The sequence below is a fragment of the Durio zibethinus genome, chromosome 26 (genome assembly GCF_047325235.1).
Source record: "Durio zibethinus cultivar Kanyao isolate XHJ-2024 chromosome 26, ASM4732523v1, whole genome shotgun sequence".
Lineage (NCBI taxonomy): Eukaryota > Viridiplantae > Streptophyta > Magnoliopsida > Malvales > Malvaceae > Durio > Durio zibethinus.
Window position 1 is genome coordinate 15,064,521 of NC_143187.1, and position 72,089 is coordinate 15,136,609.

Here is a 72,089-nt window from a genome sequence, read left to right on the forward strand (position 1 = left end):
TTCCCTTAATAATTTCGTAGAAATCTTTACTCGAATTTTTTTAAAATTTTGTCTTTGGATATTTTATTTGCTAGCTTTATTAAATATTTATTTACACATATTTTTATACATTTTTTTACAAAAATCTAAGTTCAACAAAATAGTTATAAAAACGAAATGAACAACATGCTGATACTATAACAGAATTATAATGCAAATTATGATGCTAAGCGAACCTATCAACAAAAGTGATCTATATTCAAATAAAAGAAGAAACGCATATAAAAATCTTCATCCTGTAAGCAAAGGACTAAAAGACGAAATAAGTAGATAATTTTCAAAACCCCATCATCAAACTTCTGAGAAGCATATCAACTTTATTGATTTTGATATATATTCATATCATAAAGCTACTCATAGGCTCCCCCTAACCTATCAAAATAGAAAAGATTTTACACAGAAGTGCTCAAAAGCAGAACTAAGACAAAGAGAACAAACTAGCAGGTTTCCTACACCTAAGCAAAAGGTTGGGTAAAAACTAGACAAGCAAAGAGTTATATTACTTCCAGTATGTTTTGACCTTGGATCCTCTGAGACCTATCTCAATATTACCAACTTAGAAGCTTCATGGGTCCCTAAGGACAACCGGCATGAATTACACCATCATGAACGGCCAACATCAGCTAAAAGAATGAAACTTCCGAACTTATCGATTGATTAAAAGAAAAATAGAGACCAACACAGACTAGCACTTTGAAGACCCCCTTTTTTTGTTACATCTACTACAGCAGTACGGAGTTCAGAATAGTTCTCCCATTCCCCACGTAAAAAAACAAATTCTCAAGGAAAGGAACATGGTTTCTTTCTTCAATGGAAGCCGAAACAGAAACCAAAAAAAAAAAAAAAGGTTGTTTTACTCCATTTTCTTCCCCTATTTTGAATGCCATGTTACCGTTTACATAAAAAAAAAAAAAAAACCTTCTTTTATCGTGGAAACTAGAAAATTATGAGGACAAAAAAAAAGATCTAAAGCTACCAGTAACAACAAACTTCCAGCTTTCCAGATTCTTTTAAAAGTTCATCTTCATGTGCCTTAAAAAGGGTTCATTTTTTAACAAAAAGATGATCTATTTTGGTCATCTATTCCTGGAGTTTATACCAAATGAGGAAATTAGAAACCTCATAGAGAGCAAACCAAGATGGAACCAAGGCTTCCCGAAAAGTTTTTGCTTTTCTGTATTTTTACCCTCCATGCGGCTATCCCACGATGTACTTCAACTAAACCATGACGGTATCCAAGGCGTGGTTTGGATGCTTTGAAAACCTTTAAACTTTTCTGTTTTATTTTATATATATATTTGAAACTCATCTCTTTTCAAAAATGAAGCCTGAAGCTCTCATGCGCATCAAAGAAGAAGAATAAGTCGAAAGTTTCCCCTAAGCAATAAACCTTTTTTCGTTTTCTTTCTCTGGTTTTTCAAGAGACTTCCGATTTCATATTCAAAAAATCATATTTGTTAGCCCATTTTTACTCCTACATGGAATGTATGTAAACCTTATACAGAAAAAAAAAAACGTGGTAGCCACTTTATGCTTCAAACCTTATATGGACATATGACTGCACGGAGAAATACTCGGGAAAACACCAAAAAGGAACTACCTTTTTCAAGCCTTTCTCAAGGTTTTGGCTTTCCTCTTTGTTCTTTGCAAAGCTCCTCCTTTTTCAACAAAACTTTCACCTTTTTCTTCTACCAAGCTTTCTCGTTTTATGTGTTTTTGTTTTGCTTCTCTTCTCTCCTCCTTCTTTTCTTTTTCAAACCCCTTTTTCCTTACTCCTTTTTTTTTTTTTCAGTAGACTCCCTTCCCTTTTTTCCAGAATAAGACCCTAAAAAATATCCTTCTTCTTTGGTGAGTATAGGCCCTTGGATCCAATCTCATTCAAGCGCCAAAGTTTCTTCTTTTATTTTTCAAGGAGTAACCATTAACCATTAGATCAAAATTCAATAGTAGATCTAATGGTCTACATTATTCACTAAAAAATTTGATTTTTATAGCCACTAATCCCATGGAAAGATCATTTTACTCTTAATACAAAATTTTTGGTATTTAGGTCATTCTCTTAGAAATTAATATTTTCATGCTCATTTTTTGGATTTTAAAGCACAAAAAATCATGAAATATTATAAAATTAAGATCTGAAAATTTTCATAAAAATCTGAGCTCTAAAAAGATAAATTATGAAAATACCCTTATAGGGGTATTTTCATAATTTCACACTTTTCGAGGCCTTGCTATGATTTCACATGCATCAAAAATCATGAAATATTACAAAATTAAGATCTGAAAAGTTTTATGAAAATCTAAGCTCGAAAAGGATAAATTATGAAAATACTTTTATAGGAGTATTTTAGTAATTTCACACTTCTAGGGTATTGCTATAATTACAAATGCACCAAAAATCATGAAATATTATAAAATTGATATCTGAAAATTTTCACAAAAATTTGAGCTCAGAAAGGTTAAATTATGAAAATACCCCTAAAGTGTATTTTAGTAATTTTGTACTTTCTCTATTGTAATAAAATTTTTTAGTATTTTAAAAATCACTAAATTTAATTTTAAACCACATTGATTTCAATTAAGTTATGAATTTTGAGGATTGACCCTAGTTCTATTCATTTTGACTAAGCTTTATGCAATTTTGACTTTGTTTGACTAATTTTAACTCTATTAATCAAGTTTGACCAGATTTGATCAGAGTTGACTTTGCGGTTTACTTGCTTCATTTATTCTTTATACATCCACAAGAAAAGGTATCATCCATATAAATCTCATGTGAAAGAGTTTGATAGTAATCATACAGGTCTCCTTTGCTTTTATTTATTATAGGCCTAAATGTCGATGCATTTAATGGGCTTTTAAAGGGATTTTTGTTTGGGTCTCTAAATAGGCCAACTTGTGGGCTTTTTATGGATTGTAAATGAACTTGGGTTAACCATGCTAAAATATTTTGGACAAAATTTGGTGTCTATATAGGGAAATACTCTTATCGCCTATTCATCTTGGTAATTTTTTTATTTTTTAGGAAAACACTGCTTTACATATTCTTTTTAATAATTTTCTTTTTTTTTTATAAACATTCTCATCACTTATTCTTTTTTATAACTTTTCTATTTCTTTAAGGAAACACTACCATTACGTATTCCTTTTGATAATTCTACTATTTTATGCTTTCATTAGTGATTTTTTATAATTATTTGATTTATTTATTTTTTTTGAAAACACAACTGTCTTAAAAGTAATTCTTTGATTTATAACTTTATAATTTATTTATTTTATACATGGAACATTCTTTGATCTTTATCAAAGAAATTCCATGCAAGGGATAATGAACCTACCCGTGTGCAATGTGCAGTCAAAATATACATATCTTCGAATTTATTCATCCTTTACTTTTTCATTATACTAATGCATGAAAACTTCTTATATTAAGAATTCTTATGCAGGAGGCAAACTTATATCATTCGTCCTTAAAACTATGAGAATAAATATATCTTTTGTTTTAATTTTACTCTTTAATTATACTAGTGCATAAGATCTTTTTATACTAAGAATTCTCATACAGGGGGCAAAATGTAGATACTTGATTTTGGTTACTAATATTTTATTCTTATAAATGTCTCTAAAGTTGTTAAAATTGAGGATAAACTAGAACAAGTGATAAGGTTATTTCAATGAAGGTTATTTTATAAAACAGTTATTCAAGGAACAACTCTTTTATAAAACAGTTGTTCATAAAACAAGTATTCAAGGAACAACTCCTTTACATAACAACACATTCACAGAACAGCAATTCTTAAAACAACTTTCACAAGAAACAACACCAACACCTTTACCAAAAACTTTTTCATCAAAAGTTCTTTCACTAAGAGTTATTCCACAAAAGATGTTTCATTGAATACTACTTCATCAAAAGAAGAAATGAAAATAACCTCGAAATATGGCAGGGTTCTTAGGTTAATTTCACTATTAAGTTATTCTAGAGAGTTTGGCTTGATGGATTAGATATGGAGATAATTAAAAGGTTTCCTCTTAACATTTCCCTAAAATATGAGTGCTTCTCTTTTTCTTTTAGAATAGATAGTGAACTTCTATGTTTACTACACCTATTACCAAAAACTAATTAGACTCTTATTAACCAATGCATTAACACATCTTGTAATAGCCAATTTCCTCGTTGTTTACTATTATTCATATTTAACACATTTTATAACTGTCAATTTCATCATTATTACTATTTAATACTCAATACATGTAAATCTTATTCTTGAAACCTATAAATAGGAGTTTCCACTATTGGAGGACGTTTGGGAGACTTTTAGCAATTATCTCTTCCTAAATCATTTTTTCAGCCTTATTCTCTTATCTACTCAACCTTACTTTACCACCTACCACCACCTACTACTACACTCAATGCTTAGAGTCTACTCTAATCTTCTTCTTTTTCATCTCTCGGTAGATTATGTTCTACTTGTTTGTAATGCTTCCTCACTTTACCAAAAAACCCTTCTACAAGTTCAATTTGAACTTAAAGTTAAATGTATGACATAATATGTTAGTATATGTCTTGAAATTTTCAACTCATATAGCCAAGCCTGCTTTGTTGAAGTCTATAAATTTAGAAGCCTTCATTATTTACAACTCTTCTAGCAGTCACCATTGTTGATCAACCAAGATGTGCCTTTTATGTTTGTTGATTCAACAAAAGTTTGCCATCCATTTTTTCTTCTAATAGGATTTAGTTTTATCAAATATGGTTGGTCAAGTTTTATACTATAAATATGGCCTTTAGCCATTCAGTTAGTACACTTAATATAGATAAACTTACAAGCCAAAAACCAAGTAAAAAGAGAAACAAATATTCTCTTAATATTGTAAAACCTCTATGTTGTGAGAGTTAAGGACCATATTTTAAAGCGCTCATAGCGAGGTCAGGTGTATTGCAATTTTAAGTTTTTAGAGCCATCTTCACATTGGTAAATTTTGGTGATTTTTATGGTGAATTTGGAACTCTTCTTTTACTCGTGAACATAGGTTATTAAAAGACTAAACCACATGAATTTTTATATCTCATTTTTTATGTTTCCCTCACTTTATTATTTACCATCTTTTGAATACATTTAATCATGGTATTTTGGCTTGATCTTAACAAATTAATATTAGAGTTTCTTGATCTTAAAAATATATATAAAGGCATGGAGAGCATTTATATATGTGTAATTGCTTTTAATTCAATAACATTGATTGAAGAAAAGGCACATTTAGGGCCTTAGTTCTTGATTTTCTCACTCATATGAAATTTAAACTATAAAGGACTATGGCTACATGATCTAGGACAAAGTCAAGGTAAACCAAAATTATAAAATAAATGTAATTAAAGAAGGTATGGTTATCCAAGTTAAGGTAAAGCAAAATAGTGATTTAAAGTTTTAAGGATAAAAAAGGATTGTTTACTCAACAAATTCATGAATGCAAATAATATACATACATTCACCACCTTCATAGCCTTAAGCTTTCGAAATCATTGATAAGGTTTTCATTCTTTGCAAAAGTTGAAGTTTAATACATTTCCTTCTCGCACAATTATACAACTTTGATATCTTCACCTTAAGAGAATAAAGTATTCCCTAGAAAAATGCAAGAACAAGAGAAATATTAGTAGTAATGTTAGAACAATGAAAGGATCAAAAGTTGAGAAGAAAAAGAAATAAGATGACATCCACATAAAATACAAAATTTAAAGTATAGAGTATAGGTAAAGAGTATGTGTAAGAGACAAACAAGCAATTAAAATCAAAGAGTCGAATCAAGAAATAAATTTGCCTTATGAAGGAATATATCATATTGTATAAGTTCGTAAACCTATCATTAGAAATGATTTAGGAGTCATCACAAAACTTTTTGTATTTAAGTACAATTGGTCACCTTACTGCATTTATTCTTTTTTAAAAAGAGATCCCATATTTAACTCAAGTTCTTTAAAAGGGTAAATTTTAGTTTATGAAATGAAAGCTAGATTCAGAAGTATGGTTACGTATAAGAAAAGTTATAGCACCCCTACGACACCAATTCAATAAATGATATCATTGATTTTGTTTTATCCAAAAGCCTTAAAAATCTTACCTGATAATTAATTATTGGAACTTATCCTTAAATTAACCTAATATTTTAATAATAGTTTTAGAAACATTCCCTCATTTTAAAGGTATTCAATGAGACTATTTATCACACTTGAAGAGACTTTGTCATCGGATCAATTTAATTTTTATACAAAAACCTTAATTCACAAAAGGTGAAATTTTTTTTAGAATCTTGATGTTAAAAATCTTTTCTAAATTCTCCAATATGTTAGTTAAATTTAGAAAGAATTTTTCACATAGAAATTTACATAAAAATTATTGTTTGCAATATTCTTAGTAATTCCATAATCGGAGATTCAAAATCAATTTTCATTTTCAAAAAATATCTTCCAATATATTGGTAAGATTTTCTATCAAACAAAATCCTACAATATGTTAATAGGATTTTGCGCAAATTATTTTTCTTCCCAAAACATTTTTTAAATTAATTTTTAAAATCAATAAGATTTTCCAATATGTAGGTAAAATCTTATTTTTAAACATTTTAAAAATCACAAACCTTTCAACATGTTGGTAAAGTTTTTATTTTCATCTTTTTTTTTTTAATTCTTTGCAAAACTTCTAATCTTCCAAAGTTTTGGTAAGGTTTTTTATTTTTTTCAAAATTCTTTTATAAATTTCAAACCTTCCAATATGTTGGTAAAGGTTTATTATTTTTACAAATTTTTTTTTCAAAACTTCAAACCTTCTAATATATTGGTAAGGTTTCTTATTTTTACATAACATTGTTTCTAAATTTCAAACCTTCTAATTTTTATATTTCAAAAATTGGTTTTAAATTTTCAAACCTTTTAATATGTTAGTAAGATTTTTTATTTTAAAAAATTATTTTTCTTAAAAAACATTTTTTATTTTTAAATAAATAAAATAAAAATATACCTAAAATATTTTGCTTGGCTTATGATTAGTGTAGCAACTTGGTTTGGCTCAATAGGGGCTTAATATTTGATGGATCTCAAGTTAGATGCTATGGCTTAGGTCAAATCAGATTAATGCTTAGGAAATAGGGAATCATCATCTAAAACTAGAAGTATTATCAAAATCCTCATTGAGAACTTCAATATTTGCTAGAAAATGTCATCGCAATCTAGAAATATGTCGAAGCACTAGAATTTTGTTGGAAAATCATCAAGAATTGAAAAAAGCTTAAAATTTGAATTTGAACTGTCTAAAATTTTGTTACTCTCAAATTCTCTTATGTGATTGTTGTGTTGGTAAATGATGAACTATTTGGTATTTATAGGAATTTAATCCCAATTTGGTAAGGACTCTAACTCAATAATAGATTATTCTAAAACTTATCTTCAAAATAATCTTAGAAGTTCATTCATATCTTCTCCCATTTTCTCCTAAATCAAATTCTTTAGATTTTATCAGTACATTGTGTATCTGACAAGGAAATTGATCTCAGTACGAAGCTTTTGAATCGAATGAATTCCTATCCTTAAAAAATTCAACCTCACTTGGACCCTTTTTTAGCTCTCTTTGTTTTTTTTTTTTAATTTTTTTCAAAAAAATAAAAATAAAGATAAAACAAAGTAAAGATAATTAAGAAATAAATAAAAGATATATAAGAAATGAATCACTAAATAAAAATAACTAATGAAGATAAAAAACCTATAAAAATAAATGAAAATAAATAATCAAAAAATAGTCAAAAGAAAATTGCATTTTTAAGCTTAAACCCAAATTAGGTCTAAATAATATAGAAAAGCAATATGCCCCCAAAAATAATTCTAAAATCTTAAACTTCAAACAAAATTGGATGTCTATAACTACCCTTCTTTGTGTATTTTCTATGAAATAAGAATTGTGCAAAAATATAGATATCTGTTATGTCCAGGTTTAACGTGCTCAAGAAACAAATTAAGAAAGATTTAAAAGCTTTTTAAATAAAAACAAACAATTCTAAAATGATTTAAATACTAAAGTTATGACTTAAACTGAGCTAAAGTTTAAAACAAAATGACTTGAATTAAGCTAAAGTCAAAAAATAAAATGATTTGAATTCAATTGAAGTCTAAAAATGAGATGACTTGAATTGAACTGAAGTCTAAAAATATAAAATGACTTGGACTGAGCCAAAATCAAAAAATGATATAACTTAGACTAAACTAAAGTCAAAAAATAATATGACTTGGACTGAGTCTCAGTAAAAAAAAATGATATGACTTAGACTAAGCCAACATAAAAAAATTGATATGACTTAGACTGAGCTAAAGTGAAATGAGTTGGACTAAGTGTAAGTTGGAAAATGATATTACTTGGACTAAATCAAAGCTGAATAATGATATGACCTGAACTGAGCCAAAATTGAATAGTGATATGACTTGGACTAAGCCAAAGTCAAATACTGATATGAAAGATCTTGAAGTTAATAACTAGAGGTTTATAAGATTACGCCCAAAAGTCTTACAAATTATTTTCATCTTCTAAAATGTGCTTTTCTAGACAAAGGTAAACAACTTTTTGAAAGCATTCTCTTAAAATGTTTCTCTCATCTGAAAGTTAAGATCCTATATATGAAAAACCCCTTCTAATTCAGGATTTAAGTCTTATGTTTTCCTCAATCGAGGATTAAAATCTTATATTTTGAAAACTTTCCTTAATTAAGGATTGACAAGTTCGAGATCCTTTTTTTGAAAAATTATTAGCCTATTGCTAATTTCAGTTTTAGAATCCAAAGTCAAAATTTCTTATATACAATGAATACCATGAATGCCATGTATGAAATGGCAATGAATGCATCCATAATTGTGGTAAAAAGGTTTTCAAGGCTCTTTTTCCATCTTCAAAACTAGCTATCATCACAATTTCTATCAACTTCTTTATGAACCAAATACCCCTCTATCAAATTTAATCGCTAAGTCTAAACTTTTCATGAAAATCTTCTTGAAGGGAATTGAGCATTAATAATAAGAGTAAAGCAGCAGAGTTTTAAAATTTTTAATTTTCTAAAGCTAATATCATTCAACAAGATCATACAAACACAAAATATATTCAAATTATATGAGTTTGGATATGGTGTATAACTTGTGTGCTAAAACTCTTTTGGCTCAAAATGGTGATCTTCCAAATAGTTTTTCAAGCCAAAAAGCTACCCAAGTGTATAGATACCTAATTTTATCTTGGCAAATTTAGCTAGTTGTGAGACTTTTAAAATCTGACCTGGTTCAAATCCAAAATTTCTTTAACTTTGACAAGTTTTTAAAATTGAATTTAGAACCAATCTGACCCAATTGCCATAAGGTAAAATTTAGTCAACTAAAGTCAAATTTGGTTTAAAATGGTCAAAATTAGTTAAATTGAGTTGAACTTAGGGTAGTTTTCAAATTTCACAACCAAATGGGATTAATGAGCTTTGGGAATGATATTTGTGATTTTAATGCACTAAAAAACCTGATTGCACTTTGAAAGGATAAAATTATTAAAATACCCTTCAAGGGTATTTTTGTAATTTAACTTTCTCAAAGTTGAATTGTCATGAATTTTCAAATTATGTTTAAACATTGTTTGATGATTTTTGGTACATTAAAAAACCTCGATCTTACCTTAAGATGTGTGACATTACTAAAATACCCTTAAGAGATATTTTTGTAATTTGACCTTTTTTAGGTTAATTTTTTGAAAAAAGCTCCAGATCATGATTTTATATTTTTTTATGATTTTAAGTGAATTAAAAACCCTAATCGCACCTAAAAATGTGAAATTACTAAAATACCTTTTAGGGGTATTTTGTAATTTGACATTCCAAAGGTCAACTGTTGTAAAGTGCTCTAAATCATCTTTTGAAATTATTTCATGATTTTTTATACATTAAGAACCTTGATCGTACCTTGAAAGGTGTGAAATTACTAAAATGCCTTCAGGTTATTTTTGTAAATTAAGCTTTTCGAGGTTGGTTTTTCATGAAAACTTTCAGATCATGATTTCATACTAGTTTATGATTGTTTGTGCATTAAAAATAGAAAAATGAAGAAGGGATCATGGTTTTCAAAAAAAATTGTACAAAAAGATCAAAACTTTAAAAATGGTAAAATGGTCTTTTAACATGGTTCTAGCTGCACTAAAGGCTTAATTTTGTGCTAGATACATCATGAACCATTGATTTTATAAAGGCCTTGATCTAAGGGTTAAAGATGATTGCTTAAGAAATAAACTAAGGGAAGAATATTAGCTTTAGGCTGCATTCTTGATCAAGGGTTATGATATATTTGAATGGCTTATAAATGTATCATTTAGGATTGAAGACAAAGGGAAAACAGCCAAGGTAGTGGCATGAAAGAGGAAAAAAATAAAAAAAAATTAAAAAGCTCATGAAGGTATAATTTTTATCCCATTTCCCTTGCATTGCCATACATTTTCATGTTCATTTTCATTTTCATGTTTTTCATGTTAGCTTTCTTTGGAATTTATGTTCTTTCAAGAGAAAATCCATAGTCATTTGCCTCTTTAAATCCAAGCTTGATTTAAGATTTCAACCAACTAATCAATAGCTGTATTTTAAAGCTAAAATTGATTAAGCAAAAATAGAAAATCCACCATTAAGAGCCTAAGGAAGGTTCGGCCAACCTCCGTTCCTCCCAAGGTTGAACCTCTTTTGAGTTGTTTTTCATGTTTTCCTTGCTTTGAAAAATGTAACTTGATGTTTTTTATGTTATACTATATGGTGTTTTTTTATGCTTGTTGATTGCGTTCGAAGTTTGTATAATGTGTTTGACTAGTATCTATATTTCATTATTTCTTCCTTTAATAGCTTACTAAATGTTTGATAAAAATTTTTTAGTAAATAAATGCCAACATGAGTGAGTTGTCTAAGTGTTTGATGCATGTTCTAGCAAAATAAAATGTTGCATGATTGTGGGAAGTGTTATAGGAGCATTCGACCAAGCTTCCTCATGCTTGGTCGAACCTTCATTTTGTGCTTGGTGGCTAAATGTTGCTTATATCATATTTGTTTACTTGTGTTTGTGGTTCATTCTTTATATTTTCTATATGTTTGATGAAATCCCTAATAAATAAAAATGTTGATTTAGTAAACTTTTTGGTGAATTTTACTTAGTTAGCATGTGTTTGATTCAAAACAAAAATGGTGTAAACATGGCTTTAATGTTTGGCTAAGCAAATTTTGCATGAAAATGATTTGGCTGAACCCCCTCTTATTTTTAAACCCTTGGTGTTTGATTCAAATTACTATGTTTGTTGCACGTATGTTTAGTTTGTAATATGTTTGTAAATATACCTAAGTCTTGATTTTTCACATTTATCCATACCTCATGGATTAAAGGTTACATTTATCAATGGCATTTTGGTTATTTTGTTAGATGCATTTCCCATGCAAGACCCCAAACAACCATGCAAACCCAAAACCACCATGAAACCTTAAACCCTAAACCCTCATCCTAAACCATAAATTGAAACCCCAAACCATCATGCAACCCTAAACCCTAAACTACCAAATAAACCTTAACCTTAAACCTTAAACCCAAAATTGAAATCTTAAACCCAAAATTGAAACCCTAAACCCCAAACCCTAATCTTAAACTAAAACTAAGACCTCAAACCTTAACTTCTATCGACAACCTATGCATATGAAACATGGTAATAGACATCAAAATAACAGAGTTTTAGTTTCTATGAACAAATAGTAGCCATGTGCATATAGGGGAAATCAAATAACACAAGCTTTAAAACTCTTAATAACAGACTCACATGCAAGAGAAAAGAACCTGCATGTTTTTCCACCAAAGGCAGTAATTTGTTTCCCAATTTTTCAAGCTTTTTTTTGCTTTTGTTTTTTCTTTTCTACTATTTTTTTTATTTTTTTTCTTTCTTCTTGCTACCATTCATTTCATGATTGCTTTTTTTCTTTTTATTTTTTTGTTTATTTTTATTTACTGCTTTTTAGTTTTTTTTTTCTGTCAAATGCTTCTCCTAGTACTATTTTTTTACCATGAACATTTTTTTCCTTTTTTGTAATTTTCTCCTATTCTGTTATAGGCTTCACACTCCCTTTCTACTTGTTTCCATCTTCAATCTTGTTACTATTTATTTTTTTAATTTTTTTGCTTTTTCTTTTGCTATTGGTTTTCTACTACTAGTTCAATGAATGTTATTTTTTTTGCTACTTGTTTTTTCTTACTCCTCGTCCTCTTCCCCACTTTATTCATTTCTCTTAGTTTTTTCCTACTCGTTTCTTCTTTTTGCTATTAGTTTCATTTTTTGCCAATTTTTTTCTTTTCTATTTTTTTTTGCCTTTCATTGCTGTTGTTTTTATTTTTTTCAGTTACCTTTCTTTTTTTTATTTTTATTTTTTTCCTTCTTGTAACTAACCACTAACTATAGTTTTCTTTTGCAGCTTTTTCCTTGCTTCATGGCATGCATGGTATGCATTTTTCCTCCCCCCCTTTTTATATGCTGGCAGTTTCTATAAAAAAGCTTAACAAGGCTGGATGGGCTTTTTATTCTTGCCCATGTTTGATAGCCCATTCGAGCCTTTGTTTTATTTGGATTTCATTCATTCATTCATTTTCCTTAAGTATTTTAGATGTGGGCTTTAGCCATTTGGGCCATATTGGGCTTTTGATTATACCATATTTGGTGTCATTTTTAATGGTCCACAGTGGGTTTCATTTAGGCTTTGAAATAAGTCTTTTATTTAAGGCTTTTTATTAGGCCATTTAAGTATTCATTTGGGCCTATGCACCAAGCCTCACTACTACGGAGCCTACATTAAGCCTCATATGGAGCATTTAAAAATGGGCCGTGTATTATGCTCAAAAAATAAAAGTCATGCCCAACTACAAAAATTAACTTAGACAAACATGATCAAATATCTCAAAAAAGTTAGGTGTCTACAGTTGCTCTTTGTATATTTATAAAGATTAGGAATAATGCAAAGACATTTACAATAATTTTGTTTAGATGCTACTTCCTATGAATAATTTTATAGTTTTTTATTTGTTTTTACTTTTTATCTTTTATTTTTATTTTTATTTTGTTTTTTATTTTTTGTATATTTTTGTTTTTTTTATTTTATATTTTTTTGTTTACTTCCTTAAAACAACAAAGATTGAATCACGAGTCAAAAATAAGGTTGATCGAGATTAATTTACAAGTCAAATGAAGTGACAAAGACTAAATTGCAAGTTGCATGAAATGATCAAGACTATACCATAAGTCACATGAGGTGACAAGGACTAAACCGTAAGTCAAATGAGGTGACCAAGACTGAATTGCAAGTCAAATAAAGTGACCAAGATTGAACTACAAGTTGAATGAAGTGATCGAGACTAAATCATAAGTCGAATAAGATGATCGAGATTGAATTGTAGGTCGAATGAAGTGATCGAGATTGAACTATAAGTCGAATAAAGTGACTATGACTAAACCGTAAGTCAAGTGAGGTGATTGCTAATCTGGGCTTACATGCTAGTTAAATTGGGTTTAAAACCTTATAAGTGCTAGATAATCTAGGCTTAAATCTCATTGGTGCCAGGTAAACTGCGCTTAAATTTTCATTGGTGTGAGCTAAACTAGACTTAAATTTTTATTGGTGATAGGTAGACTAGGCTTAAATTTTTATTGGTGCCATATAAACTGGACTTATAATTTAGGTGGACTTAAATATTTTTGGGAAATTGGCAATCCTTATTAGAAATGAAATAGGTAAAAAAAAATTTTCCCAATACATTGAATGATTCAACACGTGAAGGTTTTTATTGAAGCAACAAGATTCACTATATAAAAGGGATAAAAATGGTGTAATTTTTAGTTAATCTAGGCTTATATGCCAACTAAACTGGGCTTATATGCCAATTAATCTGGGCTTATATGCCAGCTAATCTAGGCTTACATGCCAACAAAACTTGGCTTATGTGCTAGTTAATCTAGGCTTGTATGTCAACTAGACTGGGCTTAAAACTTAAATGCCAGTTAAATTAGACTTAAATTTTTATTAAAGGCCAGAAAAACTAGCTTTAGATTTTCATAGATGCCAACTAAACTGAGCTTAAAACTTAAGTGCAAGCTAAACTAGGCTTAAATTCTTTCTTGGGAATTGGCAATCTTTATAAAAAATGAAAGAGGCAAAAATTTTCTTTTCAAATGGATTGAATGATTTAATACATAGAGGTTTCTGTTTATTCAAAAAGGTTTCACCACCTAAAGGGGATAAAATAGGTGTATACTTTTCCATATAAGCTCATAGATGAAACATAAGTTTTTTAAAAAATATGAATCCTTTGAAAACTAAACATGTTCAACACTTTCTTTAGCCTCAAAATGTCACATTTTGTTATATGTCAAGGTTAGCTGTAAAGGCTTAAGATTTTGATAGGTTATTTGGGAATGAAAAAAGGTTGAGATTTTCAAAATTAACCATTTTCAAACTTTTGAGACTTTGATATTTCAAATCTTTGAAAAGATCTGGTTATCTTTTTTCAGTATCTACCTCATTTAGTATTAGGATCGTTCTTCAAGGTTTGCTCTAAATTGCCCTTTTGTAGAGTTTTCACCCTAGAGCCACATTCATCTTTTTTTTTTTTTAATTATTACAGCATGCATTTAAAAATTTAAACTTATCCATAAAGGGCTAATCTCTAAACAAAAATTAGGCAATAAAGAGGGAAGGTTCATAAGTTTCATGGCTATTTTTCTAAGAGAAACTCTTCAATTTTAAATATCTATACTTGATCCAATATGGAATTTCCATTGTATGTAATGTAAGCTATGGTTTGGTGTTTTAAAAAAAAAAAAAAGATAGACAAACCCAAAACAAGTGTTTAAGGGCAATTGAAACCAATGATGATTTTTTCATTTGAAAGATTCACTTTGGGGTATATTCCTTTTTCAATTTCTTATGCTTTCCTCATATTCATTTCTTTTCTTTTTTCTTTTTTTTTTCTTTTTTCTTTCATTCTTTCACTTCTTTTTTTTCTTTTCTTTAAATGGATTCAAAACTTTTCAGAAACTTTTATATTGGGCCTTTGCCCTCAATATACGAGATTTCTTTTTGGACATCATTGTTTTTAACCTTTAAATGCATCCTTTTTTACCCCCTAATGTGAGGGGTGATCGTTAGTTAGGTTTATTTTTTAAAGAATTTTATTAGGTTCAAAAGGGTAGCAAAGAATAAATTTCTATATTTATGAAAAGATTATGAAAAATAGTCATTTATCATTTCAAGCCTAATCACTTAAATTGAAGAAAAATTTCTTTTGGGAAAATGAATTTGAATAAAGGTTTTTTATTTCAAAAGTTTTCTTCTTTCTTTTTTCTCTCTTCTTTTTTTTTTTTTTAGATTTGTCAGTTTTTTATTTAGATTTACTTAAATTTCTTAAACGTACAATGTCATAACCACTTTTCTTTTATCCTTTTTCTTTCCTTTTTTTTTTCTCTCTTTTTTTTTTGACATTCGCTCTATAACTCATACATAAATTCACTTTGCCAGTAGTGTAATTTATAGAAGATGCCCTATTTTAACAAACCACTTTTAATAAAAGTTATTACAAAAAAAAAAGGTCATGTGGAATGAACGAGAAAAGGGTCATATGGAATGAACCTGTATGAGTTGTCAAATGATTCTTCTCACTCTACAAAAGAGAACGAATGGTTTAATCATAACTCAAGTTATCTTATGGCTAATGAGGTTTTTTTTTCTAATTAACGTGCCCCTAAGATACATGGGTCAAGCCAATTTTGGGGTAAGAAGCTAAAAGTTGGTAAATTTAAGGTCATTTTACAGGACTTGAGAAAATTTTAGAATTACAACGTAACATTGACACATCAAATTATCACATCTAAATTTTTTAAAATGTCATGTATGCCTAATTTTTTGGGAATCCGAATTTCTTTTTTCTTTTTTAATTAGCTGATTCATTATTCATTACCTTGAAAAATAATATTACCCTTTGATATCATAACATTATCAGATGATGGCAAGGTTTACAAAATTGGCAACATTACTACTATTGAAAAAAATCAGGTGAGAATTCCATTCATTATGGTAGCTACCGTTGTTGATGGAAAAAATGACGTAATAATAAATAGTGACAATAGTAAACTGCTATTGCCGTAATTTTGTTTTTGTCTAAAAAAAAAATTCACAATTTTCATTTGAAAAAAGCCCAAAAACAAAAAACACAACCTCAATCAAATTCAAAAAGAAAATCAAAATCAAGCTCAAGCAAGTAAAGAGGTAAAGTTTCAGGTTTGAAAAGGGAAAAAAGTACATTGCTCGAAAGGAAGAAGGAAGGGAAAGGAAAAGGATGAAAAAAGGAAAGGCCATTTGGAGTTGGGTAATGAATGGAGCAACACAAATGATGGCTAGAATTGGAAGTGGCATCTCAGGTTAGGAAGGAAGAAAAGGGCGTTTGCTAGTGAGAAGAGAAATAAGAAACGAAAAAAAGTGGATTAGGGATTTGCAAGGAACTAAATGGCATAGTTTGAAGGTTAAAGACAAAAAAAAAGGCTTGTACCAGACCTATACTATCTTTTCACCCAAAAGTTGGCAACTTATTTGGTTTTTGGGCTTATTGGATTTATGGTTTTAACCCTTAATATCAAAACTTAATTGAATATCATTTGTATATTTTTTTGTTTTTTATTTATAACTTGTTCGTTTTTTAATTCATGTCAATAATATTTTTTTTAAATGTGTGCTTTGAGATAAAGAATATTTATGAAAACAAATAAATTATAAATAAATGTGTTATTGTTAAATTTTTTATTATAAAATATTTATAAATAAAGTGATGTACGTTAATAAATAAAATAAATTTAAAGCTATTTGGAGTGTGGAGAACCCTTATAATGACAAAAAATTATGAATATTATTTTTCTCATATAGATAAAAAATAATCATAAAACTACTTTAAAAATTATTTTAAAATGTTTTTTATGATTATAATTATAATTACTATATTTTATAATAAATTGTGTAAAATAAAAAAAAAAATTCACAATCGCAATGAGTGTAATGACCATGATAGCAATCTTCACATTTGCAACTAAGATAAATGCAACGCAACCGAAAATGAGACAATTATCACAATTTAAATCCCTTTACTTAGCTAGCTATTTGGAGTTCTCTCATTCGTACAAACACATAATCATTTGTCTATAAATACTTCTAGTAGCTTCTATTTGAAGGAAAGGAGTGTTAGGGAAGCTAAAGAGTTCATTAAAGTAAGATTAAATTATGAGTAGTGTAGATATATTTTCTTACACATTTTCTTTCATTTTTTTATCTAAACAAGTTTTTTTTTTCATTTTTTCTTTAATTTTCCAAGACTTTAGTGTCTCTTTTAATTGTTCTTTACTTGCAATTTAATGTTCTTTGAATTTACAATTAATTTCCTTATAATTTTCTTTTAAATTAGACTACATTTTATATCTTGCAATTTCTTATTTCTTTCATTTTCTTGGTTGTTAAGCACTATTTTCATGCACATTTTATTTCAAGCAATTTACAAGTTTCTTTAATCCATTTTTATAATTTACTTGCATTTCTCTTTAATTTCTTGCAATTTCAATTGAATTCTCAATTTTATTTGGTTGTTTTCTCTTCCAACACGATTTTGGTTTTTGCGTTTGATCTCCAAGTTTTTTATGTGATCTTAACCTAAATTTTCTACTGTATATTTTTCATTCATAGTTCTTCTATTGGAAATTTTTAGCATGAGATGCAATCCTTTTTTTTTTAATAAAATTCTTGGAAGTGATGGGTTGGTTTGTTGGCAGGAGAGGGGTAGTAGCAAAAACAACAGTTGTTATGGCTTCTCCTCCTTGCTAGGCGGTGGTCCATTGCTTTCTCCTTCTTCTTACTTGTTATTTTTTATGTCTAGATGTAGATTTACATTTTCTTGCAATTTAATTCATGCTTTTACATGCTGTTTGGTTGGTTAGTTATTCATACCTTTTTTTTCTCTATTTTAGTTATTGAAATTTACATGAGTTCATTGAACTTGTTTTTGCATGTTTTGAGTTAATTCTTTTTGTTTATTTTGAAGTTCATTTATTGTTCTTAATGTCTTCAATTCATTTTTAGTTTATTCTTTTGTTTTCTCTGTTTTAGTTGATGAAATTTACTTAAGTTCATTGAGTTTGTTTTTGCATGTTTTGAGCTGATTCTTTTTGTTTATTTTGAAGTCATTTATAATTTTTAATGTCTTTAGTTCATTTTCAGTTTATTCTTTCATTTGAGTTGTAGATGTAGGATTTAGAATTCATAAGATTCAATTTTTGTTTTGAATTTAAGTTTCGATTTACATTTCCTTGTTCGGTTTTCATTTCTTTTCATGTTTTACATTTGAGTTTAAGTCAGATTTAGGTTATATTGATGTTCTTTACTATATTTTACATCCATGCTTATAGATTTTAGGTTTGGATACATTTCAATTATGATTTTGAATTTTCGATTTTACTAGTAATACTAGCTTTGCATTTTTTGTTTTAGTCTCATTTAGCCGATCATACTTTGTTCCATTTCAATTATTTTTCATGTTATGTTGCTGTTATTTTGATACATTCTTAGAATAGATTCCTTACATTTAATTACCTATTCATTTTTTTTTTGTTATGATTAATATGTTTACTTGCATTGTTTTTTTACATTATTGTTTAATTTATGTCTTTGCTTTCCTTAATGTAAGAGTAGTATAAGTTAAATTTCCTCATTTTGAGAGAGCTTAATATAGTTAGAGTAGGTTGATCCTTGGTACTTAGATTTCGATAGCCCTAATTTAAGTTCTCAAACAAACAATACTTAACTCATCATTATATTATTTGAACGGCCTATGCTCTTATAGTTAATCAAATACCTTATTAAAAATATAAGATTAGAATAATTTCCTTTTATTGGTAAAACATGCTAAAATCATATTACAAATTTTATTTAATTATTTTAACTAATATTTGTATATTTCTTGTTATTTGCTTAGCAATGAGTTTTATCATTTCATGTGTTATTACAGTTAATATGTGCTCTCGAATAAAATATAAATTTGAAATCATTATAATTATTTGAGACATTGAAATTTATCTTATTATATCCACTCAAATATATAAATTTTTACATAGTGTATGCAATATATTATTACAAGTTATATAACAATTTAAATTTAAATTCAATTTCTCAATTTCATTTTATTAACATAGAAGGTGTTACAATTTTAGCAACACCAATTTAATGAAAAATAATTTAATAACATATAAAAATAAAATTGTATTAATTTATTCACTTCTTAAATGTGTTACTTGTAAATTATTTTTTAATTTTATATTTTTATTTAAAAAAATTATGCAATACATTAGAGTTATTAAATTTTATCAACAAAATTAGAGAGTTGTCACATATCCCATCATAGTATAATTAAAAAATTAATAAAATAAAAAAAATACATGACAATATTTTAATTTTGTTTTTGTGAAGTTTAAAAATTCGATTGATAATGTATGAAATAATAATTCTTGATTGAAATATACTTCTTTACCCTTGTTGATCACACTAATAATTAAAATTTGATATTTTAATTTAGAAGTCTTGTGTTTAATTTTTTTCATTGAGATTGAATTTATAAGATTAATTTTTTTTAATAAAAAAGACAATACAAGGTTAACCAAAATTAACCTGTAAACAAACTATTAACAAATATTATAAATTATAGGTGTTATTTGTTTTTATTGAAACTACAATTTGTATATACTTACTTTGAGAATGGCACGTTTATAAATATTGTTAGAATTTTCAAATAGAAACATATTTCGTACCTATAATTTATAATTAAATATATTCCACACTGAAATCACACACAAAATAATTATTTGTTAATAATTTTACCAAATAAGCAATAGAATAATAATATCCTATTTATTGAGCATACCTTTTTTATAACCTTTTTTTACCAATTATTTTGAAAAAATTTATTGAGCATACTTTTTTTTTTTTGGGGAATTCTTCCCTCGTTAATGTGCTGCTTGCCTCCAAAAAATTTTTTTAAGGTATTTTGAACTTTATAAGTCAAATTATATTAGAAATTTTTATATTTTGCCAAAATTTGAAATTAGTCTATGTATTATAATTTATACAAATTTAATTCTCATATTATTTTGATTTGATAATCTTAATATAATCATTAAGTCTATCAAAATTTTATCATTTAAAATATTGATGTAGCTGTTGATTTGATGATGTCACATTAACTTTGTTAAAATGACAATAAAGATAGATGAAATTAATTATCAAGTTATGTAAATTATTTTTATACTCACATAAAATTTGAATTTTAGTTTCTATAATATAATTTTATAAAAATATCGTCTTTGTAGAAGTTGAATTTGATAATATTGGTCTAATAATTAATAAGAATCAAAATTTTTTCTTTTTTTTAGAAAAGAAATATTTTAAAAATGGTAGAATTTTTTCATATCTTTAAGATATTAAATTTAATATTTTTTAAAATATTTTTTTTTTCAAAATTATTTTTTGAATTTTATAAAATCTGATTTTATTTTCCTAAAAAGTTCAATATTTTAAATTTTTAGAAATTTTCTAGATTTTTTAAAATATTAAATTTAAGATTTTTTATAATTTAATTTTTAAATTTAATTTTTTGAAAGTTTGTTATTTTTCAAAATTTCACACTTTATTTAAAAAATATTTTTTAAATATTTTTAATATTTGGAATTTTTATAAAATTTTCTATATTTTTTAACTTTAATGTTTTTTAATTTTTTGTGTTTTTAAAAGGAGCATAAGTTTTAAAAATTTTTTACATAGTTTTTATGTTATTTAATGAAAAATAAATCGAATAAAAAACTTATTTATGCTTTGTTATTACTCTATTTATTTCAAAATTTCATGCTCTTCCACGTGAAATATTCCAGAATAGAACAAATTCTAAACACTTGTGTCTTCTTTATAATTTATTTATTTATTCATTTAAATATTAAAAATTAAAATATATATATTTTATAAAAATTCTAAAAATAAAAATTTTGATTAAATAAAATGTTCAAAAATGAATTTTGTTTTAAAAAAATTAAAATTTTGAAAAAAGTAAATTTAATATTTTAAAAAATCTAGAAAATTTCTAAAAACTGAAAATATTAAACATTTTTTTAAAAATTATGATTTTTAAAAAATTCAAAAAATAATTTTTTTAAAAAAATAAAATAAAATATTTAAAAATATGAAAAAATTATAAAAAAAATCAAAATATTGATATTTTTATAAAAATTAAAATTCGATTTAAAAAGTAAGAAATATTGATTAGTAATTGGATGAACATTATCAAATTTAGCTTGCACAAAAATGAGATTTTTATGAAATTATACTATAAAATTTAAATTTTAAATGTTGTATGAGTAAAAATATTATTTACATAATTTAACAATTGATTTAATCTATCCAAGTTACCACAATAGTATAATCAACAATATATTAACAAAGTCAACATTTATATTATCAAGTCAATGACTATATCATCAAAGTTAATGTAGATATCATTAAATCGATGACCGCATTAATTTTTTTAACAGTAAAAATGACTAAGTTATGGATTGAAATAAAATTATCAAATTAAAATAATATAAGTATTAAATTTATATAAATTATAATATAAAGATTAAATTTTTAAATTTTGATAAAGTATACGGATCTCTAATATAATTTAACCAACTTTATTTTATAAATAACTTATATTAAAGGAGATTATATCTCTTATGATTATTGTATTTCTATTAATTAATTATAATTTAAAATTGTATAGAGTATAGTATAAGGCTTATATTTATAAATGATAGATCTTATTTAATTTTTTATTATGATTAAATAATTATAAGATTATAATAAAAAATTATAGGCTAAATGTTTTCATTTTAAAGTCACATTCCATTGATAAGATGGAAATGCAATTGAGAGGGTCGAAATACCTTGGAAAAGTCGTGACGCAAAAGTTCAAAGGGGTAGTCGGTAAAGATAAACTTAGGAAAGTCGCAAGACGCAACTCTTAGGTAGACAAAAGACAAAAATAACTAGAAGACGACGAGAAAGGCATCATCGAAAAATTACCATCGCCGAGACTGTTGTTGAAGGGGCAGAAGGTGGTCCTTGATTCGTTGATCCCCGTGAGGCTCTTCATTTCTTCACAGGGAAAGGATGGGGATTTCACTGGCGGAGGAAGGGAGTCCCGGAAAGGAGCAGCAGGCCGCTGGAGTGGGGATTCTCCTCCAGATTATGATGCTGGTCCTCTCTTTCGTTCTCGGCCATGTTCTTCGCCGTCACAAATTCTATTATCTGCCTGAGGCCAGCGCTTCTTTGCTTATTGGTTAGTCATTTCCTTCCTGATTATCTTTCTATTTTATGTTTCAATTTCCTTGGTCACAAAGATAATCTTCATACCAGGTTTGATTGTTGGTGGACTTGCAAACATCTCTGATACTGAAACAAACATCAGGTCCTCAATTTCTTCCCTACTATTATATGTTGTTTTGTTTGTTCTCAGTTTTCTATTTCAATCTTCTGTGGTAAAATTGGGAAACGTTGATTTCATTTTCCTATTCTTCGGCAGGGCGTGGTTCAATTTTCATGAGGAGTTCTTCTTCCTATTTCTCCTACCTCCAATTATCTTATATCCTTTTTTTTTCTTCAATAAGTAAGGATTTGGTTCCTGCTTTTTCTTTTTCAACCTAGATGCCTCCCTGATATTAACATGTCTACACATTTCTCTTATTTGTCAGTCTTAAGTTAGCTTTTATAGCTAGTTGTTTTTCTTTAACTCCCTTTCCAGCACTCAATCAGGGTTCAGCCTATCGCCTGTAAGTAGTATTAACTGTCTTTCTATTAAAAAGAACATTATGCATACTCACGTTGCATTTTGTATGTTGGTCTTTCTTTAAATCTCACCTTGTTTTCCCCCTTTTGGCAGAAACCCTTTTTCTCTAACTTTGGAGCCATTGTCACATTTGCTATCCTAGGGACTTTTATAGCTTCAGTTGTTACAGGAGTTTTAGTGTAGGTATTTATTCATTATAAGATATCAATCTTTTCCCTGATGCAAGAGTTTTCCCTTTTTCTCACTACCTTTTTACACCTCATATGTTACAGCTATCTTGGTGGTCTCATTTACCTCATGTATGGACTCCCTTTTGTTGAATGCTTAATGTTTGGTGCTCTTATATCAGCAACCGATCCTGTTACCGTTCTTTCCATATTTCAGGTTTTTATTTTCTGCCATCCTGGCTATCTATTGTGGAAGGGTTAAGGTTAAACAAAAACATAAGTATACTTCCTTCAACACCATATAATGAAAATCAGTGAAGAGTTACTGTATAGCAATCATTTCAATGTTCTGAAACAATAGTAACATGCACTGATTTAACTGTGCTTATTTCATGCTGCAACCAAATTGCATATTTTCTTCTTTGAAGTATCAATATACCACTTATTTCTGTATTGAGAAAAATGATGTTATTCAGATCAACATAGGCTCCATTTGATTGCTGCTTTTGCTTTTTGCATTTTGCTATTAGTTTTTGCTTCCCAAAAGAATTGGCAAAAAGCAAAGACGAATAGAGAAATAAAAGCAAAGCATGATTAAGAATGAATGAATAACTAACAAGCAAGACTGGATCTAACATCATTGTTTTATAAATATATAATCATGCATTTTATTCTCCGAAAAAATTGCAATTTTAGTTTTCAATTATTAAAAAAAATTAGTATTTTCTTTGTATCAGATTAAGCTTTTTTACCTTTTTGCTTCCAAAAGCAAAAGGCAAGTACGAAAAGCAAAAACCAAACAGAGATCGTAATAATAATATAATAGCCAAGCAACCGTACTATCAGTCAATAAGTCATGGTCTCTGACAGAAGAAAGCTAGCACAAGTACTGTACTTAAAAAAAACTTAGATATACACTTTTTCCCTTAAATCTCTTGCTCTGTCATTGCTTGGCTGCTTAACTTTTGCACATACTTATGGTAATTTTAACCTTCTACTGTTACTGGTTCTTTGAATGATTTTGTTGTTTCTTTTTTATTAATCCACCACTTAGCAGGACTTTCATTAGTTTTAACAAAATGTCAAGTCTTAGTTATAATGGTAGACAGATATCAGAGTTGTTTTTCTTTTTACTTTCATCCCTTGAGGAGTTATAACACTACTGTCTAAGCAGTAAATATTTTAGCAAACCATCCTATTTCAACTTTTAGATCACGTGTCCATGTGTGATGATCTCTATTGCAGGAACTTGGTACTGATATGAACCTATATGCTTTGGTCTTTGGAGAATCCGTCTTAAATGATGCTGTAAGTTTTTGTAGCATGCTATTGATGGTTCCTTGTTACCTGTTTTTATACATCTTATGCTGCGCATGCACGATATTTACTGGGTGAAATGGTTCTTTATGTAGATGGCAATTTCTTTGTACAGGTATGTGAATTTCTTGCATTTGTCCTCTGTGATTCTAATGGTTAGTTCAGTTTTAAATCAAGTTTTGCTTCTCTATGCAGGACAATGTCCCTCGTAAGAAGTCATGCCTCATCTGGACAAAACTTCTTTATGGTGATTGTCAGGTTTCTTGAGACTTTTGTCGGCTCTATGTCTGCAGGTTTGTCTTAACTTTTCATGTAGCTGAAACTTACTGTATCTCTTATATATTATAATATACATACTGTTAATTGTTTTTAATTGAAAAAGAAAAGGAAAAATGTTTTTGGTAAGCTTCCTCTTACAAGTGAATACATGGTAAATGTCTGTTGTTTGCCATCTGGTGATGTTATCATTTTTCTTTTTGAATAAAATGGAGAGTATGAAGACCAAATATAAAAAGGCAGATTTTTTTTTTTAAAAAAATGAAAAAGATGGAAAGGAAAAAAAATCAATCACAATTTCCCTATGCAGTTATTTTCTGTTAACTCTTTGATTGATCTTCTATCCATTTCATACATTTACGTCTTTTTAATCACATCACTAAGATGTTCTCCATGTTGTTCTGCAGGTGTTGGAGTTGGATTTACTTCTGCTCTAATATCCTTCCTGGTCAATCTTTTATATTCAATCTTTCCTGTTATTGTGTATTTTTAAACCTTAACTCGAAGAACCTCTTTAAGTATGCTGGATTAGATATTGAAAAGTAAGTAATGCATTTGAATCTTTTGGTTCCTTTATCAAGCAACTTACGATTCAAAACTTCTGAAAATCCCTGACAACAATATCTCGTGTCATATTCTTTTCAGTCTTCAAAACTTGGAGTGCTGTCTTTTTGTTCTTTTTCCTTACTTCTCGTAAGCAAGTTTATGGACCCTTTATGTTCTCTCTCTTTTCCCCCCTTTTATAGTTAATGGATTCATGTGGCAGTTACTTATGAAAATATGTTGTCTTTCTAGGTACATGCTTTCGGAAGGTCTCAGCCTCTCTGGTATTGTGTCAATCTTGTTCACAGGAATTGTAAGTGAACTTGTAATGCTGATTGAGTAGTAATGGATCGCTAACTGGTGCAGCATGATGAACCTTTTTTTTTTTTGTTTGCTTTAGGTGATGAAGCACTACACATACACAAATTTGTCAGAAAATTCTCAGCAATTTGTATCTGCTTTTTTTCACTTAATATCATCATTGGCTGAGACATTTACGTAAGGGGGTTATCTTTATGTTATATTAACTGAATTAACTTCTTGTTAATGCTATAAGTTCCCGTTTTGAAGCTTGATTCTTTTGTTCAATTTTGCAGATTTATATACATGGGATTTGATATTGCCATGGAAAAGCACAGCTGGTCCCATGTAGGATTTATCTTTTTCTCAATTGTATCCTTCTATTATTCTTTTATTGGCGATCCTAGGTTTGCTGGCCGCATTAAATTACAGTCTCATTGTTATTCCTTGACTTGCTTCATAATCATGTCAGTTATTTATTGGAGTTGCCAGGTAAATGAGCTTTACATGTTGATGTCATGGACCTTTAAACCTAAAGATATATTGATCTTTCAATTTTTAAATTATTCATTGTTGATGGACCATGTGTTGAATAATTCATGGGTTTGTGTAAAATCTTTAGGGCAGCCAATGTCTTTTCTTGTGCATATCTGGTCAATTTGGTTCGTCCTGTACATCGGCAAATACCTTTAAAACACCAAAAAGCTCTTTGGTATAGTGGTAAGAAAAATCCTAGTTCATCTTAGTTGGTTTTATAACTTTTCACAACACCTAACTATTATTATTGACTTGTGTAGGACTTCGAGGGGCAATGGCTTTTGCTCTTGCTCTGCAATCTGTTCATGATCTTCCAGAAGGACGTGGGCAGATTATATTCACTGCAACAACTGCCATAATTGTTTTGACGGTACAGTAGATAAATCTCAACTTTAAATTAAGAAAAATTTGTTTCGAAATATGCTGAAAAATAATTTTGAAAATTTCAAAATTTATCTTTTGTAAGTGATAAATTTGCTTAGAGCTGAAGGCAATATTTATTTACAAGTTACTGCAATACCATTTCTTTTGAAATGTTCAGCTATCCTTTCCCCTCCCATAATTTGGGGAGAAGAAATTTGATAGTATGCATAATGAACTCAATTAATTAGTATTGATGCTAATTATGCTATCTTCAGCATGCATCTAACTCTAAAGTGATAGTCAAGTCATAATTGGTCTCTACTAGTGTCAAGATTAGTTGATGTAATTGGTTTTTATGCTAGTGGTTTTATTGTTGTAAAGTTGGGTTTGAAATACATGCTACTTTTCATCATGCATTATTGATTCACTAAAAATTGAGTTACTTGTTCCTTTGCAATATAGTTTTCATCCTCTGACCTGGATAACCTGCGAAATACAGTTGGAATTTGTGTATGTTGATATCATTATAATTGGTTTTATTCTGCTATTTGAGTGTTTTAACTGGCTCATTAGCTTGCTTTGGTGATATATGAGGTTCATGAGCATGTTAGAAGGTATGTTACCACCACTAGTTTTGAAACTAGTGTTGAATCTAAACTGAAATCTTGCGTGTCCAATGTTATGTCAATATCTGTATTTTCTGCATTCCACGGTTGTTTCAAGAGTCATAAATGCATTGCAGTCTGATTGTGGTAATTAATACTCATCCTTTTCAGTAAGTGAAAATTTTTTTAAAATGTGACAGGTGTTGATAATTGGAGGTTCAACAGGTATGATGCTGGAAGCTCTGCAAGTTGTGGGGGATGACCATGATGGCCACTTAGGTGAAGTAAGTTTCACTAAAACTATAATCTCTAAATTTTAAATTAAATAATCAATAATAGACTCCCACCAATAATAATTGTGGATAGTTGGAAAATGTGAATTCCTTAATTCTTTCCCCTTTGTTTTGTGTGTATGAGTGTGGTATGTATGTATTTTCTTTTTCTTTTTTTTTTTTTTTTCGAATTGAATGTGGCTATGTGTTTAAATATATATGTTTCATAGTAATATAGTAGTATTATATCTCGATGTAGTAGCATAGCTTTATTGACTTTAAGCATGCTGTTGTATTTTAAATTTTATATCCTTTCCTTTTCTTTGTTGCTTTCATCCTTCACAATCTCCAATCCTTTTTAGCAATATATTAGAAGCTCTTTTATATGGTTACTTACCATTGGTTATGTTTTCAACACAAAACCTGAGATCTTGAAAAGAATTTAAATTCTTTTATTGGAAGTCCTATTTTCGGAGGTTTTAAAGAAATGAAGGGTTAAATGAGCATGGTACCTAAGATTTGCATCATCAAGAAGAGCTCTCAAAACTTTTTATGTCAGACTATTTGTCGAGTAACATATGGGGACAATGGAACTTCTTTTTGCGATATAACTGTCAGGTGGGTGCATTATGGTGGGTAGAAGGAACTCTTGAAAAAGTCTATAGAGAAATGATCTATCTCTTGAAAAAGTGCTCTAATCCTGCAAAAATTCTTCCCATTTTTTGAAGAATCTGAACTTCCTTTGGTATCAGTTTCAAGGACAACCCTCTTGATATCTTATAAAATAGCTAACAACTCCTTTGCAATTAACCACCACTAAAAGCTGTGATCTGTATCTGATAAGTAAAGGATTAAAGAAAACCAGAGGGGGGTTTCAATATTTATTTCAGATTAGAGAGACTTTACTGCATCTTCTTTAGCCTGATTGGTCAAGGAAAATTATTTATGAACAGTTTTAACCTGTGAGAAAACCCTAAAAACGTTTAAATAGGAAACTACTGCTGCCATCATGATGGTGCTGTGTTTTGTTAATTTTTGTTGTTTTTGTAATGAAAAAAAATTTTGGTGAGTAAATATGAGTGATTTTAGTGTCAGTAGTACTAATCAATAATTTCTTTGCAGAGTGTTGAGGTTAATAATGGATATGTTGCTCCATCCGATAATGAAAATGGAACAGCAGGGAACAGGTTGAAGATGAAACTGAAAGAGTTCCACAAAAGGTAATATGTAGAATTTTACCTTCAATCATGATCAGGATCTATGGATTAATCATCTAATTTCGTTCATTTATTTTATTTAAAACCATTTCCTACCCTGCAGCACAGCATCATTCTCTGCATTAGATAGGAATTACCTCACCCCGTTCTTCACAAGCCAGAATGGAGATGATGAAGAAGAGCATGGTAAAACTGGCTAATTCTCTTTCATTTGTTTAATATATGTTTTTTTATGTTATTTTTTTGGGTGGCAGACCTCTTTTGACTATAATTGCCCTGATTTTTGTGGCTGAAGAGGCATTAGTGTCTGTAGTATTGCTGGTTTGAAATTAGTTATTGCTGCTGCTGCTGCTATGTTCCCTATGGTTTTGTTTTCCTTTTGTTTGTCGCTTTTAACCTTTCATTTTTCAATTATTATGATGTGTTGTTTTCTTATGTTGAGTGAATTTGATATCCGAGTTTGTGGAATTGTTTTTTGGTATGTTTATGTTTTCTCTGTTTTGCTTGATATTTGGGTGTGGGCTTTATTAGCATGTATCTATAGATTAGCATTCAGATATAGACAAGTTAGTGACACCAACTCGGTTAATGAATTACCATAAAAAGCTATTAAGGTTGTCAAAATTATATAAAAATAAGGATTGATTCGTCTTTTTTCTTTTCTCACGAATGAGAGTTTGGGTCACATTCTGTATAGTTTTACTTGCGCTTAAGTAAAACTACCCATTGTCATTTGAGAAAATGAAAACCTGACTAAAAACTTATTCTTAAACTCCCACGTACTGGTTATCACAAATCAGTATTGTGATTTTGAGTTGAAAGAATGGTTTCTTGGCTGGAATGATCTTTTGCGTGTCTGGTATTTATTAGCAAAATCCTTATGTTTATATAAAATATCCTCTGATGAACCATGTCTTCTATATCATGATTTTGCATCTTTTGGCTTATGTTGAGAGCTTCTGTTTTCCATTGCATTGTAATTCTGTAAGTCTCACATTTTTGAAATTTCTTAGATGAGCCGATGCCCAGTTCTAGAAAGGGAGGGTTTCAGGGCCATAGATAAACCTACAGGACAACCAAATGAAGACACGTATGCCGCCAGAAGGAATTAACTTTGTAGACTTTTTACAGATGAATTTCAATGCATTTCATGTCCGGTTGGGGGAACTGGAGCTGTGCATATATTATGGTCACCTCGTTGGTTTCCTGCATAGAAGGATTATTACATGGTAATTGATCTGCCAAGGAATTTTAAATGTTGGGGTTAAGTAGGAGATAATGCATATGTAATGTTGGTAGATGTACTTTTCATGATTTAGTAGTGATTCTTATTTATGAAGATGAAATTATATAAAATGGCACGAGAATATTTCATTATTTGTGGTTGTAGTCCTCGCTCTCTAATTCGGAGATTTACATGAAAAGATTTCTCGAATCAGAAGAAAAACTGTTGTATAATCAGTTTTAATAATTAATAATGGATATGAAAGAAAACTCATGGCATAATGAAAACAATTTAAACTCTTATTAATATGAAAAAGATACAAATAAAAAGTGAACTTTAGTGATTGTGGTGGAGGGAACGTAAATTACATAGGAATGGTCAAAAACTAGTAAATGTGTTATTAAACGGTGTTGTCCATTGCGTAGTTACATTCTAAGCGTAGGTACCGTTTCATATATCATAACGCTGAGGTTTGCTTTCGTCTGGTTTGTTATAATAATTTTTAATATTTTATTAAATTAATATTTGTTTGAATTATAATTTATATAAATTTAATATAACAATTTTATTTTTTATATTTAAAATATATTTTAAAAAATAAAAATTATCTTATAGTTAAAGACAGTTAATTTTAGTTATAATAAAATTTACAGGTAAATTAAAACAAAAATATTCAAAGCGTAAAATAAAACAAAAATATTCAAGACGTGAAATGAAATTTATGACCAAAGTTATGGTAGTTAATATAAAATAATAATTTAAGAGTTAATATTGTTAATTACCAGTTCTATAAAGCCTGCAACAACTCATAGTTTCTGCTCCCCAAATCTTTTAGTCATTCCAGCTCCTGAACTCTCTTACCTGCGGTTTGAATTATCGAGTTTTTATCATTCTTTCACGAAAAATCAAAGAAAATGCTCAATGAAAACAGTATAAATAGTAATTATATAAAACAAAAGAATTCAGTTGCGCCAAATTGATTAGCTACACCAACCTTGGTGCTAAGAGGGAGCAAGGAATGCAAACCAAAGCAGCCTTGCTTCTACTGCTCTCTCCTCATTCTCTCATTCATCATGTGACGGAAACACCTCTCTTTTTCGGTGTCTTTGGTTTCTGTCGTTGCAGGCCAACTCATCTTCAAGAATTCAATCATTCTCTTGATCATGTATCTAATTGGTAGGTTCTCAGACCTAAATGTTATGACATCAACCCTAAATATATACAAAAACTCAAGTAAGAAATCAATAAGGTTCAATAGAATTCTTAGAATAATGGAATGAAAATAGTTGCTCAACCCAACTATTAAAGGCTAATTTCTTTTTAGTAGAATTAACTAACTCTTTTTAACAGAATTAAGCTTGCATTAGACATGCAGTGAACATGTCAAAATCTAAGCTAGCACAAGTCAAAGCCTTCCTTTTAGTTTTCACTACTCTACTTCTTCAATTTGTTTTTTTTTTGTTTGAATTTGTATTGAAGAAGCGAAGTTACTCTTCATTGTTTCGAATGATTAATTACCAAATACTCAATTTAGCCCATTAAATTGGAGGGTGAGTCGGGGAATAGTAGGAGTGCACCAACTAATGTTTTAGATCTTCCAACATGTAAAAACCTACAAAATTGCAAATTAGGGAAATGGATAGTTAAGAGTAAGTAAATCTAAATCCAAAAAAATTAAAAAAATTGAATCAAGAAATTTTAAGAAAGAGAGAGTGAGATAGGATAATGAAAACGGAACAATATTTTTTCTATGGGTAACAAATGGGTAAAAAGGCATATATTATTGCCTTTAATAATAGTGAGTGATGGTAATTAACTCTTTATGAGAACGATCCGTGTCATAATATATAGATCCGAAAATTTATCACTAGACATGACTTAAGGAGTTGTCACTAATTTTTTTTTGTTTAGGTGCAATTGTTCATCTAACTGAATCTATCCCATTTTAAAAAGAAATCCTAAGCTTGACTTAGATATATTTAAAAAGTAGATTTAAGTCTACGAAACCAAAACTAGGTTTGGGAATGGATTACGTGTAAGGAAGGTTATAGCATCCCTATAACACTCATCTAAAAGATAGTACCAAATAGATATTGTGTTATCCAAAGCCTTAAAAATTTAATCGAATAATTAGTTATTGAAAATTATCTTAAAATCAATCCAATATGTTGGTAATTATTTTAGGATATTCCCTTATCTCAAGAGTATTTAAGAAGATTATTTGTTATGCATTGAAGAGACTTTATCATCGAATTCAATTAATTTCTTTAAAAAATTTTTTTAGCATTGAATGAGATCTAGAATCCTGCTATTGAAAATATTTATCTAAATTCTCCAATATAGTGATAAAATTTAGAAAAAGATTTCTCATTTAGTAATTTACATAGAAATTGCTATTTGTAATGTTCTTTACAATTCCATCATTAGGGATTCAAAATCTAATTTAAAAAAAAAAAAAACTTTACTTCTAGAAACATCTTCCAATATGTTGGTAAGATTTTCTATCAAAATTATCCTCTAATATAATGGTAGGATTTTTGTAAATTTACTTTCCAAAATATATTATTGTTTTATAATTAATAAGATTTTCAAATATGTTGGAAAAATCCTATTTTGACATCACAACCCTTCAATATGTTGGTAAGGTTTATTTCTCAAAACTCTTTTTCAAAATTTTAATCTTTCAATATGTTGGTGAGGTCTTATTTTATTTTTGAAAATTTAGCTTTTTTAGACAAAATATCTTTAATCAAGATATGTAAATAATAGACAATAAAATATAAAAAAATAAAATAACAAAGAAAAGAAAAAGGAGTTATGCCAACAATTGGGCTAAATCCAGCTTGAAGTCCAAAATAATTAGTTTTGAATGGCTAGCCCCAAATTAAATTTTAATCTAAGCTTAAAAGAATGGGTTAGGTGAATCAAGTTGGCAATTGGGCTTGATTTTGAAAAGAGAAATTGGAGCAAGCCAAATCTTCCAATGGGCTGATGTGCGACTCTCTGAATCAGGTTAAATGACCCAACTAGTTTTGCCCTTAAAACAACGTAGTATTGGCTTTCTATAAAAGCCCAAAATTCTTTATTTTTCCTTTAGTTTTTCCTTCTTTCTTTTCTCTATAGGAATCAACTTTTCTATTTTTCTCTCCCTCTACAATTTTGTGGCCACTGGTGTTGATTCCTTTGTCACTGTCGATAGCTACAGTTCACCACTAGTGAAAGTCTATTAAAGCCTAAAATTTCACTATCACTTCCTTTGGTTCTCCTCATCTCGGATCTAGTTTTCGATTTTCGAAAATCGACTCTTAATGACGTAGATTTGAAGCTTAAGCCGTGGCTTTTCTTCTACCATTTTAGCCTTTTCCACTGTCTGATTTGGTTGAAATTTGAGTCTGTTGTTCACCTTCTTTTGCTTTGCATGTTGGTAGGTTTCGATTTCCCAAATCTTGTCGGTCATCATCAACCACCCTAGATCCATCACTGTTAGTGGTAAAAAATTGTCTTTTTTTTTATCTCTGCCAAAAACCTAAGAATTTGTGAGGAACAACCTAAAATTCAAGCAAAAGCATAGTCTGAACTCAAAGCTTTACTATTTTTCATGTTCATGCTTACTGCCTTTTTTTTTTTTTTGAATTGGGGGCTGTGTTTTGTGTATTGTATTTGTTTATGATTTTGATAATTGTTGGTTAGGAAAGATTTTTGGCTGTTGCTTGTTGGAATGGTAGTGAATGAAATGCTGGGTTTCTTTGACTCTATGTTGGTTTCTGATTTCATGAACTATGGCTTGGCAATTGAAGGCTTATACTAGGTAACCGGGGTGGTGATTGTTTCTAGGTTTGTTGTGTAATGGTGGTTTTGCAAGGAATTAGGCTTGGTTTTGCTCGATTTTGCTTTGTGTTTCTTTTGGTTTTTCTGTCTAATTTCTATGTACTTGTTTTTTCTTTTTAGGTTGAATGTACGCATATTTATGGCAGGTCCCAACTCAGGATCAACTCAAGATCAGATTTATTTCAAACAAAATCAAGGATTATCCCAAGATTAATTGTTTTGATGAGGTTTACCATATAAAGATAACCTCAACCATTTCATTTTTATTCATTTTTATTTATTATTTTTTTGAACTAATCAAATGATAGAGGATAAAAACAAAATAAATCAAGATACAATAAACAAGGGTAAAAGAGAAAAAATAATAATAATAAAATAAAACGATAAGATAAATAAATACAATCCAAAATCAAAACTCCTTAAATTCGATAATTGCATTCAAAAAGGTGTAGGCACAATCGATTTTGGCCCTGGATTAAATAAGGTGTTTACAACTGTCCCTCTTTGCTTATTTTCTATGAAATAGGAATTATACAAAAATATAAACATCTATTATGTTCAGATGTAGCCTAACAACAATTATAAAATCTCGAAACTTTAAAGATTCACAATTTAAAGTACTCAAGAACTTCACAATTCGATAATTCACAATGCAAGTTGAAAGTTAAAGATTCACAATTTAAGTTCAAAGAATCACAATTTTGGAATTCAAAGATTCACAAATAAATTCAAAGATTTGCATTTTGAAATTCAAATATTCACAAAGTTTCAAAGGTTGCAAGATTTTAAAGATTTGTAAGAACTTAGATTCACAAAAACTTAGATTCGCAAGAATTTAGATTCACAAGGATTCATATTCGTAAAGATTTCAAATTTGTAAGTATTGAAGATTTGGAAGGATTCAAATTCACAAAATGGAAGATTCGCAAGAATTTTAGTTTCACAAAAATTTTTAGATTCGTAAGGTTTTTAGTTTTGCATGAATTTCAATTTCGTAAGAATTCAGATTCACAAGAATTTCAAGTTCACAAGAATTCAAATTCACATGAATTTTAGGTTCACAAGAAGTTCAAATTCCATTCGAGAGATTCATATCCAAAGTTCAATTTAGGGATTTGCAGCAAAATTTTGAAGGCTCATATCCAACATCGAAAGATTCACATTCAAAAATACTAGAAATTCACACCCAAAGGTTAAAGATTTTCATTTAAAAAACTTTAAGAATTTGCTTCTAAGATTTCAAAAATTCTCATTCGAAAAGCTTTAGTGTTTCACATCTATTATTCCAAAAATTCTCATTCAAAAATTTTAGGGTTTATTCAAAATTTTAAATATTCTTATTTGAAAAACTTTAGAGATTCACATCAAAAAAACTTTCAAGATTCTCATTTAAAACTTAAAGATTCTCATTTGAAAATTCTTAGAGTTTATACCCAGAGGTCTTACAAATCATTGTCAACATTGAAAATGCTCCTTTAAAATGCTACAAAACTTTAAAATTCTAAACATTTTGCTTATAAAATATTCTCTTCGTTTGAGAATTCACAATCTTATCTTAAAAGGCTTTCCTGAAGAAGTTCAAAATTTCTTCTCATGAAAATTCCTAATCTTTCATCAAAGTTAAAATGATTGCCATGATAATGATGCAAATGCTTTCTAAATGATATACAACAATTCAAATTCTCACAATAATGCAGATGCCATACTCTAAAGCATGATTCAAATGTTCCTTACATGATGCAAATGCATGACCAAACAAAGATTCAAATATTCACCAAATTATATACATGTATTATTCAAACAAAAATGCAAACGCAATGCATGTAATACAAAATGTCACTAACATCAATGTCATGAAATTTCAATTAATTATGGTAATGATGTTTTCAAGACTCAACCATTTTATATTTTCTCTTTTTAGCTTCTTAGCACTAACTTTTAGAACAAATTTCATCCACTAATCCACATTATTTCCATAATATGATTACAACTCACAAGTTATGTCGACCAAACCATCACCATATTATCACTAGGTCACCCTATTTGCCTTTTCGAATCATCTTCTCAGGCTTCTTCCATTTTTTTTCATTTCCTTTTTGCCCATGTCAACCTAGATTTCTTTTCAAAGGAATGTAGGAATCTTTTATGGACATTATCATTCATTCATTATCATTTCAATTCATGACAAATATAATGCAATCATATATTTTCTTGATTTATTCTAGGGATGCAAAAATGAGAGAAGACAAGGTGAATTTATACAATAACGAGTCTGGTACAAAAAAAAATAAAGGCAAAAAAGCAAATTTAAAGCATGCTAGTAGAATAAGTATTTGAATGGTACAACAATGTCTAAAGAATGAATATTCAGATAATTTTTAATATTAATCCAGAATTCTTTTTCAAAAACTCATTCCATCATTTTGAGCTCATCAAACTTTGTCTCGTTTTAGAAGATGTTTAGATGACATTGATCTTTATATATTTAATTGCTTATCCAATTTTCAACTCAAATGTTTTTCTACCCAAATCACCCTTTCGAATTTTCAATTTGAGTATTCATTTTCTCTCCTTCTTTTTCATTTTTTCATAATTTTCACACTTTTTTTTTCATTTTTTCACATTTTTCATATTTTTATTTTTTTCACTTCATCCGTTATTGATATCTTCTACACATCAATCTCTGAAACACGAGAATAGATCACGATTCCATTGTTCCTTAGCTCAATATATGATCATTCAATTCGAGCATTCACATTTAATCAAAATGAACTATTAAGGGTCGTAATGTAGACTACGGTGAGGTGTTATAAAAAAATAGATAAAATAGGCTCAAAACATATGTTTAAAGGGTTCAAACCAAAGAATCATTTTTTTTCATGTGATGCAACTTGGCACTTTGCCTCGTTCCACATCATTTTCACACTTTTCTTTTTTCTTTTTTTCATTTTCATTCATCTTATTCATTACAAAAGAATCCTCATTACTTTGTCCCAGGTCATTTGTGGCATTCATTTTTTTTTTATATAAAAGAGATTTTTTTTCTCTTTTTTTTAGTTATCTTTGAGACTTTTTGTGATATTTTATTTTTTTCTCTATTTTTCAAGTAGGTCTCTTCTCAAAATTTACCTTCAATGTAGAGAGTGATCATTGGTTAGGGTTCTATTAGAAAAAAAATCATAATAGGCACAAAAGTGGTAGCAATGGATGATTTCATTTTTATGAATAGTAAAAGAAAGACGGCCGTTCTTCATCTCAAATGTGAATACTTTCTTTGAAGACCATTTATTAAACAAAAACAAACTCATAGATCATTGTAAAGGACTGCATGCTTTTAAAGACATGTCTACTTCACATTTGCTTGCCAATTTTAACTCTTTTTTGTTCTCCATAGATTGAGCTTATCAATGTGAATGTGTTTCCAAAATTTAATCTTGGAGTTATTGTTATCATTGTCTAAACATTTGTCGTTTGAAATTTGAAAATGGACATAAAAATGATACGAAAAATAACAAAGCATAGAATAATGGTTTGGATAAAAAGGAAAATTTAATGAAATGCATCAATCTTTCCCTTATTAAAATGATAAAAAATGAAATTTTAGTATATGAAAGAAATCCTAGCATTACTTTAAAAAGAATCAAAAAATGATAAATAGCTTTAAACTAGTCTTAATGTCCTTGTCCTCCTCAAAATTAAGCCCCTAGGTGATCGAGCAAAGGGTCTTTATTGATATTCAGCCTCCTTAATTTGTCGAAGGTCACCTAGCATGCTCAGATCAGACTTTGCACCTTGTGCTTGAAAGCAAGGCTATTGAGTGACCCACGTTCTTATTATGGTAATCATATATGGCATTAACATCATACCATTTGGCATATGATGGCTTCAATGATTCCAAATGGATTCAGATACCAGGTTATTCTTGACCAGTTTTGGGAATAACATGATATAAGCCATAGAGATAGGATCAATGTGAGCTCTTTCTTGGTTATTTTGAGATCTCTTCAAACTATTTGCTTGGTTGTTAGGCCATGAAACTGATGTAGTGATATGACTAGACCCATAAACAGGTATTTGAAAAGCTGGTTAGTAGGTTGGTAGGTAAGCTAATTATGGAATAAATTGGTAAGGGGATTGTACAATACTATTTATTGTGGGTTAGTAAGCAAGATGAACAAGTAGTGGATATAGAGCATAGCTTTTGAATTGTTGTCCCTCAAAATTCATAGCTTGGGCTTCAATTTTTTTCCTTTTAGGTAACCCTCATTTTTTAGTGGTTTTTCTTTCTTGAAGCTTGCCATTTTGATGGCATTTTCAATAATTTATCTTGAGATCACCATGTCAATGAAATTCTTCGTTGCATTCCTTATCATCTTCTCATAGTATGGTGCTTTTAAGGTGCTTATGAACAAAATTGTAGTTTTTAAACTCATTCAAACTTCCTCCATCATAAAAATATAAGTTCTTTTTACAAAGTACCAAGCAAAATAGATAGTTCCCATTAGGATACAAGATATTCTTGCTTTTGTTTACCAAAAAAAGCATATCTCCATTTCATTTTGTTTGGTTTCAAAGTTGGTCTTTCAACTCATTCAAACTTCCTCCATTGTAACAGTATAAGTTTTTTCATAAAGTACCAAGCAAAATAATTTGTTACATTTGGGATACATGATACTGTTGCATTTTTGGCCAAAAATTTTTTTTTCCCTTTTCATTTTGTTTAGCTTCAAAGTAGGTCCTTCCATTTGGTCAAACTTAATCATAAAATATATGTTCTTTGCATGCAGAACTAAGCAAAATAGATAGTTCATGTTGGATACAAGATATTATTTCTTTCATTTACTACAAACATCATTTCTTTGTTTCATTTTGTTTGGTTTCAAAGTTAGTCATTCAACTCATTCAAACTTCCTCCATCGTAAAAATATAAGTTTTTTTTTCACAATGTACTAAGTAAAATAGATAGTTCCTATTGGGATACAAGATATTATTGCTTTTGTTTATCAAAAAAAGTATTTTTCCCTTTCATTTTGTTTGGTTTCAAAGTTGGTCTTTAAACTCATTTAAACTTCCTCCATTGTAAAATTATAAGTTCTTTTCACAAAGTACCAAGTAAAATAGTTTGCTACCATTGGGATACATGATGTTTTTGCATTTGTTTGCCAAAAAAAAGCATTTTTTCCTTTCATTTTGTTTGGTTTAGGTCTTTCCATTCAGTCAAACTTACTCAATTGTAAAAATATATGTTCTTTACACGAAGAACCAATCAAAATAGGTAGTTCCTATTAGGATACATGATATTGTTGCTTTTGTTTACCAAAAAAAGCATTTCCCCCTATTTTTTTGTTTGTTTCAAAGTTTGTCTTTCAAATCATTCAAACGTCCTCAATCGTAAAAGTATAAGTTTTTTTCACAAAGTACTAAGCAAAATATATAATTTCTATTAGGTAAAAGATATTGTTGCTTTTGTTTACCAAAAAATGCATTTCTCATTTTCTTTTTGTTTGGTTTCAAAGTTAGTCTTTCTAGTCATTCAAACTTCCACTATTATAAAAGTATAAGTCCTTTTCACAAAGTTTAAAGTAAAATAGTTTGTTACATTGGGATACACGATATTATTGTTTTTGTGTACCATAAAAAGCATTTTACTTTTCATTTTGTTTGGTTTCAAAGTTCATCCTTCAAATCGTTCATACTTCCTCCATCATAAAAGTATAAATTCTTTTCATAAAGTACCAAACAAAATAGATAGTTTTTGTTGGTATACAAGATATTGCTGATTTTCTTTACAAAAAAAAGCATTTCCCACTTTCACTTTGTTTGGTTTCAAAGTTGGTATTTCAACTGGTACAAACTTCCTCAAACGTAAAAGTATAAGTTCTTTTCATAAAATCCCAAGAAAAATAGTTTGTTACCATTGGGATACACGATATTGTTGCTTTCTTTTGCTAAAAAAAACATTTCTCCCTTTCATTTTATTTTGTTTCAAAGTCGATCCTTCAACTTGTTCAAACTTCCACCATTGTAAACATATATGTTCTTTGTACAAAGTACTAAGTAAAATAGATAGTTTCCATCAAGATACAAGATATTATTGCTTTTGTTTATAAAAAAAAACATTTCTCCTTTTTATTTTGTTTGGTTTCAATGTTGGTCCTTAAACTCGTTCAAACTTTCACCATTGTAAAAGTATAAGTTCTTTTCACAAAATACCAAGCAAAATAGTTTGCTATTGGGATACACGATATTGTTGCATTTTTTTGCCGAAAAAAGCATTTCTCCCTTTCATTTTGTTTAGTTTCAAAGTAGGTATTTCCATTCGATCAAACTTACTCAATCGTAAAAATATATGTTCTTTACATGAAGAACCAATCAAAATAGGTAGTTCCCATTGGGATACAAGATATTGTTACTTTCGTTTACCAAAAAAAGTATTTTCCCCTATTGTTTTGTTTGTTTCAAAGTTGGTCCTGCAAATCGTTCAAACTTCCTGAATCGTCAAAGTATAACTTCTTTTCACAAAGTACAAAGTAAAATAGATAGTTCCTATTGGGTACAAGAAATTGTTGCTTTTTTACTAAAAAAAAAATTTCTCATTTTCATTTTGTTTGGTTTCAAAGTTCATTTTTCAACTCGTTCAAACTTCCACCATTGTAAGAGTATAAGTCCTTTTCACAAAGTACAAAGCAAAATAGTTTGTTATCATTAACATATATGATATTATTGTTTTTGTTTACCACAAAAAACATTTTACTTTTCATTTTGTATGGTTTCAAAGTTGGTCCTTCAACTCATTCATACTTCCTCCATCATAAACGTATAAGTTCTTTTCATAAAGTACCAAGCAAAATAGATAGTTCTTGATGGGATACAAGATATTGCTGATTTTTTTTTTTACAAAAAAAAAGCATTTTCCACTTTCATGTTGTTTGGTTTCAAAATTGGTATTTCAACTCATTCAAACATCCTTAAATGTAAAAGTATAAGTTCTTTTCACAAAGTACCAAGCAAAATAGTTTGTTACCATTGGGATACTCAATATTGTTGCTTTTGTTTCTTTAAAAAAGCATTTCTCCCTTTCATTTTGTTTGGTTTCAAAGTTGGTCCTTCAATTCGTTCAAACTTTCTCCATCATAAAAATATAAGTTCTTTTCAAAAAGTACCAAGCAAAATAGATTGTTGCCATTGGGATACACAATATTGTTTTTTTCATTTACCAAAAAAGGCATTTCTTCCTTTCATTTTTTTTGCTTGAAAATTGGTCCTTCAACTCGTTCAAACTTCTTCCATTATAAAAGTATAAGTTCTTTTCACAAAGTATCAAACAAAATAATTTGTTACCATTAGGATACACGATATTGTTTCTTTCGTTTACCAAAAAAAGCATTTATTCATTTCATTTCATTTTGTTTCAAAGTTGATCATTTAACTCGCTCAAACTTCCTCTATCGTAAAAGTATAAATTCATTACACAAAGTACCAAGCCAAATGGTTTGTTACCATTGGGATACATGATATTGTTGCTTTTTTTTTTTTTTATAAAAAAGCATTTCTTCCTTTCATTTTGTTTGGTTTTAAAGTTGGTCTTTCAATTCAGTCAAACTTACTTCATCGTAAAAATCAATGTTCTTTACATGAAGAACTAAGCAAAATAGATAGTTTCCATTGGGATATAAGATTTTATTGCTTCTGTTTACCAAAAAAAACATTTCTCTTTTTTGTTTTGTTTGCTTTTAAAGTTGGTCCATTAAGTCATTCAAACTTTCTCCATCGTAAAAGTATAAGGTTTTTCACAAAGTACCAATGCAAAATAGATAGTTCTCATTAGGATACAAGATATCGTTTCTTTATTTACCAACAAAAGCATTTCCCTTATTTAATTTGTTTAGTTTCAAACTTGGTCATTCAACTCATTCAAACTTCCTCCATCATAAAAGTACAAATTCTTTTCTCAAAATACCAAGAAAAATAGCTTGTTACTGTTGCGATACATAATATTGTTACTTTTGTTTATGAAAAAAAAGCATTTCTCCTTTTCTTTTGTTAGTTTAAAAGTTGAAAGTTCAACGTATTCAAACCTCCTCCATCATAAAAATATAAGTTATTTCCATAAAGTACCAAGCAAAATGCTTGGTACCATTACGCTACATGATATTGTTGCTTTTGTTTACCAAAAAGAGCATTTCTCCCATTCTTTTTGTTTGGTTTCAAAGTTGATATTTCAACTCATTCAAACTTCCTCCATCATAAAAGTATAAGTTCTTTTCAAAAATTACCAAGTAAAATAGTTTGTTACCATTAGGATACAAGATATTGTTGCTTTTGTTTACCAAAAAAAGCATTTCTCCCTTTCATTTTGTTTAGTTTGAAAGTTGGTCCTTTAACTCATTCAAACTTCCTTTATCGTAAAAGTGTAAGTTCTTTTCACAAAGTACCAAGCAAAATAGTTTGTTACCATTGGGATACAAGATATTGATTCTTTCATTTACCAAAAAAAATATTTCTCCCTTTCATTTTGTTTTGTTTCAAATGGTCCTTCAACTCGCTCAAACTTCTTCCATCGTAAAAGTATAAATTCATTACACAAAATACCAAGCAAAATAGTTTGTTACCGTTTGGATACATGATATTATTTCTTTTGTTTACCAACAAAGGTAGTTCTCCCTTATGTTTTGTTTGGTTTCAAAGTTGGTCCTCCAACTCACTCAAACCTCTTTTATCATAAAACTATAAATTCATTACACAAAGTACCCAGCAAAATAATTTGTTACCTAAATGATATTGTTTCTTTTGTTTACGAAAAAAGTCATTTCTCCTTTTTGTTTTGTTTGGTTTCAAAATTAGTTCTTCAACTCGCTCAAACTTCTTCCATAGTAAAAGTATAAATTCATTACACAAAGTACGAAGCAAAATAGTTTGTTACCATTAGGATACATGATATTATTACTTTTGTTTACCAATAAAAGCATTTCTTCCTTTCATTTTGTTTGATTTCAAAGTTGGTCCTTCATTTGGTCAAACTTACTCCATCATAAAAATCTTTATTCTTTACTTGAAAAACCAATCAAAATAGATAGTTCTTGTTAGTTTAGAAGATATTGTTGATTTCATTTGCTAAGAACAATATTTCTTCTTTTCACTTTGTTTGGTTTCAAAGTTGGTTTTTTAACTTGTTTAAACTTCCTTTATTGTAAAAGTGTAAGTTCTTTTGATAAAGTAAAAAGCAAAATAGATAGTTCCCATTAAGATACAAGATATTGTTGCTTTTGTTTACCAAAAAACAAATATGTCTCCCTTTCATTTTGTTTGGTTTGAAAGTTGGTCCTTCAACTCGTTCAAACTTCCTTCATTGTAAAAGGATAAGTTCTTTTCACAAAGTACCCTGCAAAATTGTTTATTACCATTGGGGTACACAATATTGTTGCTTTTGTTTACCAAAAAAAGTATTTCTCCCTTTCATTTTGTTTGGTTTCAAAGTTGGCCATTCCATTTGGTCAAACTCACTCCATAGTAAAAATCTATGTTCTTTACATAAAGAACCAAGCAAAATAGACAGTTCTCGCTAGGATAAAAGATATTGTTGTTTTATTTGCCAAAAAAACCATTTCTCATTTTCACTTTGTTTGGTTTCAAAATTGGTCCTTTAAATCGTTCAAACTTCTTTCAAGTTTTTTTAGCAAAGTACTAAGCAAAATAGATAATTCCTGTTGAGATTGAAGATATTGTTGCTTTTGTTTACCAAAAAAAAAAAGCATTTCTCTTTTTCATTTTGTTTGGTTTCAAAGTTGGTCCTTCAGCTCATTCAAACTTCTTCCATCACTAAAATATAAGTTTTTTTTCATAAAATACCAAGTGAAATAGCTCGTTACCAGTGGGATACACAATATTATTGCTTTTGTTTACCAAAAAAAAAAAACATTTCTCCCATTCTTTTTCTTTGGTTTCAAAGTTGGTATTTCAACTCGTTCAAACCTCCTCTATTGTAAAAGTATAAGTTCTATTCATAAAGTACCAAGCAAAATAGTTTGTTACCATTATGATACACAACATTGTTGCTTTCGTTTACCTAAAAAACCATTTCTCCTTTTCATTTTGTTTGTTTCAAAGTTGGTATTTCAACTCATTCAAACTTTATACATTGTAAAAGTATAAGTTTTTTTCACAAAGTACCAAGCAAAATAGCTTGTAACCATTGCAATACATGATGTTGTTGCTTTGTTTACCAAAATAAGCATTTCTCCCATTCTATTTGTTTGGTTTCAAAGTTGGTATTTTAGCTCTTTCAAACTTCTTCCATTGCAAAAGTATAAGTTCTTTTCACAAAGTACCAAAGCAAAATAGCTTGTTACCTTTGCAGTGCACTATATTGTTGCTTTTATTTACCAAAAAAAGTATTTCTCCCTTTCATTTTGTTTGGTTCCAAAGTTAGTCCTTTAACTCGTTCAAATTTCCTCTATTATAGCAGTATAAGTTATTTTCACAAAATACTAAGCAAAATAGTTTGTTACCATTGGTTACATGATATTTATACTTTTGTTTACAAAAAAAAAAGCATTTCTACTTTTTATTTTGTTTGGTTTCAAAATTGGTCATTCCATTCGGTCAAACTTACTTCATCGTAAAAATCTATGTTTTTTACAAGAAGAACTAAGCAAAATAGATTGTTCTCATTGAGATACAAGATATTGTTGCTTTCATTTACCAAGAAAACCATTTCTCCTATTCACTTTGTTTGGTTTCCAAGTTTGTCTTTCAACTTGTTCAAACTTCTTCCATCATTAAAGTGTAAGCTCTTTTCACAAAGTATTAAGCAAAATAGATAGTTTCCATTAGGATACAAGATATTGTTGCTTTTGTTTACCAAAAAAACATGTAATTTTTTCATTTTGTTTGGTTTATAAATGGTCTTTCTACTTGTTCAAACTTATTCCATTATAAAGTGTAAGTTATTTTCACAAAGTACCAAGTAAAATGGTTTATTACCATTGAAATACACAATATTGTTGCATATGTTTGACAAAACATGCATTTTCCCCTTTCATTTTGTTTAGTTTTAAAGTAGGTCCTTCTATTTGGTCAAACTTACTCAATCGTAAAAATCTATGTTCTTTAAATGAAAAACTAAGCAAATAGATAGTTCCTATTGGGATACAAGCTATTGTTGCTTTGGTTTACCAAAAAAGGCATTCTCTCCTTTTATTTTGTTTGGTTTTAAAGTTGGTCTTTCAACTCGTTCAAACATCATCCATTGTAAAAGTATAAGTTTTTTTTTCACAAAATACTAAGCAAAATAGATAGTTGCTGTTGGAATACAAGATATTGTTGCTTTTGTTTACCAAAAAAAGTGTTACTCCATTTCATTTTGTTTGGTTTCAAAGTTGGTCCTTTAACTCATTCAAACTTCTTCCATCATAAGAGTATAAGCATTTTTCATGAAGTACAAAACAAATAGTTTGTTACCATTGGGATACACATCATAGGTGATTATTTAGTAAAGAATTATAAGATAGGAGGTACTTTTGTAATTATGGTATGACAGCATTATAGTCCATTGGCCACATGTCAATTTTTTATCATATAATGGAAATGGCATTATAATAATTTTTGAGAAATTATTTAGTAAATAATTATAAGAGAATGGGTATTTTCATAATTATTGTTGATTTGGCAATATGTCAATTGCTTATCATATAATGGAAAAGACATTTTAGTAATTTCTTAAGGAATTGTTTAGTAAATAATTATAAGAAATGAGGTATTTTCGTAATTATGGTATAAGGGAATAATAGACCATTTGGATACATGTCAATTTCTTCTCATATAATAGAAAGGTCATTTTGGTAATTTTATGGGCAACTATTTAGTAAATAATTATAAGAGAAAAAGTATTTATGCAATTAGGGTATAAGGGCATAATAGTTAATTTGGTCACATGTCAATATCTTATCATATAATGGAAAAAAGGATTTTCATAATTTCATATGCAATTATTTAGTAAATAATTATAACAGAAAGGGTATTTTCGTAGTTAGGGTATTAGGGCATAATAGTCTGTTCCATTACATGTCAATTTCTTATCATATAATGGAAAAAGGTATTTTCATAATTTCATAGGCAATTATTTATTACATAATTATAAGAGAAAGGGCATAATTTCATAATTATGTTATGAGGGCATAATAGTCAAATTTACCACATATCAATTTCTTATTATATAATGAAAATGTCATTTTGGTAATTTCAAAGGCAATTATTTAGAAAATAATTAAAAGAGAAGAGTATTTTTGTAATTACGGTATGAGGGCATAATAATCCATTTGGCCACAAGACAATTTCTTATCATATACAAGAAAGGGTATTTTGCTAATCTCATAGGGAATTATTTAGTAAATGATTATAAGAGAATAGTTATTTTCATAATTTATATGAAGGCATAATATTTAATTCAGGCACATGTCAATTTCTTATCATATAATGAAAGAGCATTTTGGTAATTTCGTTAAAAATTATGTTAGCTCAAAGACTTGGATAAACCAAGAGGGGGGGTGAATTGGTTTTAATAAAATTTTCAAAGATAATATTCAATAACCACAAATTATCAAAATAGATGAGCACAATAGATGAATATAAACAAGAGATAGGGTTAGAGAATTTAACACCAAGATTTATAGAGGTTCGGTTCTTTCTTAGGCACCTACATCTTCTCCCTTAGCCTCTCTTGCTAAGGAGTTCAATCCACTATTAGATGAGGATTACAACAAAGCTTTCACAAAGCTTTACAAACTCAACAACATACACTCTTAAAGGTTATCCTCCCCCTTAAGCTTACACACTCACAATACAGAAATTTACAAGTGTTTGGCAAACTTTAAGAACCTCACAAAGATTAGGTGTTTGCTAAGTTGAAGTACACAGAGGTATAGATAAGAAAGTAGAGAAAAATTGATATGAATTCTGTACTTTTTCTCTTTTTACAGCTTTGAATGCTTGAGTAGATTGGTAGGTGAATAGCAGTAAGTTTCTTTAGCTATTGTTGCACTTGGTCTGCAGTGAAATGCTTAATTTATAGTTAGGAAGAAGTTGAGACCCGTTAGAATGCATTTAATGCTTCAAACCTGTAGAAATTTCAGTAAAAAAATAGCTGTTGGGAGTTTCTAACCTTCAGGGGATCGATCCCCTCCCTTAGGGGATCGATTGGTTTTCTGGGTTTCAACACTTGGGGAGTATTTTGTTTGAACAACCGATCGATCCCTTTAATAGGGGATTGATCCCTTACCTTAGGTGATTGATCCCTTATGTAGGGGATCGATCCCTTTTCTAGAAAATTTCACAAAGAAAGCATTCTGTATGAAAAATTGATCGATCCCTTGATTGAGGGGATCGATCTGGTCATCTTGCAACCTCAACTAATCGATCTCTACAGGGAGGTGATCGATTGGTTTTTGCCAAAACTTGAAGGATTTTTGGTTCTAGAAGAAAATAAGATCGATCTTTTTTGCTAGGGGATCGATCTAGTAAGGAGGGGATCGATCATTCCCTTCCCTTCCATCACAGCTTACACTAAACATGTTTTGTTTCGAGAATTTGACATATTTTGGTTTTCAAATTGATTCTAGCAATATAGAAGAGTGGAAAAATGTTCATTTCAAGCTTAGACAAGGTTGATTCAAATTAGGCAAATTTTGGTTTTGTCAAATCAAAATTCTTGATTAATTCAAGGCCAACAATTTCCCCATTTTTGATATGACAAAACCAAATGAAAAATTTGCATGAAAAACATTTTTCCTTTTGAAAACAAGCTCCTTCTGAATTTATGAAAGGCAAACTCCCCCTGAATTTAGGCATAAGATTTAAGGCAACTAGGCAAGAGTAATATCACCATAACCATCAATATCAAAGCATCATCAAATTTTCATATCAATATTTCTCCCCCTTTTTGTCATAGCAAAAAGAATGAAGCAAATCAAAATGAGGGAATAAGTAATTCAAGGCCACCCAACTGCACTTCAAACATCAAACCACACAACAATGCCACAAGCCACAAAGTTACAAGCCATAAGAGAATAAAAAATAAGTTGCATTAATATAAAGATCAAAGTCTACAAACGATATTGCAAAGTTATATTTACAAAATATAAAATATGTGAGAAAACACAAGGGATGACACTAGTGAAGCTTATTGTGGTAGAGGTGGAGAATGGGACGACTGATGAAGATAAGAAGAATGGCTACCTCATGGGCGATGATGTAGACCTCATGTTCTCAACATCATTTCGAAAATGGCGAACTTGTGTTACCAGCTCATGTTGAGTTTCTTCTATAGTCTCCAATCGAGTATTTATATTGCCAACCATTGAATGTAAGTTATTCATCTGAAGTAAGAGCATCTCTAAGGGTCTTTGAGGGTAGGATGGTTGGGTAGAGGGTTCATCTGGTTGTTCAAGCATATTTATAAGGTCTTGCTCTTCCCTTTCTTCTTGTGTAGCTCCAATGTCACCTTTTTTGACCCATAATCCAGTTGTATTTTGAATGTACCCCATGTTATGCAATGTAGGAGCTTCAAGAACAATAAAGGGGTCATTGAAGGTCATTTGCTTGTCTCCTCTAGTATTTATCTCTAAATACCTTAACAGATTACTGATTGTATACCTAAAGACCAAAGTAATATCTTTGTTCTGGACTACCCTCATCATATCATGAAAAATGAAATACACCAAATTTGGTTTCTGTCCATTCTTGATCTTATACATCCACTAATAATCTTGCTTTCTAATGGTGGAGTACTATGTCCCAAAGGTGCTAGAACATGGGTAACTATGAAGTGGAGCAATCTATCATGCATGGGTAACTGAGAGTTTTGAGTGAGAGCAACTAGGAGATTTGCATTGCTAAAGATATATTGTGCAAGTTGCACCATATCACATCTAGTGTTTGTATCTCCCACATCATCTAGCTTAAAGGCTTCAGCTAACATTTGCTTGGTGACTAAAATTTGCCTTTCCATCACATAAGTTCTAAACCTATTAAGATAATGCCTATTTGTTCCTTCAATCTGAATACAGCTTGCATTACTATAAAAAACTCTTACTAAGTTCTCAAATAACAGGCCATTCATACATAAGTAATATAGCTAACCAAATGCCTCAAAGATATATAGGTAAGGGAAGTCTATGGAACGAAAGAAATCTAAGAAAATTACCCTATCGTGTTTGACTTCCTGATGGGCAAAGTTCATCTCATACCGATCCTTTGCCTCTGGATTGTTGAAGTTCTGATTAAATGAGGGCTTCATCGTTGTGCTTGACACCTCCTTTGGGGGGTTCTTTTGTCCGACAGTAACTTTGGTTCTTGGGGCCATTTTGAGGTGAAATAGATGGGTTTCAGGTAGGAATTTCGACAAGAGGTCAAGTTAGAATGAAGGAATTTGCATAAAATAGAGCTAGGGAAGAGCAATTTTGGGTAAGAAATGTTTAGGGTTTGGAGAGGATGAGAGGGAAAATCTAAAATGATCAGTGAAAAGGGGAAGACCCGACTTTATTATTCCTAAAAAGCATAACCCGATCGATCTATTGAAGCAGAGAATCGATCGGTTATGGGTCTTTGCATGGAACCAATCGATCTGTTTTGAAGGGGATCAATCGATTTTGTTCATTTCAGCCTTTTTATAGCTACTGGTTAAATATCCGATCGATCCTATCCTAAGGGGGATCGATCGGTTCATAAGTTAAATGAAAATTGGCTACTGCCTACTCATTCGATCGATCCCTTTTTAGGGGGATCGATCGGTTCCTTATGTTTTCCTTTTAATCTAGCTATTGGGTGAAGAACCAATCGATCCATTCCCAAAGGGGATCGATTGGTTTGAGTTATAGCATTTTAAAAAAAAAATTAAAAAGATTTGAAAAACATGCAATATGATCATTCAAGCAGACAATCATGCACAAATAACAGAAAAATTTAGATAAATAGACATTAGAACAATCAAGAGTACACAATTCATCATAACATCAAGAAATTCACTTCAAGGAACATTCATCATGCCAGGTTCACCTCTAATTGCATGAAATCTATCTTTATCAAGAGGTTTTGTGAAGATATCAGCTAGTTGATGCAAGGTATCCACATATTCAAGCACAATATCACCATTTTGAACATGATCTCTAATAAAATGATGCCTAATTTCAATATGTTTGGTTCTAGAGTGTTTAATTGGATTTTTAGTGAGATTGATGGCACTAGTATTATCACATTTAATGGGAATATGATACCTAATTTCAATATGTTTGGTTCTAGAGTGTTTAATTGGATTTTTGGTGAGATTGATGGCACTAGTATTATCACATTTAATGGGAATATGATATGAGCATATTTTCAAACAATTGACAAGTACCAGAAGTGCTTTTTCTATTAATTTTACACCCACCAAAATCCACATCAGAATAGGCATGTAAAGTAAAGAAACAGCCTTTTGGATACCATAATCCTAAATTTGGGGTGTCTTTAAGGTATTTAAAAATTTTTTTGACAACAGACAAATGTGTTTCTCTAGGAGATGATTGAAATCTAGCACATAGACATACACTAAACATAATATCAAGTCTACTAGCAATAAGATATAGCAATGAACCAATCATAGACCTATATAGTTTAACGTCAACACATTTACCTCTTTCATCCTTGTCAAGCTTTGCTGAAGTGCTCATTGGTGTCAAGCAAGGCTTTGATTCTCTCAATTCAAACCTTATGAGCAAATCCTTAATGTATTTGGCTTGATTAATGAAGGTGTCATCTTTTGTTTGCTTTACTTGTAGTCCTAAAAAGAATGTGAGTTCTCCTATTATGCTCATTTCAAATTCACCTTGCATAATCTTAGCAAATTCTTGATAAAGAATTTCATTAGTAGCACTAAATATAATATCATCAACATAAATTTGCATTATGAGAATGTCCTTACCTTTTGTTTTAATAAAAAGTGTAGTGTCAACCTTTCCTCTATTAAAACCATTTTCAATCAAAAAAATCAACAATCTTTCATTCCAAGCTCTAGGAGCTTGTTTTAGACCATATAATGCTTTTGTCAATTTATAAACATGATTTGAAAATTTTAGATTTTCAAAACCAAGAGGTTACTCTACATACACTTCTTCATTTATAAAACCATTAAGAAATGCACTCTTGACATCCATTTGAAAAAGCTTAAAAATTTTAAAACATACAAATGCAAGCAACATCCTTATGGCTTCTAACCTTGCTATCGGGGCATAGGTTTCATCATAATCTATTCCTTCCTCTTGTCTATACCCTTGAGCTACCAATCTAGCTTTGTTTCTAATGATATTCCCATTCTCATCCATTTTATTCCTAAAGACCCATTTGGTGCCTATGGTGGGATGAGCACTAGGTCTAGGTACAAGATTCCATACATGGCTTCTTTCAAATTGGTTCAATTCCTCTTGCATGGCCAAAATCCAATGATCATCTCCTAATGCTTCATCTATATTTTTGGGTTTAATATGGAATAAGAAAGCAAAATAATTACGTACATTAAAAGAAGATCTAGTTTTTACCTCTTGAGTTGGATCACCAATGATTTCACTATCTTTAACATACCTCCTTTCTTTAGGATGACTTGGCTCTCTCTCCTCTAAAAACTCATCTTTTTCCTTTTGATTTTTCTCCTCAATGTCATGAGGTGCATCATTGATCCATTCTTGAAGTATACCTACATCATCATCATCAAGAAGCACCTTTCTCAGAGGTGGGTTAGACTCATAAAAAATAACATGTATAGATTTTTTAACCACTAATGTTTTTTTATTGAAAACTCTATGAGCTTTTGAGTTTAAAGAATATCCTAGGAAAATTTCTTCATCACTTTTTGCATCAAATTTACCAAGATCATATTTTTCATTATTCGAAATAAAACATTTGCAACCAAAAGGATGAAACTAACTTATGTTAGGCCTTTTTCCTTTAAAAAGTTCATAGAGGGTTTTCTTCAAAATTGGCTTAATCATAGCTCTATTTATAATATAGCAAGAAGTATTTATGGTTTTCGCCCAAAAATATCTAGGTAAATTGTTTTCACAAAGTATGGTTCTAGCCATTTCTTTTAAAGTTCTATTTCTCCTTTCTACTACCCCATTTTGTTGAGGAGTTCTAGGAGCAAAAAAATTGTGACTAATACCATTTTCACTACAAAATACATTAAAGGCTAGATTTTCAAATTCCTTTCCATGATCACTTCTAATACTAGTAATTGAATAACCTTTTTCATTTTGTATTTGTTTGCTAAAAGTGATGAATTTTTCCAAGGCCTCATTTTTTGAATGTAAAAAGAGAACCTATGTGAATCTAGTAAAATCATCAACAATAACAAACCCATATTTTTTTTCACCAAGACTCATTGTTCTAGTAGGGCCAAAAAGATCAATGTGCAATAGTTAAAGAGGTCTAGTAGTTAAAATGCAATTCTTAGGTTTCAAAGAAATTTTTTTATGTTTCCCTTGAGCACATGCATCACAAACCTTGTCATTTTCATATTTCAGCTTTGGTAAATCAACAACCAAATTATTTTGAGAAAGTTTTGAAATTACATGCATACTTGCATGTCCAAGCCTTCTATGCCAAATCCAACTCTCATTTTCTTTTTGAGCCATAAAACAAACATTTTTAGAGGATAGGTCATCTAGATGCACTACATAAATGTTTCCTTAATGGTGTCCAACAAAAATAATCTTGTTAGTTTTTACATCAATTACTTGATAGCACATGGATTCAAACACAACCCTAAATCTTTTATCACATAATTGACTAATGCTAAGTAAATTATGCTTGAGACCTTTCACAAGTAAAACATTTTCAATAGAAGTATAAGAATTGTTACCAATGGAGCCAATCCCTTCAATTTGGCCTTTTGAGTTGTCACCAAATGTAACATCTCCTTCATTTTTCTCTTTCAAGTCCTTAAAGAGAGTTTTATCTCCGGTCATGTGTTTTGAGCATCCACTATCAAGGTACCATTGATTGTTCTTGCTTGAATTGGCTTTGTAGCAATGCTCATCCACCTACAAAAACATAATTAAAATTTTGTTTTGGGTACCCAAATTTTCTTGGGTCCTTGAGAGTTAGTACTAACAATATTTGTGCCTTTTGAAATCCACTTCATTTTAATAGCCTCATCTTGAGATGTGCTAACTCCTTTTAGAATCCACACTCTTCTAATGAGCTTACCTCTATAAGTGATTTTCTTCAAGGAACAATATTGTATAGAATGACCCAATTTATGACAATGTGCACACATGCTAGATGAATCATTTGGCTTAACAAAAAAATTCTTCAAATGAGTTTCTTTGTTGTCACCATTATAACCTAGTCCATCTTTATCAAAGAAAGCTCTTTGTGTTTCTAGTATGTCATTGAGTTTTTAATGACCCATATAAAATCTAGAAAATGAATTATGCAGATTTTCATTTTTCTTAGTCAAGTCATTGACATTTACCTTTAAGGGCTCAACTTTCTTTTTTAAGTCTTTTTTTGGCTTTAGTTAATGACTCATTTTTTAGTTTCAATTTAGTGACCATTTTCTTATATTTCTTGCTCATGTTCTCAAATTTTATAGCTAATTCATCATAGGCATCTTGTAGTTCATCAAATGAGTATGAATTTAAATCACATGGATTAGAGTTTACCTTGGGCTCATTAAGAGCCATGAGACATAGGTTGGCTACTTTTCTTTCATTTGATTCATCATCAGAGAAGTCGCTCTCACTTCATGTTACTACCATAGCTTTTTTTTTTTGGCTTGGTCATGTTTTGCTTTTTTCACAAAAGATAATCAAGTTTAATGTGACCTGGTTTGTTGCATTCGTAGCAAATAATTTGATCCTTTTCTCTTCTACTTGATTCTCCTTTAGTCATCTCCCTTTATGGTCTTCTCCTACTTGAGAACTTGTTCATTCTCATAAACTTCTTGAATCTTTTTGCAAACATGGCCATCTCTTTATCTTCATTATCCTCCTCTTAAGCAAAATCTTCTTCATCATCTTGAAAAGTAGATTTGAGAGCAATGCCACCTTTCTTGATTGGTTCTTGTCCCCTTTTGATCTTTATTTCATAAGTGAGGAGAGAACCCATTAGTTCATCCAAAGAAAGTGTGTGAGGATCTTTGAACTCTTCAATGGCTGTCACTTTGGCTTCTTAACTCTTTGGTAGACTATTAAGAATTTTTTTTACCATCTTCATTTTTAAATATGTCTTTTCAAGAGCCTTTAAACTATTAATGATGTCGGTGAAGCGGTTTGATATCTCACTAATGGTTTCATCGGGTTTCATCTTGAACAACTCATAATCATGAGTAAGCATGCCTATTTTTGTCTCTTTCACTTGGTTTGTACCTTTGACAACCAGCTTATCTAAACTTTTTTTTGCATTTTCACACAAGAAAACTCTATTATACTCACTTGGTCCCAATGCAAAAAGAGTGTGTGCATTATTTTGGTATTGAGTTGAACCATCTTTATGTCATTGACATCCCATTCACTCTCTAGCTTTATCACCTCCTTACCATCCACCATCTTTATTGGAATTTGAAGACTATTTACAATGACTTTTCAGACTTCATAATCATTAGCTTGAATGAACAACCTCATCCTAGTCTTCTAATAGAAGTAGTTGTCACCAGTAAAGAGAAGGGGTCTAGCAATTAAATGCCCTTCACTTTCAAGAGATGTTGTAACTGTTTCATTTGCCATGAGACACACCTCTTATTGGCTGGTATAGTTGTTGTAGCTCGAGGATGGTTCTTCTACATTGATTACCATTTTTTTAGCCATTTTCATGATCACTCTTGGGCTGTTAAACCTACAAAAAAAAGTGCTAGCTTTAATATCAATTGTTAGCTCAAAGACTTGGAATAAACCAAGAGGGGCGTGAATTAGTTTTAATAAAATTTTTAAAGATAATATTTAATAACCACAAATTATCAAAACAGATAAGCACAATAGATGAATATAAATAAGAGATAGGGTTAGAGAATTTAACACCAAAATTTATAGAGGTTCGATACTTTCTTAGGCACCTACATCCTCTCCTTAGCCTTTCTTGCTAAGGAGTTCAATCCACTATTAGATGAAGATTACAATAAAGCTTTCACAGAGCTTTACAAACTCAACAATAGACACTCTTAAGGGTTATCCTCCCTCTTAAGCTTACACACTCACAATACAAAAATTTAGAAGTGTTCGGCAAACTTTAAGAACCTCACAAAGGTTAGGTGTTTACTAAGTTGAAGTACATAGAGGTATAGATAAGAAAGTAAAGAAAAACTGATATGAATTCTGTACTTTTTCTCTTTTTACAGCTTTGAATGCTTAAGCAGATTGGTAGGTGAATAGCAATAAGTTTCTTTAGCTCTTGTTGCACTTGGTCTGCAGTGGAATGCTTGATTTATAGTTAGAAAAAAGTTGAGACGTGTTGGAATGCATTTAATGCTTCAAACCTATAGAAATTTTAGCAAAAAAATAACGGTTGGGAGTTTCTGACCTTCAGGGGATTGATCTCCTCCCTTAGGGGATCGATTGGTTCATGTTTGAGAAGGCCCAATTTTGTGCCTTTTTTACCTTACCCGATCGATCCTTTGCTTTAGGGGATCGATCCCTTATGTGGGGGGATCGATTGGTTTTTTGGTTTTCCACACTTGGGGAGCATTCTGTTTGAACAACTGATTGATCCCTTTAAGAAGGGATTGATCCCTTACCTTAGGTGATCGATCCCTTATGTAGGGGATTGATCCTTTTCTTAGAAAATTTCATGAAGAAAGCATTCTGTATGAAAAAGTGATCGATCCCTTGATTGAGGGGATTGATTTGGTCATCTTGCAACCTCAACCAATCGATCCCTACAGGGAGGCGATCGATTGGTTTTTGCCAAAACTTGAAGGATTTTTTGTTCTGGAAGAAAATAGGATTAATCCCTTTTGCTAGGGATCGATCTGGTAAGGAAGGGATTGATCCCTTCCATCATAGCTTGCACTAAACATGTTTTGTTCCGAGAATTTGACATATTTTGGTTTTCAAATTGATTCTAAAAAGATAGAAGGGTGGAAAAGTGTTCATTTCAAGCTTAGACAAGGTTGATTCAAATTAGGCAAATTTTTGTTTTGTCAAATCAAAATTCTTGATTAATTCAAGGCCAACAGATTATTTAGTAAATTGTTATAAGAGAAGAGGTATTTTAGTAATTATGGTATGAGGGCATAATAGTCTATTTGACCACATGTCAATTTCTTATCATATATGGAAAAGGCATTTTAGTAATTTATTGAGGGCTTATTTAGTAAAAAATTATAAAAGGAATGGGTGTTTTCGTAATTATGGTATGATGACATAATAGTCAATTTGACACATGTCAATTTCTTATCATATAATGGAAAGGGAATTTTCATAATTTCATAAAATTTTTACAGTAAATAATTATAAGAGAAATGGTATACTTTTATAATTATGATATGAAGCTATAATAGTCAATTCGACAACATGTCAATTTCTTATCATATAATGGCAATGGTAGTTTCGTAATTTCATAGGAGATTATTAAGTAAATAAATATAAGAGTAAAGGCATTTTCATAATTATGGTATGCAGGCATAATAGTCTATTTTACCACATGTTAATTTCTTATCATATAATGAAAAAGGTATTTTGGTAATTTCATAGGCAATTATTTAGTAAGGAATTATAAAAAAAAATGGATATTTTTGTAATTATGGTATGAGGGCTTAATAGTTCACTTAGCCACATGTTAATTTCTTATCATATAATGAAAGGGCATTTTACTAATTTTTAAAGGAATAATTTAGTAAATAATAATAAGAGATGGGGTATTTTCATAATTATTATAAGAGGGCATGATAGTCAGTTTGGCCACATGTAAATTTTTTATCATATAATGGAAAGCATTTTGGTAATTTCCTAGGGGATTATTTAGTAAATAATTATTAGAGACGGGGTATTTTTGTAATTATGGTATAAAGGAATAATAGTCAATTTGGCTAGAAGTCAATTTCTTATTACATAATGAAAAGATCATTTTGGTAATTTCACAGGTGACTATTTAGTAAATAATTATAAAAGAAGGGTATTTATGTAATTACAACATAAGGGCATAATAATCAATTTGGTCACATGTCAATTTTTTATCATATAATGAAAAGCGCATTTTGGTAAATTTTTAGGGGATTATTTAGTAAATAATTATAAGAGGAGTATTTTCATAATTATGGCATGAGGGCATGATAGTCCATTTGACAAAATGTCAATTTCTTATCATATAATGGAAATGGTACGTAATTTCATAGAAGATTATTTACTAAATAATTATAAGAGATGAGGTATTTTTATAATTATGGTATGAAGGCATAATAGTTCATTTGGCCACATGTCAATTTCTTATCATACAATAAAAAAGGTATTTCGGTAATTTAATAGGCAACTATTTAGTAAATAATTATAAGAGAAAAGGTATTTTCGAAATTATGGTATAAGGGCATAATAGTCAATTTGACCACATGTTAACTTCTTATTATATACTGGAAAGGATATTTTGGTATTTTTATAATAGATTATTTAGTAAATAATTATAAAAGAATGACTATTTTTGTAATTATAGTCCGAAGGCATAACAGTCCATTTGCCCACGTTTCAATTTCTTATCATATATTGGAAAAGGGTATTTTGGTAATTTCATAGTGGATTATTTAGCAAATAATTATATGAGAAGGGATATTTTCATAATTATTGTATGAGGGCATAATAGTTAATTTGGCCACATGTGAATTTCTTATTATATAATGAAAAGGGCATTTTAGTAATTTAATAAAAAATATTTGGCAAATAATTATAAGAGAATGGGTATTTTCATAATTATGGAATGAGGGCATAATAGTCATTTTGGTCACATGTCAATTTCTTATCATATAACGAAAATGGCATTTTGAAATTTCATATGCGATTATTTGGTAAATAATTGTAAATGAATGGGGAATTTTCGTAATTATGGTATAAACGCGTAATAGTCCATTTGGTCATATGTCAATTTCTTATCATATAGTGGAAAAAAGTATTTTGGTAATTTCATAAGGGATTATTTAGTAAATAATTATAAAAGAATGGGTATTTTCGTAATTATGATATTAGGGCATAATACTCAATTTGGTCACACGTAAATTTCTTATCATATAATAGAAAGGGTATTTTGGTTTTTTTTTTTGGGATTATTTACTAAATAATTATAAGAGAAGGGGTATTTTCCTAGTAATTATATGAGAGCACAATAGTCCATTTGGCAACATGTCAATTTCTTCTCATATAACGAAAATGGCATTTTTGTAATTTAAAATAGAATTATTTAGTAAATAATTATAAGAGAAGGGATATTTTCATAATTATGGTATAAAAACATAATAGTTCATTTGACCACATGTCAATTTCTTATCATATAATGGATAAGGCATTTTGGTAAGTTCAAATGCAATTATTTAGTAAATAATTATAGGAGAAAGTGTATTTTTGTAATTATGATATGAAGGCATAATAGTCAATTTGGCCACATGTCAACTTCTTATCATATAATGAAAGGGTTTTTTGGTAATTTCATATAAGATTCTTTATTAAATAATTATACAAGAATGAATATTTTCATAATTACAGTATGAAGGCATAATAATCAATTTTGCCACATTTCAATTTCTTCTCATATACTAGAAAAAGGTATTTTGGTAATTTCTTAGATGATTATTTAGTAAACAATTATAAGAAAAAGGGTATTTTTGTAATGATGGTATGAGGCCATAATAGTGAATTTGGCCAAATGTCAGTTTCTTATCATATAATGGAAAAGGTACTTTAGTAATTTCATAATAGATTATTTAGTAAATAATTATAAGACAAGGGGTATTTTTGTATTTATGATATGAGGGTATAATAGTCAATTTGATAACATGTCAACTTCTTACCATATAATGGATAGCATATTTTCATTATTTCATAAAAGATTATTTAGTAAATAATTAGAAAAGAATGGTTATTTTCATAATTATGGTATACGAGCATAATAGTCCATTTGGCCATATGTCAATTTTTTATCGTATAATGGAATGAACATTCTGGTAAGTTTAGAAATGATTATTTAGTAAAGAATTGTAAGAAAATGGGTATTTTCTTAATTATGATATAAGGGAATAGTAGTCCACTTAGCCACTATAGACACCGAAGTTTGTTTAGAACATTTTTAACATGATTGACCCGGGCTCATTTGTGAACATAGGTAGGAACCATTAATATAGGACCATTGCATAAACCATTTAGGAGGACCATTTATAACCTATAAAGAGCCCACAAATTAGCCCATTTGGAGATCAAAAGTCAACTTGGGTCAAATTTGATCAAACTTTGTCAATAAAATTAAAATTAGTCAAATAAAGTCAAAATTGCAAAAACCTTAGTCAAAATGGATAGAGCCCTGGTTAATTCTTAAAATTCATAACCTAATTGGAATCAATGTGGTTCATAAGTTAAAATTGATGATTTTTAAAGCACTAAAATTTTTATTGCACTTAAGGAATTACAATAAACAAAATGCCCTTTATGGATATTTTTGTAATTTGACCTTTCCGAGTTCAAATTTTCATGAAACTTTTCAGATCTTAATTTCATAATATTTCATGATTTTTGATGCATTTGAAATCACAGCAATACCTCGAGAGATGTAAAATTAGCAAAATACCTTTTTAAGGGTATTTTCGTAATTTGGCCTACTCGAGCTCAAATTTTCATGAAACTTTTCGAATCTTAATTTCATAATATTTCATGATTTTTGGTGCATTTGAAATTATGGTAGTACCTTAGAAGGTGTGAAATTACCAAAATACTCTTTATGGATATTTTTGTAATTTGGTCTTCCTAAGCTCGGATTTTGACAAAATTTTTTAGATTTCAATTTTATAATATTTCATGATTTTTTGTGCTTTAAAATCCTGAAAATGAGCATGAGAACATTGATTTATAAGAAAATGACCTAAATATCGAAAACTTTATACTAAGGGTAAAATGGCCTTTTCATTTGGTTTATGGGTTATAAAAATTCAACCTTTGCAATGAATAATGTGGATCATTAGATCTCTTATTGAATGTTGATCCAATGGCTAATGATTTCTTCTTGAAAAAAAAAAAAGGAAAGAACTTTAACCCTTAAATGAGATTTGGTCAAAGGGCCTAAATTCTCCAAAAAAAGAGAGATTTTTTTAAGGGGTCTTCTTCTTTACAAGAAAGGGGGTTGCCAAAGAAAGAAGGAAAGGTTTGCTGAGGAAAAGAAAGGAGGAGCTTTCTTAAAAAAAAAACCAAAAAAAAAATCACAAAGGAAGAAAGGAAAGCTTGGTTGAAAAAAGCAAAAGAAAAGAAAACTCTTGAAGAAAATGGGAGGGAAGGTAATCTTTTTGAACTTTTTTAAATATTCATGTTCTTCCATGTGAGATTAAGAAAAATGGTCCTTTTCTCTTCATGTTTGTTTCGGTATAGGGTTTGTATGAAAGTTGAAAGCTTGTTGGTTTTTATGTATTCTTTTGTTTACTCTTTTGGGATAGGTTCATAGAAGTTCGAAGTTTTATCATCTCATGTAGGTTGTCTTAGCTTTCATATTCATAGAAGCTTATGGCTTTAGTCTAGCTAAGGTCCCACTATGAATAAATGAAAGCTTCCATGTCTATTTTATTTGTAATCTAGTTGCTTGTTTATTGGACAAAGTTGGGACCTCTTCATGGTTATCTCTTTTGCATGGTAGTTAGTAACCAAATATCAAGTTAGGATTAATTATTGAAAAAGTCTCCACCGTGAATACCTTAGAAAGTTTAAAGCTTTCAAAGCATTTCCTTGTCTTTCTTCCTATATACTTACTTCATGCCTATTATTACAAGTTCCCAGGTGATCATTCATGAGAAAGAAAGTCTAAAGGCTAAGCCTTTTTTCTAATGCGCTATCATGCATTTGTTTTTTATTTTAAATTTAATATAAGTTGTAGGCTTGATAGAGGTTATTATATTAATTTTTCATTCCATCCATATTTGATCCATATTATTTAAGTTTGATTAAAATCTAAATCTCATGCATTATGATCCTTTTGATTTATTTTATTTTTTTTCTTAATTTAATTTCATGTAATTTAATCTTTCATGTCATAAATTATTATTATTATTATTATTATTATTATTAATTATGATGCAATTTATTTTATTTGCACTCTAATTTCATGTCAAAAAAAAAAAAAAAGAATAATAATAATAGTAATAATAATAATGATGATGATGATTTTAAAGAAAGAGACATATATACAAAATATATAAGAATATAAAAAATTCATTTTTAGAAGAATTATAAAAGCGAGTTTGCTTTGAAAGTCTGTCTAAATATTGAAGATTTTTAGAGAAGTTTATAAATTTTTAAACTTACCCAAAAGCTCAAACTCGATTTAAATTTCTAAAACCTTTTATAAAGTAATTTGTTCCCGAATACTGCCTAAATGTTAGGGTATTTAGGAAATTTTATTTCATTAAGAATTTTCATTCATTTCCACAACTCAAAATAAATTCATTTTGACCACAATTATAAAAATAAAAAATAATAAAAATAATGGGATGGGGTTTTAAATATAAAAATTCGCACCAAAACTTTGTTGAAATGTTGGAGAGTCCAGATGCTCTCTTTATATTTGAACCTGATTCTTAAATTTGTATTTAATCATCATTTGCGTACATTTCATTTTTAGATTAATGTCCTCATTTATAATGCATATATATATGTTTACTCTAGTTATGGATGTTTAATATTAATTTTATTATTTTTTGTTTTTTAACCATTTAAAAAGTTTCCTTAAAATTTTTAGTTCTAAATAAATAAAATTAAAATAGCATTCCATAAAATATAATTGATTGGTACTCTGCCTAGATGTTGAGAGTCATCAATAATTATCATTTACAAAAAGTGTTATTTCATTATTTTTAGAAGGAATGTTATGATAGATCTTAAATGGAAAGACTATCTTTGAATTTAGCCTTTATGTAGAGACTTTGAAGGTATTTGTTTAATTTGAAGATTTTTATAATATTCCTAAATAAAGATTTTTTTAGAACTAATTTTATTTCTTACAAACAAAGGGAATTATAATTAAATTTCATATAAAAAAACCATTTTTGTCCAAAATTATAAATAGCGCATGATTAATTAGTACAAATTCTATGGGCATTGTGGGTGCTAATCCTTCCCCACACATAACGGACTCCTAAACCTGATTCTATTTTCGTTGACCAAAATTATTTTTTTTAATAAACTCATTTTTTTATTAAAAAGATAAAATTTTTGGGTGTCCAATCATACTTTAAAAAAGATTGGTAGTGACTACCGATGTTTTTCTGATTTTTAAATTTTTACTTCTAGCGATTAAGTCTTCGAACCGATATGTTATGACAGCTTGAAGATTCTGCTGAGAACATTTTGAGAGTCAAGCCAAAAGTTTTAATTATGCACTATTAAAAATTTTTTGGATTGATTGATTTTAATTGATATTTAATTTAGTTCCCTTTATTTTAATTCCAAAAAAAAATGATATAAATATACATAAGTTAATAAATAAAATAAACTGTATGTTAGTTATTTCTTTGTTTTGATTTGGTGTTTATGATTTATTTATGTTATTTTGATTAATACATCACTTTGCACCTCTTTACATATTCACTTACATTTATGAGCTTTAGACTCAGGCTCTATCCATATTAGAAGGAAGTGAAGTAGCTATGCTATCATGAGGTGATAACCTTCACATTTGCTAGCGAAACACTTCTACTTAGATTGAACCATTTTCGTTAATAGCCTATAATGGGTGAGAATCAGGAGGCCTTACTAGTCTATGATGGACGATGATGTAAAGAATAGTTTGGGAACCTTTAGATGTTGCATAAGAGGTTAATGGATGTTATTCTTTTTGGAGCTCACTAGTGAGGATATAACATGGAGGGCACCATGGATGCTTCCTATGACCATTTTGTATAGTTGTAAAGACGAGTCATGGGTACGTTTGTTAAGGATATGGGAGGGCAATGAGTTATGCACTTCTTATGGTTCAAAAACAATATGACTCACGCCAGTTCATCCCTATGACTCATGGACTCAATTCACTCGAATTTGATTATGGAGCACTTGGTTATATGAAAAAGGTCTATGAAGTCATCAAGGCATAGAAACAAGTTAACCAGATGAGCCCAACCAAATTTGCAAATAATATTGCGAAAAGGTACCTTGCATAGAAAATGAAAAAGGTTAATGAAGTTAGGCCTTTACCAGTCGATGTTTCAAATAAGTGGCCCACTCTTATTTCAAGGCCGTTATTGTTGACTATTAAGATCACCCAACGAGAGTTCAAGATTGAAATCAAGAAGTTGGAAAAAAAATATGGCAATGATAGATCAAGTTAACCAATTGAGGTATAATTTGATGATGAAAGATGATATAGTATAAAAGTTGACCAAGGAACAAAAGGCATTGAAATAAGATTTGCAAGATCTTCATCAAGAAAATAAGATATTAAGGTTGGCCATCAAACCTTCAAGGGGTTCCAAAAAAGTTATGGAAGAATTAAGAGAGATGGTGGAGTATTAGAAGAATAGAGCTCGAGAAAACAAAAAAAGTGATCTCTACATTTACCAAAGAACAACACATATGGAAAGAAAAGTTTTTAAGAGTCTCTGCAAAGGTAGCCAAGTGCCAAAAAAAAAAAATGAGAAGCTAAAAGCCAAATTAAAAAAGGAACAAAATAGGAACTTTGATTTGTAAAAAGAGAAAAGGCTTTGGAGCATGAATTAATGGGTGTAAAGCTTCAGCTGGTCAACAATCAAAATCATATAGATAATATTTTGATTGAATGGCAAGAGAGGGAGGATTATTGGGCTCATGCTTGTAACATAGAAATAGATGCTTGGGAAATGTGAATAGCAGAGAGTTTAGAAAAGTAGCAGTACATAGAGCATTTGACTTTACAAATCTACAAGGCGATGCAAAAAGCCAATGAAATGGTGGAGAGAGCTAAAGAACTGAAGTAAGAGGTCATACCAACTCAGCATGGCAATCAGCGCTTGTTGAGTTTCTTATGTGAAGCTAGGGAGCAATATGCTCAAATTAGGTGTTTTATGGTTTCAATACAAGAATGATTGGATGATGTACAAGGATTTCTATGGTTAATGAATGTTTTCTTTACTTAGATTGATCCAAAGCAATACTTCTTTCGCACTGCATTACATTCATTGCATTAATAATTAATAACAATATTAATGGTAGCAATGACAACAATAATTATACCATGTGTTCTAATTTATGATCAACAAAAAGAGGTTTAAGAATAACAAAGCCAAAGAAATCCGATCAAGCAATTTCACACAAATATAATACCCGCTCTAATTTTTGAGCTATGGAAGAAAAGAATACAACTAGGTTGGAAAAGGTAGAAAAGACAAAGGGAAAAAAAGTCATAAAAGAAAAAGGTCCTAATCCAGAGGTCCAATATAATAAGCCTGTGTCAGAAAAGGAAGCTTTTGAGTTTTTAAAGTTATCAAGCACAGTGAGTATAGTGTAGTGAACTCAATGTTGAAGTAGAAAGTTTTCAAAAATATAACGTTGTAAAACCAAATTTGTCATGGTGTGGTTCAAAGCTTAACTTGAAATCTTTTGCAAGTATTGGGGACCCTACAAGCACATTTGTTGCATTCACTCATTCATGCATCACATGCATGTTCTATTTAATGTTAGTTGTATTGAAAGATTAACTTTTAAGGGTATTTCTATTTTGATACACTAAATTTGAATTTTGACACTAATAAAAGAGGTTTTCCTTATTTAGTTTGGGTTTTGTATTATATTTTGACATTGTGTAAATAGATATTTTGAGAAAAATAGTGTAACAATTTTTTGTTTAAAGATTATTTCGAATTAAAAAAACACACATAATTTGATTTTGGATTATGAGAATAAGGTAAAAAATTGTCTTGCGAGTCTTCAAACAATTGTTAACCACCATTGTAACGGATTTAATTCAAAAATCATTTTTTCTGCTAATCACTTTTTGATCCATTATTTTAAAAGGCATGAGTCCAAGACTCAAAAACTAAATTTTCATGGTACCTAAAAGATGAGTTTCTATATGGGTAAGGAACAAAAAAGACCAATTTGAAAATTAATTTTGAATTTTGAAAACCAAGCAAGATATTCTTGCAAATTTTTAATTCGTAACTCAATGTATGTCAAATTTTGCCAATATAATTGAACCATCCAAATTCTTTCAACAACCATAGACACGAAAAATGCTTGAACCTTCTCTCTCAAGAAACTCTTGTTCCATGTCTTAAGGCATATTGACCAAAAGAAGCAAATTTCCTTTTTACCTAAAACAATTTGTTTCATGCATAAATACTTTTTCCTTCATTTTACCAAAAATGCTAGACAATTTGGAACTAAAATGCGCCTTTTATGACTTGTGTTATCAAATTTTGGGATATCCTATACAACTTAATCTTTATTGTCATAAGAACCTTAAGTGAAAATAAGATGGGGTATCAATCACGCAAAAATGATTTATGGTTATAACATAAAAAAAAAAAACTTTTATATCTTTCTTCAAATGATTAGCTCTTCTAACTAAGTAATCATGTTTGAAATGATGAATAGCCATCTTTCTCTATCCTTTGCATGTGGAAAAATTATCCACTTGCTACCTATTTAAGCCTATTAAATTTTTTATTTTAAAATGAACATCGGCCAAAAATCATCTTTTACACTAAGGAGTAAAATAAGGATATCTTCAAGAGCCCAACTTCAAAAAAATTGTCTGATATTAAAAGCATCTAACGTGCTCTTCAGAGATGAAAGTTTAGGGCAAAAAGTGAATGAAGCAATAGTTAGAATCTCAAGAAGATAGAATTCAAGAAAAAAAAAGTGAAAGTCAAATATTTCCAAAAAAAAAGATAAATAAAAAATGAAAGAGGAGTTATGACTGAAAACCCAAAAAGGGCAGCTTGAGTCAAAGGAAGGATCTAAGTTGAAAACCTAAAAAAGCAGCTTAGATGCAAAGGAATGCCAATTTATAGGGGGTAATGCCTAGTACATTAAACTTAGAAAGATCAAGGGCATCAATGGGATAAGTTTTTAAGAGAAAGAATTTTGGAATGCTGTTCATGATTGTTTGAATATTCATTATCTAAATATGATTCCTTAATAAAAAAAGCAAATAAAGAAAGACATGCATCTCTGAGATAAGAGTCCATGGCGAAAAGTGAATAAGGCTTCAATTAGAATCCCAAGTAAAAAAGAGAGATAGAATCCAAGAATGAATGTTTCCAAAAAAAAAAAAGAGAAAGAATAAGGTCTGAGGTGAAAAGTGAATAAGGTTTCAGTTAGAATCCCAAGTAAAAAAGAGAGATAGAATTCAAGAATGAATGTTTCCAATATAGAAACAAAGAGAGAAAAAAGAAAGAACAAAGAAAGAAAGACATGCACCTTGAACATAAGAGTACGAGACAAAAAATGAATAAGGCTTCAGTCCCAAGTAAAAAAGGGGGATAGAATTCAAGAAAAAAGAAAGTTGAAGTCAAATGTTTCCCGAAAAAAAAAAAGAACAAAAAAGAAAAGACGTGCACCTCGAAGATGAAAATCTAAGGCAAAAAGTGAATAAAGCTTCAATTAGAATCCCAAGTAAAAAGGGAGATGGAATTCAAGAAAGAAGAATGCTAAAGTTAAAGTCAAATGCTTTCAAAAAGAAAAGGCAAAGAAAGAAAGACACATGGCTTTTCATCCTAAGAATGCTCCATAAGGTCCTTGGCCTAATTACCTCAAATAATATATTTTGAGCCTATTTATCTATTCTTTTATAACCCTAAACCTTGGCCTACATTACATATCTTGAAAAGTCCATTATGATCAAATATGGACACTTGAATTGAAGAGTTATGTCCTTGAAAATCTATATATAATAGTTATTTGGCAAGATTTTACTAAGTTCTTCATTGTTAGAAAATATAGCTCTAAGGTGAAAACCTAAAAAAGGCAATTTAGAGCTAAAGCCACTCTTGAAACCCCAAAAGAATTTTAAAGTTCCAAGGCTCTATCCAGAATAAAAAAATCACAATTTATAACCTTTTGAAGGATCAGTACCTATTAAAAACTTTGCATCTCACCAAAGCATGAAAATAAAAAATTAACATTTTTCTCTTCCCAAATCTTTTTCAAAAAATAATGATTAGTTTTGACACACATTGAAATATCATGTTTTCAATAAAAGAAAAGTGTTTTAGAAAAATTATCTCTTTTGTGAGCCTAAGAGAAATCCCTACAACCCTCTTCAAGCCTTCCTTGAAATATACCCACTAGTGAAAAAAATTGAATTGTCAATCACACCATCTACAAGCCTTCCAAGTAGTGGTCATCAATTTGCAAGAGATTTGAAAGTTATGTGTTTTTAACTTTTCTCATTGATTATGGAAACACTCTATCTGAGGTAATTTTATGATTACTTAGGAATTGAACATTTTATACAAGATATTGAGATCATTTTTAGTAAAAAGTAAACATTGAAAATTTGAATAAAGCTTTTTCAAAATAAATCACATTTGCATCAATTATATCATAAAAAAGACATTTGAGTTGCATGCTGCGAAAACAAAAAGAGTCTTTGTATTCGTATCACTTACACTTACATGTAAATTATAAGAAAGGCATTTGATTTACGTGTTACAGAAACAAAAAGAGTCTTTGCATTTACATCACTTGCATTTGCACTTGCATGTGTATCATGAGAAAGACATTCATAATTACATCACTTGTAAAAGACATTCACATTTACATTATCTGCATCACAACCAAGACATTCGTACTTGCATCATAAGAAAGGCATTTACATTTGCATCGTTGCATTCGCATCATAAGAAGTGTTTGTAAGGGCACCCACATGAAAAAAACATTGGCACTTGAATAAGGCAACTTTTAGGTTTTGAAAGGGCCGAGCTAATCTTGGACTTAAAATTAATATAATCAAGAAACGCATGGTATAAACTATTAATTGCATTTCTACCATTCAAAGCTCATTTAGTAATCACATGTATTGCATACATTTCTTCTGATAAATGATGTTATAGGTTTTCATATGAGTATATTAAGTAATATGATAGTGTTTTTTCTTGGGTTTCCCTTGTATCGAGAATAAACTTTATTCTTTATCTTCTTGATCATTGGTATTTTCCTGATCATCTTTTACTCACTTCTATTTCATGACCGTTGGTGTTATCCTAGTCATCTTTTACTGCTTGACTGTTAATGTTGTCCCAATCATCTTATCTTTTCGACCGCTAGTGTTATCCCGATCATCTTCTACTCTTCGACCGTTAATGTTGTCCTAATCATCTTATCTTTTCGATCGTTAGTGTTATCCTAGTCGTCTTTATTTTTTTGTCCTGTAATGTTATCCTAGTCATCTTTATTTTTTAACTTGTCGTATTATCTTGGTCATATTTATTTTTTTGACGTACGGTGTTACTCCGATCATCTTTATGTTCTCAACTATTGGTGTTGTCCCATCATCTTTATTTTTTAACTTGTGGTGTTTTCCCAGTCATATTTGTTTTCTAACCTGCAATGTTGTATTGATCAGCTTTATTTTTTTTGGCTTGCGGTATTGTCTCAATCATATTTGTTTTCTTAATCGTTGGTATTGTCCTAGTCATCTTTTTTTTCTGACCTACGGTGTTGTTTTGATCATTTTTATTTTTTTGACTTGTGGTGTTGTCCCAATCATATTTATTTTCCCAACTGTTGGTGTTGTCCCGGTTATCTTTATTTTTTCAACCTATGATATTATCCCGGTCATATTTGTTTTCTCAACCATTGGTATTGTCTTGATCATTTTTTTTACCCATGGTATTATACCTATCATCTTTATTTTTTGACTTGTAGTATTGTCTCGGTTATATTTGTTTTCTTGACTGTTGGTGTTATCCTGATCATTTTTATTTTTTTGACTTACAGTATTGTCTCAGTTATCTTTATTTTTTGACTTACTGTTTGTCCTAATCATCTTATTTTTCTAACTTGCAGTGTTGTCCCAATCATTTTTATTTTTAGACTTGTGGTGTTGTCCCTGTCATCTTTATCTTCTCAACCTGTGGTGTTGTCTCAGTTATCTTTATCTTTCTGACCATTAGTGTTATCTTGTTCATCTTTATTTTTTGACTTACAATGTTTTTCCGATCATCTTTATTTTTTGACTTAGATGTTGTCTCAATTATCTTTATTTTTTTGACTTATGGTATTGTCACAATCATCTTTATTTTTTGAGTTGCAATGTTGTCCCAATCATTTATCTTTATTTTTTTAACTTGTGGTATTGTCCCAGTCATCTTTATTTTTTGACTTGTAATGTTGTCCCAGTCATATTTGTTTCTCTGACCTGTAGTGTTGTCCCAATCATCTTTATTTTTTTAACTTATGGTGTTGTCCCGATCATATTTATTTTCCCAACCATTGGTATTGTCCTGGTCATTTTTATTTTTTTGACTTACGATGTTGTTTCAATCATCTTTATTTTTTGACTTGTAGTGTTGTCCTAGTCATATTTGTTTTTAATAATTATAATAAAAGGTATTATAAAACATTTGGACACATGTTAATTTCTTATCATATAATAGAAAAGCCATTTTGGTAATTTCATTAGCGATTATTTAAAAAATAATGATAAAAGAATGGGAATTTTCATAATTATGGTATAAAGGCATCGTAGTCCATCTGACCATATGTCAATTTCTTATCATATAATGGAAAACGGTTTTAGTAGTTTCCTGAGGGCTTATTTAGTAAACAATTATAAGAGAATGGGTATTTTGCAATTTTGGTTTAAGGACATAATAATCAATTTGACCACATATCAATTTGTTACCATATAATGGAAAGGGTAAGTTCATAATTTTATAAGAGATTATTTAGTAAATAATTATAAAAGAATAGGTATATCTTCCTAATTATGGTATGACATCATAATATTAAATTTGACAACTTGTCAATTTCTTATCATCTGATGGAAAGGGCATTTTCATAATTTCTTAAAGAATTATATGGTAAATAATTATAAGAAAGGGGATATTTTCATACTTATGGTATGAGGGCATAATAGTCCATTTAAGCACATATCAATTTCTTATCATATAATAGAATGGGCATTTTGATAATTTCATTGGCGACTATTTAATAAATAATTATAAGAAAAATGGTATTTTTATAATTATGGTATAAGGGCATAATAATCAATTTGACCACATTTTAACTTATCATATAATGGAAATGATATTTCAATAATTTTATAAGTGATTATTTAGTAAATATTATAAGAGAATAAAAATTTTTGTAATAATAGTATAAGGGTATAATAGTTCATTTGCCTACATGTTAATTTCTTATCATATATTGGAAATGGTACTTTGGTAATTTAATAGGAGATTATTTAGTAAATAGTTATATGAGAATAGGTATTTTCATAATTATTGTATGATGGCATAATAGTCAATTTGGCTCCATGTCAATTTCTTATCATATAATTGAAAGGGCATTTTGGTAATTTGATGAGGGATTATTTAGTAAATAATTATAAAAGAATTATTACTTTCATAATTATGGTATAAAGGTATAATAGTTATTTTTGCCACATGTCAATTTCTTATTATATAACAAAAATGGCATTTTAGTAATTTCATATGCAATTATTTAGTAAATAATTATAAAAGAATGGATATTATCGTATTTATTATATAAGGGCGCAATAGTCAATTTAGCCACATGATAACTTTTTATTATGTGATGAAAAATGTATTTTGATAATTTAATAAAGGATTATTTAGTAAATAATTATAAAGAAAGTATTTTCGTAATTATAAGATAAGGACATAATAGTTCATTTAGCCACATGGTAATTTCTTATCAAATATTAGAAAAGATATTTTGGTAATTTCATAAGAGATTATTTAGTAAATAGTTATAAGAAAAGAAGTATTTTCATAATTATGATATGAGAGTATAATAGTCAATTTGGTTACATGTTATTTTCTTACCACATAATGTAAAGGATATTTTTGTAATTTCGTAGGAGATTATTTAGTAAATAATTATTAAAAAATGGGTATTTTCATAATTGATATTAGGGCATAATAGTTAATTTGACTGTACGTCAATTTTTTATAATATAATGAAAATGGTATTTTGATAATTTCATAAGAGATTATTCAATAAATAATTATAAGAAATAGAGTACTTTCATAAATATGGTATGAGGGCATAATTTCTTTCAAATAATGGAAATGGTATTTTGATAATTTAATGTCAACTATTTAGCAAGTAATTATAAGTAACATGGTATTTTCGTAATTATGGTATATGGGCGTAGTCATCCATTTGTTCATATGTCAATTTCTTATCACATATTGAAAAGGATATTTTAGTAATTTTTAGAGAATTATTTAGTAAATAATTATAAAAGATTGTGTATTTTTGTAACTATGGTATGATGTCATAATTGTCAATTTAATCACGTATCAATTTCTTGTCATGAACTATTATCCACTTATACCAAACTTAGAAAAATGCCCTTATAATTATTTACTAAATAATTCCTTATGAAATTATTAACATATCTTTCCCATTATAAGATAAGAAGTTTAAATGTGGACAAATGGATAATTTTACCCTTATACCATAATTACTAAACTATCTCTTCTCCTATAATTATTACTAAATAATCCATTATTAAATTTCTAAAATACTATTTACATTATATGATAAGAAGTTAATGTGTCCAAATTTACTATCATGTCCTCGTTTATAATTACGAAAATATCTTTTTGTAATTATTTATTAAATAATTTCTATCGATTTACCAAAATATCATTTCCATTATATAATAAAAATTGACATGTGGACAAATGGTTTATTATGCCCTTACACCAAAATTACAAAAATACACATTTTTTTATAATTATTTACTAAATAATATCTTATGAAATTACCAAAATACACTTTTCATTATATGATAAGAAGTTAACATGTGGCCAAATTAATTATTAAGCCCTTATATCATAATTACAAAAGTACCCCTTCTCTTATAATTATTTACTAAATAATCTCTTATGAAATTATCAAAATACCCTTTCCATTATATGATTAGAAATTGACATATAACCAAATGGATAATTATTCCCTCATATCATAATTATGAAAATATCCTTTCTCTTATAAATATTACTAAATAATCTCTTATTAAATTACTCAAAATACCCTTTTCATTATATGATAAGAAGTTT

General features: G+C 29.2%; 1 protein-coding gene and 1 pseudogene across 3 annotated transcripts; one reads left to right on the forward strand and one right to left on the reverse strand.

Moving 5' to 3' along the window:
* The first annotated feature begins 22,118 nt into the window (after positions 1–22,118).
* On the forward strand, positions 22,119–29,988 carry LOC149511382 (sodium/hydrogen exchanger 6-like). Of its 3 annotated transcripts, none has more exons than XM_089754978.1 (22): positions 22,119–22,507; positions 22,585–22,636; positions 22,751–22,810; positions 22,973–22,997; positions 23,108–23,193; positions 23,287–23,398; positions 24,427–24,489; positions 24,594–24,613; positions 24,694–24,791; positions 25,182–25,210; positions 25,285–25,316; positions 25,420–25,467; positions 25,570–25,630; positions 25,718–25,815; positions 25,914–25,988; positions 26,078–26,109; positions 26,245–26,337; positions 26,415–26,524; positions 27,323–27,406; positions 28,517–28,614; positions 28,715–28,797; positions 29,625–29,988. In XM_089754978.1, the coding sequence occupies exons 1-22, from the start codon at positions 22,339–22,341 to the stop codon at positions 29,672–29,674; spliced, it is 1,578 nt and encodes a 525-aa protein (XP_089611104.1). In that variant the 5' UTR covers positions 22,119–22,338; the 3' UTR covers positions 29,675–29,988. The 3 variants fall into 3 exon arrangements, with proteins under 3 accessions (XP_089611104.1, XP_089611106.1, XP_089611105.1); XM_089754979.1 differs by having other exon boundaries at positions 22,123–22,507; positions 25,914–25,989; positions 26,090–26,109; positions 26,240–26,337; XM_089754980.1 differs by lacking the exons at positions 23,108–23,193; positions 23,287–23,398 and having other exon boundaries at positions 22,122–22,507.
* A 635-nt stretch (positions 29,989–30,623) lies between these two features.
* LOC149511383 (transcription factor bHLH92-like) lies at positions 30,624–31,317 on the reverse strand (annotated as a pseudogene).
* Positions 31,318–72,089: the final 40,772 nt, after the last annotated feature.

Coding starts and splice junctions, on each gene's coding strand:
- LOC149511382 (XM_089754978.1), top strand. CDS start 22,339: ATGGGGATTTCACTGGCGGAGGAAGGGAGTCCCGGAAAGGAGCAGCAG. Junction 26,525..27,322: donor CTGCCATAATTGTTTTGACG/GTACAGTAGATA, acceptor AAAATGTGACAG/GTGTTGATAATTGGAGGTTC. Junction 27,407..28,516: donor ATGATGGCCACTTAGGTGAA/GTAAGTTTCACT, acceptor ATTTCTTTGCAG/AGTGTTGAGGTTAATAATGG.